The 72,089-nt window shown below is 34.4% G+C and overlaps 3 protein-coding genes and 2 non-coding genes across 7 annotated transcripts; 3 read left to right on the top strand and 2 right to left on the bottom strand.

Annotated features, from left to right (window-relative positions):
• Positions 1–6,087: 6,087 nt before the first annotated feature.
• LOC113737024 (large ribosomal subunit protein uL6x-like) lies at positions 6,088–9,030 on the top strand. 3 transcript variants are annotated; one of them, XM_072083594.1, is made up of 6 exons: positions 6,088–6,629; positions 7,522–7,635; positions 8,084–8,157; positions 8,249–8,311; positions 8,395–8,627; positions 8,966–9,030. In XM_072083594.1, exons 1-5 carry the CDS (start codon positions 6,255–6,257, stop codon positions 8,603–8,605), a joined length of 837 nt encoding a protein of 278 aa, XP_071939695.1. In that variant the 5' UTR covers positions 6,088–6,254; the 3' UTR covers positions 8,606–8,627; positions 8,966–9,030. The 3 variants fall into 3 exon arrangements, with proteins under 3 accessions (XP_071939695.1, XP_071939696.1, XP_071939697.1); XM_072083595.1 differs by lacking the exon at positions 7,522–7,635 and having other exon boundaries at positions 6,090–6,629; XM_072083596.1 differs by lacking the exon at positions 8,395–8,627 and having other exon boundaries at positions 6,145–6,629.
• A 13,051-nt stretch (positions 9,031–22,081) lies between these two features.
• Positions 22,082–22,188, bottom strand: LOC113738312 (small nucleolar RNA R71). Its single transcript, XR_003460098.2, has one exon. It is a non-coding gene; the product is annotated as a small nucleolar RNA R71 (small nucleolar RNA).
• A 16,718-nt stretch (positions 22,189–38,906) lies between these two features.
• LOC113736361 (polygalacturonase-like) lies at positions 38,907–41,036 on the top strand. The gene is made up of 4 exons (XM_027263297.2): positions 38,907–39,423; positions 39,869–40,158; positions 40,259–40,487; positions 40,597–41,036. Exons 1-4 carry the CDS (start codon positions 38,983–38,985, stop codon positions 40,813–40,815), a joined length of 1,179 nt encoding a protein of 392 aa, XP_027119098.2. The 5' UTR covers positions 38,907–38,982; the 3' UTR covers positions 40,816–41,036.
• A 10,487-nt stretch (positions 41,037–51,523) lies between these two features.
• LOC113736469 (polygalacturonase-like) lies at positions 51,524–53,595 on the top strand. The gene is made up of 4 exons (XM_027263474.2): positions 51,524–52,030; positions 52,400–52,689; positions 52,794–53,022; positions 53,140–53,595. Exons 1-4 carry the CDS (start codon positions 51,602–51,604, stop codon positions 53,356–53,358), a joined length of 1,167 nt encoding a protein of 388 aa, XP_027119275.1. The 5' UTR covers positions 51,524–51,601; the 3' UTR covers positions 53,359–53,595.
• Positions 53,596–57,956: 4,361 nt separating this feature from the next.
• LOC113738308 (small nucleolar RNA R71) lies at positions 57,957–58,063 on the bottom strand. The gene has a single exon (XR_003460094.2). It is a non-coding gene; the product is annotated as a small nucleolar RNA R71 (small nucleolar RNA).
• Between the last annotated feature and the right edge of the window lie 14,026 nt (positions 58,064–72,089).

Raw genomic sequence — 72,089 nt, 5'->3', positions numbered from 1 at the left:
AAGGCTTTATTTGTCTTTCTTCCTTTTAAAACATTGTTTTTGAGTAGTTTAGAAACAAAGGTAATGAAAAGCTAAACTACTTACTCGTCAAAAGTTTTTTTATGAATTGGTAAATTTTTTTTTTTTTGGATTAATCTTTCCTGTACTGGCAGTGTATACATTGTCAGCATTGGATGAATAACAACTATGCAAAATTTGAAGTTGAAATTCAACTTTTACACACATGTCATAAATCCAGTGGTGATAGTGTATACGCTGTCAGTGTATATAAGATTTACTCTTTTTTTTTATGGCTGTAATGTTTATCAATTGAATCCAAACGCATTCCAAATTCACGCAAAAATATTTTTATTATAACTTGAACTTACTAGTAATTAGTTGGATTATTTTCATTTATACACGGTATTTAGTCACTAGTAATTATTTCAAATCCAAAAAACCTTGTTTGACCAGCCAGAAGCTAGATAAAAAAATTTTGTTTTTGAGCAAGAAATTAGAAGGAGCTTTTCTTAAAACCCAAGTCATTTTCCATATATGATTTGTCACTTTGCAGGTTCATGCATGAAAGCCTACTGCTGATTGTTGTTCTTATCCCTTTTGCAATATGTAACCATTGGTCAGTTATATATCCAGCGGGTGAATCGAACCGCAGAATGTTTTAAGCATTGTTATTAAACCCGGCCCGGAGAGGAACCCGGTGAAAGAGGTGGGTCAACGGGTTACTGGTTTAACCAGTAGGTGAGTGGTCCAACCGGTGGATCACTACATATATTTAAATATTATGTTTTATAATTTTTGATATGGTTAAAACTATAATAAACTATGTTATAGTAAATACTCAATTAGTCCAATGTATTATAGAATCATTAATTCTTATAAGAATTAAGAAAACCTAAATTTAATTAGTAATCCACCATACTTCAAGTATAAAATTTTATCTAAGTGTAATTATCTAGTTTATATTTGAATTTTAAGCACAAAAGGTTATTAAGAATAATATTTGTTTTTAAAATGAATTGTGTAATATGTTATTTTTTAAATCCATTTCATAATTTATAGAATTTAGATAATAATAAAATTTTATTAAAAGATTCCAAACAAATATTGTTTTGAAGAAATAAAATAAGAATAAAAATCTAATACTATATAATATAGAAGGAGTGAATAAGCACTAGGTGAGCTGCTAGGCTAGTGGTGAGTGCGTGTAGCTTTTATGCTTGAAGTCTGAGGTTTGAATCAGCATTGGAGCATTTTCTAATCATTTTTATACCAAAACCGGGTTCCTTACAAACCGTCCGATCCAACCGAGTTGACCGGTTGAACCGCCGGTCCGTTGAAAAGTCAACGGATTTGGTGCACAAACGATCCAATCACAAACTCAACCCGGTTTCATGGTCGGTTCACCGGGTTGACCGGTTGAACCGCCGGGCCGGGCTGGGTTCACGGCGGGGGTGTGTTTGGATTGTAAGTTATTTGGGATTATTTGGGATATTTTTACTGTAGCACTTTTTGTGATGTGATGTATGTGAGATAAAAAGATATTGAGAAGATAAAAAGGTGTATTGGAAATTGTAAAGATGATGTAAGCAAATAAATTTGGGAAAATATGAAGCAATCCAAACAATTTAATAATCCAAAATATGTGCTCTTAACTGAAATCACTAAAAACTGTACCTGAAAGCAACTGGGTAGTTATAGGTCATACCTGTTAATAAAATAAACAGTAAGTTTGACGACTATGTTATATCTGAATAGTGCATGCATTTGGAATTTCCAAAAGAGGATCTCTAAAACCTTTTTGCATACTGTTAATTCAGCTTATATCAAATTATTAAAATCATTTCTGTTTTATGAAAGCTAATCCCAGATATGATTATTCACCGTTTACACTTTGGCAGTTGCACAAGATCATATGCTACAAACACTAAAGTTCTTTGAAATGATTTTTTTTTTTTTAGGCAAAATTATATTGATGAACAAAATTAATTGATGATTATTTGGAAATGCATTAATCTCATTTAGACAACTGGCATTTGAATATAGGGGCTGCTAGACCTCGCCGTACGAGGTGTCTAAGGGTCAAATTATATCACATGCTATCAAAAACTGCAAGAAACATTGTTTCCTTAAAACAACCAACGTGCATTCATGAATATTACCCGCACGTCTCTTTCCGCTCATTCAAAACTGCTCCTGTGCCTATCATGAGCATATATACATGGACCAATCTGCAATGACCTCTTCTTTTACGATAGGATAATACGTCTCTTTTAAGATTTTAAAATATGGATCCATACAGCCTCCTGTAGTTTTATGTAAAGCGAAAGTGGAAAGAAAGCATCTCTAGCTATGGTAATTGATCGAGACGCGCTCCAAAAGTGCGTCTGATAAAATTATAATATTAACTTAATTCCCTTTTGATTTTGCATAAAAATTCACTCAATTTCCTATGATTTTGTTTGTATCCACATAATTCTCTTGTAATTTTATATAAAGTGGTTAGACCCTTATTCAACTTAGTATTTTTTTTTTATCAAATTATTCAACTTAGTATTTAAATAAGGCTAATATTGCTATTTTGTGAAATGATGGAACATAATCTCCAGAACATCATTAATTAAATTACTAATATTGCCCTTACTTAAATACTAAGTTAAATAATGGTCTAACCACTTTACATAAAATCATAAGTAAATTATGTGGATACAAACAAAATCATATAATAACATCAAACGCAGTTTTGGAGCTTGTCTCGATCAATTACCATAGCTACAGATGCTTTCTGTCTACTTTCACTTTACATAAAACTACAAGAGGTTATATGGATATTTTAAAATCTTAAAAGAGACATATTATCTTATTTGTAAGCATTAACATTTCTCTTTCGTTCAAGTATATTTGTAATAGTGTCCAATTGAACTTTTAATATTATATAATCAAGTTTAACTTTTAACCTCCTTAAGTCATCTTTAAAAGATATACCGTCGGACATCCTTTGGTTACCTCTATAGTTGTAGTTTTGAAAATTGTAATCCATTGTTGAACTTCCTTCTCTCAAGCTTTTATCATCTTTTGGTTACTATCCTCCTTCTAATCCAAAAATACTTTCAAACAATTTAAAAGCAAGATTAGTGAAGAAAAATGGTGTAAAAGATATAAATCAAAAACAAGACATTGAACACAAAACAAAAGACTCAATAAAACATCAAACACAACAAATAAGACACTTGACACAACAAAGACAAGAAAAGCAAGTAAAAATATCTACACTAATAAAGTTGTTCTTAATATCAAGATTGAATCAAATTTTCCCAGGCAACAGTACCAAAAACTTGAAGAAGTTGTACCATGCACTAAATTTAATAAAACTTAAATACTCTATTTTCAATAAGTATACAGATCGTTTATTGAATACAGGGATATTAGGTGTCGATTCCACAGAGAAGATTGTCAATTAACAATGATTTTTGAACTCCTCTATTATTTAGATTACCACAAATGCAAGAGATTAAATCTAAATTACAAACATGAAATAAAAATATTAAAAATAACAATATAAAAAACTTCTAGGGTTATGGAATTCCTTACTACTCTTGCAAGTGAAGTTATCGGTTAATTGAATATTATTATCTTGGCTAGTTATGGCGTAATTTCCTAATGTATGTGAAACCTAATCTCGTAGTAAATCAAATATACTTGTAACTAACCCATACCTCTCTTGTGATTATGAAATTAACTCCAAACTCATTTGTTCTATGAAATTAAATGGAACAAGCCACTAAAGTCTCAAAAGCGCTCTTCTACTTTCGTGAGTGAACTCATTAGGTTTAGCACTTTCTTGAACTAGTGTCAAATTTTAATTCTCATTGTAAACTTAACACCTTAAAATTATCACAATTAATGCCCAATTAATTACGATTAGAAAAGAAAAAGTTCTAAATAACTTGCTCAAAAATAATATTATCAAATAACCAAGTAAATATCACAAACAAATATAGAAAATTCATCCATGACTCTAGACACAAACTTTAGCAACATGATAAAATGAAAGAAAAGACCATACTTGTACTATAGCTAAATATGAACTTAAATACAAAAGAAAAAGTGATAGGAGAGAAGTCACCATTGTTGCATAGGTGACATGCGCGGGGTATACATATAACATTAAGCTCATCCCAATGAAGTTTTACATTTATAAACTTCTAAATACCCCACACGCGATTTATCCCAAGTATACGAATCGTGAGCGAGTATAGGGTATTAAGGGTCGATCCCACAAGGAATATTGCAATTACCGGCACTACTAAAGCTTCTCTATTATTTAGACTATCAATGTATTATAAGAAATGAAACCTACTGAACTTATGCAAAATAACAAATGAAAGCTCCTTAGGTTATGGTATCCCTAACTACTCATGCACTTACCATTTTTTGATCATTGAGTACTACTATCTAGACTAGTTGTGGTGTAATTTCCTTAAACATGTGAAACCCACTTTCGTAGTGATCAACTATACTCATAACTAATCCATACCTATTCTCATGGTTATGAAATTAGTTACAAGTTCATTTCTTTAATGAAATTACATGAAATTAATCACTAAAACCACATAGGTGCACCTCTACTCTCGTGAGTGTACTCCCTATGTTTAGCACTTCTTGAACTAGTGTTAAATCTCAATTTTCATTACAGAAACAACACCTTAGATAATCACAATTAATGGTACCAGATTAATCATGATTTAAAGGGCCAAAGTGCTAAATAACTTGCTCAAATAATAACAATCAAATAACCAAATAATAAACACTAACAATCATAGAAAGTTCAACCAAACCTAAGGCATAAACTTTAAAGACACATATTGAACACAAAATCCAAAACTTGCATATTAACTATACTTAAGAATCTGATACAAAAGATAAAGAGTTGGAGAAGAGATAACCCATGTCATTTGAGCTTCAACTCCTCCTTCTTTATCTACATCTTCATCCTAATCTAGCCAATATACAAGAATGGATGAACTACATTTACTCTATACTAAACTAACCTAACACTCAGAAAATGCAAGAGCTACATTTCCGCACTCCAAGATTTCTCCCGTATCTCTCTCTATTCTCTTCAATCTTGCAAGTTTTGGCTATATAAAGATGAAAGAAATCAAGAAAATAAGGCCTACACCACCCTTTTACAGCTGCAAAGTATTTCTTACATGTCTGGCATTGCATGTGACTTGTTGGAGGTGAAAATAAGTTTTTTGCATAAAGAGCAGCCTTCTCTGACCACAATCAGGCCAGAAATCCGGCCAAGTTCCAGCCGGATTGCTACAGTGACATTTTGGTGCACTTTTGTTCAATTTCCAGCTCTGCTCCTATTTTGTATCAACTTCAACTGAACTTTTCTTGATGATAAAAGCTGATTTAGCTCTTGACCAAAACATAAAAATTGTAGCTCTTTCAGTTAGCTTTCCAATGCATCAAGAATCACCTCATTTGGATCTGTGTAGGTTGAGAAATGACCGAAATACCCTTGACTGCTCACTGCCCTGTTTCAGCTTCGACCAATAGAAATTAGCTACTGTAATTTGGCTTTTTGACCTGGAAAACCTTCAAACTGGATTCAGATATCTTCACCAAAGTTGTAGATCTATCTCTTATCTTCAAATTGGTTTAAAAATCATCTCAATCCGATCATTATAACTCAAGTTATAGCCGAAATACAAAAATGTGTCAAAACTGTCAAAATGCACAAAATCCAAGTAAAAATGATAAAAACCTCATTTAATCACTTAAAAGCATTTTTCACCAATTATAGCCAAAATGATTCATTTTCTTCCAATAATCTAACCAAAGTGACTAAAATAATATAAAATTTTATACAATTATTACATAAATTAGTCACTTACACTACAACAAAAATGGCCTTTCCTGACATGTTTATAAGGACATTTGCTGGTTTGTGCCATTATAGCACTCTTATCATGACACTTATTATCAACTCAATAATATATACCCTAATTTTTTTTATTTTATCAGATATAAAAATAATAATGTGCCTTTAGACTACTTAACATGACACTTGAGAAAATGTGAGGTGTACCAAAAAAAAAGAAAGACACAAAACGGCATCGTTTGATTTTGGCGGGCCAAAACACCCTTTTCAACTTCATGGATTTGTAAGGGTTTTTTGGCTGCCAATCTTTTGCACTTCTCCGAAAAAGAAGAAGAGGCGGAATTACTGTGAGCGATGGTCCAAGATGAAGACAATTCTAGCATTGGAGACTATGGATATTCCTGGCGGTGTTAAGATTAAGATGAAAGCCAAGCAGATCGAGGTGGAGGGACCACGCAGGAAGCTTACTCGCAACTTCAAGCATCTCAACCTCGACTTCCAACTCATCACCGATGAGGTCACCGGAAAGAGGAAGCTCAAGGTCGACACTTGGTTCGGCTCCTGCAAGACCACTGCCGCAATTCGAACTGCCCTCAGCCACGTCGAGAACCTCATCACCGACGTTACCAAGGGCTACTGCTACAAGATGAGATTCGTCTATGCACATTTCCCAATCAACGCCTCCATCACCAACTCCAACCGTTCTATTGAGATCCGCAACTTCCTTGGTGAGAAGAAGGTATCTACTATTCTACTAGCATGATGAATATTTGGGTCTTTTCTTATCTCTTTAGATTTGTTATTTCTGATTTCTTTTATATTTTCACACATGTGAATTTTGTTGATTTGATTAGAATTTCTTGATACTGTAAGAGGACTTAGACTTGTGCGGAGGAGCTCTTCCTCTTTCCCTCTGGTTTGAGTGTGTATTTGAGTAGAGTTTATGGGCCAGACTACCAGTGCTTTGTGTCTGTTCATTTCTAGGCTTATTGTTAGATGCTTTTGACCCTTCAATTTGAGAATTAAGCCAACTAAGGCCAGAATGATCCCCAACTTGGGCATTTCGTGGTTGGGTTGTGTGAGGTTGCTAGATAATTCATCTGGGTTTGCTCGGTAATTGTTTATCTGGTTTGCTTACCTGTTGATTACATTGTCAATTTTAGTATCCTGTTTGGTTGTTATGTGATTGTACTGCGTTTGGAATCATTTTGTTTGTCTCACTAGTCATTGGAGATCCGTGGTAATAGTTTTAGTGCTAGTAATACTATATGCGTCTTTAATTCATAGAAATGGGTAGTAGATGCTATTGGCATTATGGTTTGACTTTAAATGAAGTAATTACTTTCCTTTACCAAACATACTATATTTTGGTTTTTTTTTTCTTTTTTTTTCTGCCTTGTTCTTTCTTCGAGGATTTCTGCTGCAACATCTGTAGACCAGTGTTATTGAGGCTAATTAATATTGACTGGGTCATGGTTGAACCTTTCTACTAGACCAATATTGTTAGACTATGAGAGGTATTGTGGAATTGCTTCCATTGGGTTGCCCCCATTATGCATGTTGAGATTGCTTGAAATTTCTGATAGGGAACATTTTGTAATGTGTGATGTTTTCTGCATCGGGTGAGTAAGGTGGATATGCTTGAAGAAGTCACTGTTATCCGGTCTGAGAAGGTTAAGGATGAATTGGTGTTGGATAGCAATGACATTGAGCTTGTTTCCCGATCTGCTGCCCTGATAAACCAAGTAAGAGTCACTCTGTGCCATATTTATGACATTTGAATCTACAAGTTTTGTTCCTTGTCACTTGTCTTTAAAATGTAGTTCATCTGGCTGGATAGCTAATATACAACGTTTTCTTATTGTGGACAAAAATGCCATGTGAAGAACAAAGATATCCGGAAGTTCCTTGATGGTATCTATGTCAGTGAGAAGGGGCAAATAGCTGAGGAGGAGTGAGAGTTAGTGGCCTACATTTCTTGTTCGTTTGATTGATTTCCTTTTATCATATCAAGCTGCTTGTGGGGATTTCTTAGAGATGACTTCTATTTTGAACTTAAAATAGAAGTCATGTTTTTTGGAGTATATATGCTTGCTTTTAGTGGTCAACTTTAATGTTTGATATCTGTGAGCGCATTTGATGTGTTTCTGTTGCTTTGACATATGCTTGTTTATTGCTGATCTCTTTCTTCAGTCTGTAATTAAGAAGAAGTATGGCCAAGATGCAACAAATGTTGGTGATGAGGGTGACATTGCTCTAATATCCAGGTTAGTTCATGGCATTTTGCTAATATGCTTCCTGTTCATTGTTCAATTCGGTTGTCATATATTTTACAACTTTGTGACTTTGACATTTCAGGAGAACAAGGAAGGTCTTGAATTGCTTAAAACAGCTATTGCTAAAGCTGGTTACACTGGTAAAGTAAGTATTGGAATGGATGTTTATACTGGTTACACTGTTCTTGAATGCTATGGGTATATGTTTTGCTGGTGAAAATGGAGCAGATGTCAAAGGCGGATGTTTGTATGGAAGCAGGCTGCATCCAAGCTTAGGGGTGTACAAGTTTTTACTTACACAGAGCTTGAGATTGCAACAAACAAATTTAGTGCAGCAAATGTGATAGGAAATGGAGGGTATGGGGTAGTGTATAGAGGGATTTTGAGTGATGGCACTGTGGCTGCAATTAAGATGTTGCACAGAGAAGGGAAACAATGAGGAACGTGCCTTTCGGTTAGAGGTTAGTGGACTTCATTTATTGCTAGTTTTCATATTATCCAATTTTTTAAGCTACATAAGCTTGTCAATTAAACTCATCTGTACACTCAATTGAAGGCTTTTTTTTGTTTTTTGGTATTTTCCCCTCTTTGGCTAAATACGTTGGGGAATAAAGGGAAGTGGTGAGTGAGAATGGAAGTGAGATATTTGCCTAAAAAATGAATGGTACTTCTGGCATTGGTCCACCATTGCTTTCTTGAACATCCTAATTGAACTTATTTGATGGGTGCTTGTCTGTGGTATGGTTTATTTCAACAAGTCTGTATTGAAATCAGTTTGAAGAGTTTGAAATTGCTGCAGGTTGTGATTGGGATGGATGTGGCTGCTTCTGAGTTTTATGGTAAAGACAAGACTTATGATCTAAACTTCAAAGAAGAGGTATTGCTTTTTCACATTTTCTCCCCAGATTGTTATGTCAAACGTTCGAATTCATTGCTAAGCCAAAGGATAAAATTACATCTAGATTCATAAATTCTAGTCTTCTAAAGGGGGGTAATTTCAATCATGACATCTATCTTTTTGGTCATTCTTCTTCTTTATTTAGTATGTTTGCTGCTTTAGTAGTATGTTTGGTGATAGCAAGTAGAAATTTCAGTGCAATGATGGCAACTGGATCAGTGTGTTATTCCAAAACCTTTTGATATACAAGAAAATATAACCTGCGTTATCACCTTTGCTTTTGCCAGTTAAGTTTTGCAAACTTGCTTGGTACCAAAATTTGGCTATTCAGCAATCAACTTTATTTCGAATGAAATGAATCCTGTTTGGTATCGTTACTTTACATTAGAACATAATTGCTAGGTGCTGATATCTTTAATTTATTTTTTTATTTCTGGTCTTTCTTTGCAGAATAATGATGGCTCACAAAAGATATCAGGTTATGACTGAAGGCTCTCATTTCATTGGAAAGTTTGGAAGCTACTGCAAGTTCTTTCTACTTGCTAGGGATGAGAATATTTTAGTTTGTGCACAAGAGAATCTTTTAAGTTAGTGCACATGAGAATCTTTCAAGTTTGTATTTGTTAGGGATTTGTTATGTTAGTACTTGTTACTTACTTTTAGTTCAACAAATTATATTTGAGTATTGACTTTTGCTTTTAGATTACTATATGCATTCTGTTCTTTGGGATAATTTTACAAGTCCTTTGGGTTTCTGATTGACGGAATGTATAGCAGGGAGCACTACCTGCAGGTTGCTTCTATATCAAAAAAAAAAAGATAAAAAAACTCCTGGCAGTTAAAAGTGTCAGCATAGAATACGATATTCTAATGTTGTACTATACTTATCCTGACACTTTCAATTATCAAGAAAAGGGATTTTTGTTGGCAGATGGGATGTTATAACAGCATAGTTTTCCTGACATGTTGAATAGTATGAGTCTATCCCCACATTGGAAGGGACAACACTCGCCCTAGGTGTGAGGATAGATAAAGTGTCAGGTTAGATTATCTATACTGACACTTTTAAATGCCGTTAAAGGCCATTTTTGTTGTAGTGTTATCAAACTCCCCCACACTTAAATCATTGCTTGTCCTCAAGCAATCCACACATAATCAACTACAATGATTCAAGAGGTGAAACAATATATGCACTTTTGTCAAATTTAATTCCTCAAGACTTGGAAAATAATCATTATACAATTGTTCAAATTACACTAAATACTCATAATATCAAGTAAAGGAAAGATAATTATACCCTAATTTAACAAGTTAAACTTAATCTCTCACCCTAACCTAATTTCACAAATAAGCAAATCACATGACAATTTATAACATTTCTCCTCCTATAATCATCCTTTTTTTATTATTATTATTTTACAACTAAGAGGTATTATTCACACTAATTTTACTTAAATAGTGAAAATGCCTTTTGACGCGAAAATCGACACTTTTAGGTGAACATCTCCGGTTACTCAACATTTCACTTATTCAAGTTGCTATGCAAACTCTTAATTCAAATACCTTTTTACGCGAATGTCGACATTTGTAAATACCAATCCCAGGTTACTCGGTACGAGAATCATTGGAGTAGAACAATTTTTATTTACTTTCTTTTCTTCTTTTTTTTCTCTTTTTTTTTATTACTCTCTTCTTTTTATCAGAAAATAAATAGATTTTTCCTCATAGAAAATTAAATCAAAGGAGGAGTATAGCTTTTATTGACTATATCAATCATTTACTTGCAAAATTAAATAAAGAGAAGAAATCTCATTAAACATGTAAAATTATAAGCATAATTTTCTTCACTTTACCAAATATACTTTCTAAAATGCAAAAAATCCTAATTGCATAATAATCATTTCCAAGTTAAATGAGGACTAAACCTTCCAAAATACACATAAAGTTTCAACAATTGGAAAACATTTAAAGTTGGAACAAATTAGCCCTTTTGAATGAAAATGCAAAAATTTGAAGAACTTTTGGGCCATAGTGAAATATTGAAAAAGATTTTAGAAAAAATTTTACAGAGTTTCTCCTTATAAATGGATGAAAACTCCCTGCCAACAAACCCAATTTCAAGCAAATTATCCACATGGCAAATAATTGAAACACAATTCCAACATTTCTAAGCATTTAAATTCACAAAATATCATCACATGGCAAGTAAATGTAAGTCCAGTATTTTCCTCCCCCACACTTAAACTTCACATTGTCCTTAATGTGAGAAAAGGAAAATAAATAAAGAGTAAAAGAAAATACTGCTCAATTGAACTTGCGCAATCCGAATCCATGGCCAAGTGATGAATTTCCAACTTTGTTTGAGAAAGAATGGAGAGTTCAATTAATGCACCCTGAAAAAGACAAAATCAAAATAAAATAATTTCTTAAGAATAAAAGGTTGCAACCAACAAGAAGAAAACATGCAATTCAAGGAAAAAGGAAAAATGATCAAACATGTGAAACCATACAATGTTCAAGGGATAAAAACATGAAATGAGCTAATCTTTGTTAATCAAATATATTCATTAGTATCCAAAGCAAAGGGAAGCTAATTTTTAGGGATGGCAATGGGGGCGGGTGCCCGCGGGCAACCGCCCCGTGGGGGGCTCTCAGGGCGGGGGTTGGGGCGAGGGGTGGGGCGGGGGCGGGGGGGAATTTTTTCCCCCCGTTTAGAAACGGGGCGGGGGGCGGGGGTATACTCCCCCGCCCCGCCACCCGCAAAAAAAAATTATATATATATATAATTATATATAATATGTAATTTAATTAGTTATAAACTTATGCTAATGATATTATTAGTTAGATGTATTATATAATATATATTAGTGTATGTAATATAATTGATATTATCAATTATACGAATAATTAGATATGTCTACTAATAGAATTTATTAATTAGTTATACTAAATTTACTAATACATTTATACTAAATTTTTAATTACACTTAATAGAATAACACTTTTTTCTCAAAAAAAAAACACAAACACAATAATGAATTAGTGATTGTATTTGTACCAAAAGTGAAAACTTAACTATTTTAGTTGTATTTATTTCATCATATTGGATTGTATTCAAATAACTTTTGTTTGATTGTTTTTATGAGTTTCAATTGTAAAATTAAAATGAATAATAACTTGACGATGTGTTGATATTTTAGTACTTGATTATTTATTAAAATTTAACTATAATAAAATTTTATTAACCCCACGGAGAAAATTTTATTAACCCCGCGGGTGCCCCCGCGGGGGAAGCGGGGCGGGGCGGGGGGAGTGGGAGGCGGGGGACGGGGCGGGGGCGGGGGGAGTTTGTAGGCAGCGGGGCGGGGGATGGGGGAGGGGTCCCCCGCCCCAACCCCGCCCCGTTGCCATCCCTACTAATTTCACACAATAAATCCACCATCACGAACAAAGTAAGTTCTATTTATACATTTTGTCATCAATGATCAAATCCCCTCAAGTACAAAAGTAATCTCAAAATGGAGGCAAACACACCAAACCAAACCAAAATATAAATGACCTTCGTGAGAATTCATGAATTTACTAAAAACCATTGAACTACAAGAATTATAAATGCATTTATGAATTACGTCAATTAAGGCCATCTTCAATTCACCTCTTCTTTTAGAATTACCTAAGAATTCAAGAAATCATTCAACCAATCACCTTTTCATTCATTAGGTAATCTAAATTACTCACATGAATATCAAAACTCCCACTAAGCTAATTAAAATGCTACATTGGCCACTTAATATGCAACTTTGTCACCAAGCCAAATTAAGCATAAAACTAGCAAGAATTCACCAAAAAAATATAATAAATGCAAATCACAAAATTTATTTATCACTAACAATCACCAATAGTATCAATAAGCTCAAATAAATACACCTAACTTCACATATAAAAATTGTCTAAAAATAGAAAATATTCAATCATGGCAAAATTCAAAGAACAAAGTTAGGTGAAGAATTGTTACCTCAAATTGGTTTGGTGATGTTAAGTGATGAATATGATGTGAAAACCCCCAAGAACTTACTCCAATTTGACCTCAATTGAGTGATTTCAAGAAGGTAGAACCCTCACTAACGGTAAGCTTGAAACCACTTTAAAGTTGTTTTTGAAAGAATATGAACTATGAAATTCACTCTAGAGGATGGGAGAAAGTGATTTGGTGAAGGTTATTTGAAGATTAAATGGTGAAAAATGTTGTTATAGTGAGTGGTGTATGTTTGAGGTGTTAGTGTGTGAGTTGGGTTGAAGAAGAAGGGAGAAAAATTGTGAGGAATCCGTGAAACGGATTCATCTTACGCTGGTTACTGTTCATAATCCGGCCAGAAATTGGAGGGATTTGCGGAGGGATTCTGGGCAGAATTTTTTTTTTTGGCTGTTACATATCCGGCCGGATTCTTGGCCGGATTGCTACAGTATTTTTTTTCCTATCCAGCAAGTTTTTGGTCGTATTTCCGGCCGGATTCTGGCCAGTGAGCCAGAAAATTTTTTTCGTTCTCCCCTGACTATTCGGCCTTCAATCCAGCCAATATTTTGCCGGATTTATGGCCGAATTTGCTGCAGAAAAAGCTGTTTTCTGTAGATTTTCCTCCAAATTTGCTTGGCCAACCTTCCGTATTCTACTAGTATCCACTTGCTTTCATATTCTTTGAATAAAATCCAATTTAACATGATCATGCATGAATATAACTTTAACATGAAATACTTTAAATGCATGAAATGCAGCAATTGAACATGAAAACTTCCTTTTTGCCTCAATATAGACACTTTTGTCATTGAAATCATTTGCATGAAACCTTGCCATTGCCACCTACAAAACACACAAAAACACTGATTAAACAACTAAAACTTACTAAAAATAAGAAATCGTTGGGTTGCCTCCCAACTAGCACTTCTTTATAGTCATTAGCTTGACTATATCACCTCATTATCAAGGAGGTTTAGTTAACGAATAATCCACCTTTTTTTGCCTTGGTGGATCATTAAATGGTGACTTTATAGCAAAAGTCACATGATCTAATAATGTGAGAAATGAAAGTGACTTACCTATCTCAAGTGATTCATAGATATTAAATTGAATATGCACCACTTGAGAATTTATCAAAGGAAATGCCATGAGAGTATCTTGGGTAGGAATACCTTTAAAACCTGTACTTTTTATACACTCCTCAAGAGCGGTGAAAAATGAGTCATTAAAACTCATCTCTTGAGATTCAAAGTTAGCTCCAAAGATATTATTATGTGAAATGGACATTTCCTCATTGAAACACAAGTTAGAATCATCATTTTGATCAACATGCAACCCATTTTCACATACAATATTCCCACCATTCATGCTAGGATCTTTTTGCAAATTATTAGAGAAAATAACTTCACACAATACATTCAATTGCTCATGTATTCTACCAAAGTAAGAAGCTAATTCATCTATTCTTTCCTCAATCCTATCAAAATGGTTGGAAGTTGCATTTGCTAGCTTTTCTATTGCTGAATCAAATTGATTAGAAAAATTTTCTACAGCTAGCTCCCAAGATGCATTAGAAGCATTAGCTAATGGTTCACTTTCTAACTTCCAAGGTAGAAGTGCATTAGCTAACTTCTCTATTGCCAACTCCCAAGATGGTTTTGATTCATATTGGACACTTTCACGTTGGTAATCATAAAAATATGGATAATCACTATAAGTACATTGATTATCCCAACCATAAGTAGGAGAATTGCTCCAATTAGCACTATATCGATCAAAACAAGGATTGTAATGCTCTAATTCATTATAATAATCCACATTTTGTGCTTGCATACATGTGTTAGTAGCATGATAACCTCCACACAAGTCACAATCATGATAAGAATTAAAAGCATTAACATTCCTCCCTTACTCAATTTCATGCATAATTGTGTCCATTTGAACTTGTAGCATCATAACATCAAATTTAGCCTTTAAGCACCTTAAACCATTTTCAAAAGACATACATTCAGTAAATTCTTGGTTACCTCTGTTGAAGAAGCTTTGCACTTGGTAACCATCCATTACCAATCTTCCACTTCTCAAGCATTGTCCTCCAAATTGATCTATCCTCCTCATCACCTAAAATTGCTTTTAAACAACTTAAGAGCAAGATTAGTAAGAAGAATAGGTGATAAAACACATACACATATAAAACACCAAAATTATAGAAAATAAAATTCACACTATAACTAATAAAATGTCTAAACTAATAAAGTTGTTCTTCACACCGATATTGCCAAATCTTCCCCGGCAACGGCGCCAAAAACTTGACGTGCGCAGGGTATACATATAACATTAAACTCATCCTAATCAAGTTTTGCATTTATAAACTCCTAAATACCCACACGCAATTTATCGCAAGTATACGAATCGTGAGCGAGTATAAGGTATTAAGGGTCGATCCCACAAGGAAGATTGCAATCACCGACACTACTAAAGGTTCTCTATTATTTAGACTATCAATGTATTATAAGAAATGAAACCTACTGAACTTATGCAAAATAACAAATGAAAGCTCCTTAGGTTATGGTATCCCTAACTACTCATGCAATTGCCATTTTTGGATCATTGAGTACTACTATCTAAGCTAGTTATTGTGTAATTTCCTTAAACATGTGAAACCTACTTTCGTAGTGAATCAACTATACTCATAACTAATCCATACCTATTCTCATAGTTATGAAATTAGTTACAAGTTCATTTTTTCAATGAACTTACATGAAATTAATCACTAAAACCACATAGGTGCACTTCTACTCTCGTGAGTGTACTCTCTATGTTTAGCACTTCTTGAACTAATGTTAAATCTCAATTTTCATTACAGAAATAATACCTTAAATAATCACAATTAATGGTACCAGATTAATCATGATTTAAAGGGCCAAAGTGCTAAATAACTTGCTCAAATAATAGCAATCAAATAACCAAATAATAAACAATAACAATCATAGAAAGTTCAACCAAACCCAAGGCATAAACTTTAAAGACACATATTGAACACAAAATCCAAAACTTGCATATTAACTATACTTAAGAATCTGATACAAAAGATAAAGAGTTGGAGAAGAAATAACCCATGTCACTTGAGCTTCAACTCCTCCTTCTTCATCTACATCTTCATCATAATCTAGCCAATATACAAGAATGGATGAACTACACTTACTCTATACTAAACTAACCTAACACTCAGAAAATGCAAGAGCTACATTTCTGTACTCTAAGTTTTCTCCCGTATCTCTCTCTATTCTCTTCAATCTTGCAAGTTTTGGTTATATAAAGATGAAAGAAGTCAAGAAAATGAGGCCTACACCACCCTTTTACAGCTGTAAAATTGTTCTCACATGTCTGGCATTGCATGTGACTTGTTGGAGGTGAAAATAAGTTTTTCGCATAAAGAGCAACTTTCTCTAACCACAATCAGGCCAGAAATCCGGCCAAAAATCCAGCCGGATTGCTACTGTGACATTTTGGTGCACTTTTGTTCAATTTCCAGCTCTGCTCTGATTTTGTGTCAAATTCAACTAAACGTTTCTTGATGATAAAAGCTGATTTAGCTCTTGACCAAAACATAAAAATTGTAGCCCTTTGAGTTATCTTTCCAATGCATCAAGAATCACCTCATTTGGATCTGTGTAGGTTGAGAAATGACCAAAATACCCTTGACTACTCATTGCCCTGTTTCAGCTTCGACCAATAGAAATTAGCTACTGTAATTTGGCTTTTTGACCTGGAAAACCTTCAAATTGGATTCAGATGTTTTCACCAAAGTTGTAGATCTATCTCTTATCTTCAAATTGGTTTGAGAATCATTTCAATCCGATCATTGTAGCTCAAGTTATAGCCAAAATACGAAAATGTGTCAAAACTGTCAAAATGCACGAAATCCAAGTAGAAAGTGATAAAAACCTCATTTAATCACTTAAAAGCATTTTTCACCAATTATAGCCAAAATGATTCATTTTCTTCCAATAATATAATCAAAGTGACTAAAAATAATATAAAATGTCATACAATTATTACGTAAATTAGTCACTTATCAATGGGTTCCAATATCTCCATTTTGCACCTTAATTTTTCATCCAAAATTTTTTTTTGGCAACCCCGAGAGCTAGGGTTGGGATGCCAGCCCCAATTTTATTACTTTAAAGCAGTTCCTGAGGGGGGCATAAACCTGACCTCATCCATACAAGCTCAATATAAGAAACTTACTTAACGTGACGTCTTAGAATAGATGGGTAAGCCAATTTATCCAAACGATATTCACCTTTAGCTACCCCTGGCAGGCTACTTAGATGTTCATAGAAACAGATCGATTCAGATAGGGTACACCCGACATTGGCCAGAATATTTGCCACCTTATTGGCTTGTCGGTAACAATGCTTGAATTGTATACTCCCCTTAGAAAGTGTGGAGCACTGCTCGACCTCACTACTAATTGACCACGGGCATTGGGAATTATTCGTCAGAATCTGTATTAACAACCTCGAATCCGATTCCACAACCAGCTGCCTTACCATCTTCCTCTAGACACACAGTTGCAACCCAAGCAATAACGCTTTAGCTTCAGCTTGCAATCTAGTTCCATAGCCAAAGCAACCTGCGAAGGCAAAGATAAAGGACCCCGAAACATCCCTAAGGATCCCCCCTCCACCACTCAGACCCGGATTTCCTTTAGAACACCCATCTATATTCAGCTTAAACGTTCCTAAGACTGGAGATTGCCAATGAACCAAACAAATCCTAAACACTTCTGCTCGCCACTCCACCAATCCCAAGAACTGAGGCCAAGTCGTGACCTGCTGAAATTCACCAAATTGCAACCATTAGGCATCCTTCAAGTTTTGAAAAGCTGCTCCACAGATAGATCGGGTATCCTTGGTAATTCCTTCAAACACTGCTGAATTCCTTGCCTTCCACAAATTCCAACACACAAAAGTGGGCAAGAGTTGAAAGACAAACTTTAACCTCTCAGACTTAGTGGGTTTGTACCACCAATTCGCCAAATACACTCTTAAGTGGTCATGACCAAATGTAATACCACAGAGAGATCCGAAAAACTTCCAAACCGCCCTTGCTACCTCACCATCCATGAACACATGCTGTCGGGTTTCAACACTAGACTCCACACAGCAAAAACATTTGGATGGTAAGTGAAGAAAAAGCTTAGTTAAAATATCATCCAACAGTAACCGTCCTCGCAACAACCGCATCATAAAGAAGGAAAGTTTTTGAGGGAGGTGCGGATGCCAAACCTGCCTATACATGAAAGAGGATGGCTTGGCCTCCCTCAACTCATGGAAGGCCAAGGATACTGAGAAATGTTCAGACGATGAAGCCGTCCAAACCCTTCTATCCACCGACGAAGAATAAGGGACTGGCACCTTCATCACAGCCTGGACTATATCAGATGGTACGACTTGAGCCAACAACCGCCTATTCCAAGCACCATCAGCTACAAAATTTTGAAAGGACAAATGTTCTTGCACCTCCACTCTAAGGTAAAAAGCACCTGAGCCCGTTCAGTTATCATACCAGAAATGACAATTGCCATTATAAGGTCTCCACGTTATGAATAGCTCCGCAAATCCCCTAATATCCAACATGCGACACCATGTTGCAGAACTAGTAGAGACCATGGACACTTGACAAGGATGAGAAACGTGACAGTATTTGACCCGCAAGAATAGAGCCCATAACGAGATACCATTCCTAAAGTTCTACCACAGTTTGCATGAAAAGGCCCGATAAGTGCCATAAATCGACCGAAATCCAACACCACCCTCCTCTGGAGGATAGCATAAATCTCTCCACCTAATCCAGTGAAACTTATTTGAGTCTTTACTCATTCCCCACAAGAAATTAGCACAGACTCATTCAATCATGTGGAAGGAGCTTTTTGGAAGTATCGCTGACTCCAACAGGTGAAGGGGAATGCTCGACAGCACGTGCTTGATCAAAATGATCTTACCACCAGATGATAAAAGGCGGTTCTTCCACGAGAGCACCTTATCAACAATGTGCTGGCATAAATCCGTAAAATACGCTCCCTTGCACCGACCAGTAAATAACGGAGAACCCAAATAACGGACCGGAAATTCTCTTTTAGAAAACTTAGTAATCCGTTCAATGACGCTTTTTCGAGCCAGTGACACGCTGGGATGAATCAAAAAACCACTCTTACTAGTATTCACCAATTGGCCAGATGCACATTGATACAATTCCAGCACTCGCATAATTTTTCTGAGCGAAGAAGCTGACCCATTGGCAAACACTATAACGTCATCTGCAAAAGCCAAGTGATACACACGTACCCCACAAATGTCTTGACCTATATAGCATTTGATAAGAGTTTATTTTACGTATTTTTAAGTGCATTTTATTAGTTAATTTTGAGTTGATTATTTAGTTTTATAAATAAAATAAAGAGGTTTTTGGTAAAATTATATATTTTTGGTAAAAGTGGATAATATTGTATTTCTATTGATTTTAATGGTAAAAACTTCATTTTTATGCAGGAATGATGATTCAATCACCAAAGGATGTCAAATGAGGTAAAAAATAGAGATTTGGTGATGAATTCAAGTGGCAACAAGAAGAATGAAGTGAAAAACGTTCAAGTGAGGAAATGCAATACAAGTCAGTTTTGACACTCTTCAGTATTTTGACTATATCTGGAGCTACACTTATCGGATTGAGGTGATCTTTATACCATTTTAAATCTAAGAAAGAGACCTACAATTCGTATGAAGACATCGAAATCCATTTCTGCCATCTTCATGGGCAAAACGTTGGAATACAGAAGCTGCATTCTGTGGTCGGAAGTTAAAACAGAGGTTTGAACAGGTGACAGTATTTCGATCATATCTCAGGCTACAAAGCTCCGATTTGGATGATTCTTGAAGCATTGGAAAGCTAACTCAAAGGGCTACAACTTTTGTGTTTTGCACAAAAGCTAGTTTGGCATTTATCAATAAGAAAATCGCAGTTGAAATAAGGCCAGAGTGAAAACGCGAGTAGATAAAACGCGAGTTTATGCCGCGTTTTGTGTAGGCGCGTTTTATAGCCGAAATTCTGCAATTTGACTCAGCCAATTCTCTTGTGTTCACACCACTTTCCAGCTATAAGATGCAAGGGAATTCGGTGCACATGCTTCAGAAGACAAAAGGGCAAGAAAAGTGGCTTATTTTCAAGTCAAAAATATTGGTTTTTGACTATGCTAACAAAGTGGAGATTTGGGAATCAAAGAATAGAATTTGACTTGGAAAAATGGAGCCTTTGAGTAGTTTTTATGCAGAGACATTGAGGGAGGTCTGGACATCTATTCGTAGCTTAGCTTCTTACAGAAAAACATATTCTCTCTACCTATGAATTGCAAGAAAAATTGGGATCTCATTGTGTAATCATCTAAGTTGAAGAACAAAGAAGATTTTTGAAGGCTTCACCATATCTTGGCTAAGGCTTTCTTTACTCCTCTTGTATTTGTAATTCATGATGATTTACATTAATGAAGTTATGAGTGTTTTATCATTCATGAGTAGCTAATTTTCTTTATCTAGGGAGTAGATGAAGCTTATGGCCAAATGATATGAATTGATTGTTATTCATTCTTGTTATATGTTGTATTAACTTGTCTACTTATGTATGCTTGATTACTTCTTGTTGTTTGATCACCAATAACAGGTTTATAGTTATTTTTATTCATTAAGAAATGGTAAAAATAATGGAATGACACAAGTAGAACTTGAGTTGTATATTCATGAGAATAGAAATACATTCAAGTGGATGAAATCTGTATTTCATGTGTGAATAAGAACAGATTTAGTATTTACCAAGAAATTAGGACAAACTAATCTGTTTTAACCCATTATTATCATGAGAATGTGATTTTGGTATTTCTGGAAATGAATCCTTGGTTAAACAAGAGCAGTAACAAGTGTTGAATTAATTCATTTTAGATCTTTTGTGTCATAAGTGGAATCTACATCCCTAGATCTTAATATTTAGTGAATTCTACTCCCCTTGAGATATTGCAATTTTCTAGTTAAGAACTCTTGTAGTTGAATTTAATTCTAAATTTTCTGCTTAATTTTATTGTGAGTCTAAATAATAGAGTAAATTAGTATCTAATAATTGTTTTAAATTGCTCCTCGTGGGATCGACCCGATACACATCTCGTACTACAATTGCGACCTGTATACTTGCAGTCCAACGGGTGTAAATTCGGAATTAAACTTGCACTTAAAGCAAAAATCCGTCAAGTTTTTGGCGCCGTTGCCGGGGAGCGGCAATATTAGAGCCTAATCAACTCTATTAATTTAGACAGATTTATTTTTATTAGTTGAGCTGATTATATTTAATCTTATATTGTAATCAGTTTTTGACAATTGAAATTGCATAATATCTCTTATTTCTGTTTATAGTGTATGCACCGGGCGTCTCAGGAAGTTATACCTTTCGATCCAGAAATTGAGAGGACACTACGTAGACAAAGGAGGCACACACAACAGCAAGAGGAACAAGAGATTTGGCAACCAATAGATGAAATTTTGATAGAACTACCATTTGAAGAAGAAATGGCTGAAAATGAAGCAAATAGGCGAGTTCTACGAGATTTTGCTCTACCGGAAACACAAGGATCTCAAACAAGCATAGTAAGGCCTACGGTAAATGCTAAAAACTTTGAGATTAAACCATCACTTATCCAAATGGTTCAACAATCTCAATTTGGAGGTAATGCAGTAGAAGATCCTAATACACACTTAGCTACATTCTTGGAAATTTGTGATACAATTAAAATGAATGGAGTTAGTGATGATGCTATAAGGCTAAGATTGTTCCCATTTTCATTGAGAGATAAGGCCAAACTTTGGCTACGCTCTCATGCTCCTAATACTTTCACCGGATGGGATGATTTATCAAGAGCATTCTTAAATAAGTATTTTCCACCAGGAAAGACTGCTAAGCTTAGAATGGATATCACTAGTTTTAGTCAATTGGAGGGAGAATCATTATATGAGGCATGTGAAAGGTTTAGAGATTTGCTCCGGAAATGTCCACACCATGGACTACCCGAATGGCTGATTATACAAACCTTTTATAATGGTTTATCTTTCTCCACTAAAACTATTATTGATGCAGCCGCAGGTGGAGCTTTAATGGGTAAATCACCCCAAGAAGCTCAGAATTTGATAGAAGAAATGGCCGTAAATAACTACCAATGGGCCAATGAAAGAGGTAATACGAGACGTCACGCAGGTATGATCGAAATGGACACTCTCAATATGTTGAGTGCCCAAATGAATAACGTGATGAAGTTATTGAGTAGACAAGGTGGAGTTGGTCCAAGTTCATCTAATGCACACGTAGCTTGTTGCTCTTTCTGTGGAGGTGAACATGATATTAAAGAGTGTGTTGATTCTGAGCAGGTACAATTTGTCAATAATTACAACCGAAATGCTCCAAATAATCCCTACTCGAATACTTACAATCCGGGGTGGAGAAATCATCCAAACTTTGGATGGAAAGATCAAGGCAATCAACAAAGGCCAACCAATCCGCCGGGATTTCAACCAAGGCAACCACAGGCTGAAACTAAACCAAGTTGGGAGATCGCGGTGGAAAAACTTGCTAAGGTGACTTCGGACAGATTTGAACGAGTAGAAGGGAGACTGGATCAACTCACTACAATGTACAGGAATGTAGAGGTCCAAATTGGTCAAATTGCTAGTTCTTTGAATAATCGAAATCAAGGAGAATTACCTAGCAAAACAGAGGTCAATCCTAAGGAGCAGGTGCAAGCCATTATTCTTCGTAGTGGTAGACAATTAGAAGACCCTCCAGTGGTGGAAGTTGAGAAAGATGAGAACGAAAAACAAGAAGAAAAGCAGAGGAACCAAGAGGCGATTGTGGAGGAAAATAGTCGGGAGAATCCAAGAGAAAAGCAACCATCATCTTCCACTACCATTCCAATACCTCCTGCGGTTCCATTTCCACAAAGATTAAAGCAAAATAAGTTTGATAAAGATTTTGAAAAATTTGTTAAACTTTTCAAACAATTGCACATTAACATTCCTTTTGCCGATGCTATTTTGCAGATTCCGTCTTATGCGAAATTTCTCAAGGAAATCATGACTAGAAAAAGAAAGTTGGAAGACTGCGAAACAATAGCATTAACGGAGGAATGTAGTGCAATTATTAAAAATAAGCTACCACCGAAATTGAAGGATCCGGGGAGTTTTTCTATACCTTGCACCATAGGTAACGTTGATTTTTCTAAGGCATTGTGTGATCTTGGTGCTAGTGTATCATTAATACCTTTAACGGTGGCTAGACAATTGGGTTTGCATGAGTTTAAACGCACTAATATCACTTTGCAACTAGCGGATCGGTCTATTAGATATCCATTGGGAGTGTTGGAGAATGTATTGATAAAAGTTCAAAAATTTATCATTCCAGTGGATTTTGTGGTATTAGATATGGAAGAAGATATATCTATGCCAATTATTCTAGGTAGACCATTTCTAGCTACTGCAGGTACTATTATTGATGTAAAAAATGGCAAGCTTAAGTTTCAAGTAGGTGAAGAAGAGGTAGAATTTAATTTGAATGAAATGAAAAAATACCCTTCTTTTACCGATCATGCTTATTCTATTGGCACAATTGATAAACTAACCCAAGAGATGAGTCAAGTCAACTTTGACTTAGATCCTCTTGAGTATTGTTTAATGAGTTTAGGTAAGCAAGAAGATGTTTGTGAAGAAATTGAAGAATTTACCAAGTACTTGGATTTTCAAGCACCTTATAAAAGGGGTAATTTGTATGAAAGTCTTGGCCAAGGAAAAGGGTTTTCACAACCTTCAGAAATTGAACCTCCAAAGTTAGAGCTCAAGCCACTTCCGACTCATCTAAGGTATGAATTTCTTGGAGAAAATAAAACTTTACCTGTAATTGTTAGTGCTGACCTTGATGATGAACAGTGTGCAAAGTTGTTAAGAGTTCTAAGAAGGCGTAAGAAGGCAATTGGATGGACAATTTCAGACATTAAAGGTATAAGTCCTTCTATATGCATGCATCGAATTTTATTGGAGAACGGTTGCAAACCAGTGGTGGAAACACAAAGAAGACTCAATCCAAACATGAAAGAGGTGGTAAGAAATGAAATTCTTAAGTGGCTTGATGCAGGTATAGTCTTTCCTATCTCCGATAGTGTTCGGATTAGTCCAATTCATGTGGTACCAAAGAAAGGTGGAATAACTACAATCATAGGTAAAAATGATGAATTGATTCCATCTAGACTTGTGGTAGGGTGGAGAGTGTGTATCGATTATCGTAAGTTAAATACGGTAACAAGAAAAGATCATTTTCCCCTACTATTTCTTGATCAATTATTGGAGCGAATAGTCGGATATGAATTTTACTGTTTTCTTGATGGTTTTTCAGGATATAATCAAATAGCTATAGCTCCAGAGGATCAAGAGAAGACCACATTTACATGTCCTTATGGCACTTTTGCCTTTAGAAGAATGCCATTTGGGTTATGCAATGCTCCCGCAACGTTTCAACGATGCATGATGGCTATTTTTTCTGATTATATTGAGAAAATTATGGAGATATTTATGGATGATTTTTCTGTGTATGGTTCATCTTTTGATCAGTGTCTTCATAATTTGGAATTGATTTTGCAGAGATGCGAGGAAACAAATCTTGTACTGAATTGGGAGAAATGTCATTTTATGGTAAAAGAAGGAATTGTTTTAGGACACAAGATTTCCTCCAAAGGAATTGAGGTGGATCAAGCCAAAATAGAAGTTATCGAAAAATTGCCATCCCCAAGCAATGTCAAGGGGATAAGGAGTTTTTTAGGACATGCTGGCTTTTATAGACGTTTTATTAAAGATTTTTCTAAAATAGTAAAGCCATTATGTGATTTATTATGTAAAGATACTCCTTTTCAATTTGATGACAATTGTTTGGTTGCATTTGAAAGGTTGAAGAAGGAATTGATTTCGGCTCCAATTATAACTTCGCCTGATTGGTCACTACCATTTGAATTGATGTGTGATGCAAGTGATTATGCGGTTGGAGCAGTTTTGGGACAAAAGAAAGAAGGACGGTTGCACGTCATTTACTATGCCAGCAAGTTGCTAAATGAGGCACAACTCAATTATGCAACTACAGAAAAAGAGCTATTGACAGTGATATTTGCTTTGGATAAATTTAGATCTTATCTAGTAGGATCTAAAGTTATTATATATACGGACCATGCGGCTCTTAAATATTTGTTACATAAAAAAGATGCAAAACCAAGACTAATTCGGTGGATTCTTTTATTGCAGGAATTTGATGTGGAGATAAAAGACAAAAAGGGAACAGAGAATCTAGTAGCGGATCATCTATCACGCCTAGAATATATTCCAGTCAAGGATCAAGTTCCTATTCAAGAGAATTTTCCGGATGAATTTGTCCTAGCAATTATCAATTCTCCATGGTATGCTGATATTGCTAATTTTTTGGTAAGTGGAGAGATTCCAAGGGGATTTAATTACCATCAAAAGAAGAAATTCTTACATGATGTCAAAAGTTACTTTTGGGAGGAACCATTGCTGTATAAACATTGTGCCGATGGTATGGTACGTAGATGTATTCCCGAAAACGAGGTACATAATATTTTATATCATTGTCATAACCTTGAAACAGGTGGACATTTTAGCACCTCAAAAACTGTGGCAAATGTATGGCAATCAGGGTTTTATTGGCCAACTATGTATCGAGATGTTCGGGAATATGTTAAAAGTTGTGATGCATGCCAAAGAACTGGAAATATATCTCGAAAGAATGAAATACCCCTAACTACCTTCTTAGAAGTTGAATTATTTGATATATGGGGTATAGACTTTATGGGACCATTTCCAAACTCTTTTAATAATAAGTACATCTTAGTAGCAGTGGATTATGTTTCTAAATGGGTAGAAGCAATCGTTTCACCTACTAATGACTCTAAGGTTGTACTCCGATTCCTTAAAAAGAACATTTTTTTGTAGATTTGGTATACCTAAGGCCATAATAAGTGATGAAGGAAAACATTTTTGTAACAAACAACTGGATTCCTTATTGTTTAAATATGGCTGTAGGCACAAGACATCACTCCCGTACCATCCTCAAGCCAATGGACAAGCGGAGCTAGCTAATCGTGAGATAAAGCTCATTTTGGAGAAAACTGTGAATAAATCACGCAAGGATTGGGCTACAAAGCTAGATGACACACTATGGGCTTACCGAACGGCATTTAAGACTCCCTTAGGGATGTCGCCGTATCATTTAGTCTATGGAAAAGCTTGTCACTTACCTGTAGAGATTGAACATAAAGCTTATTGGGCTATTAAAGCAATTAATATAGATTTTAATCTTGCAGGTGGAAGGAGATTACTTGAACTGAGTGAATTGGAGGAACACCGGTTACATGCATATGAAAATGCCAAAATTTACAAAGAAAAGATCAAATATTGGCATGACAAGCACATTATTCCTAAACAATTTCAGGTAGGGCAAAAAGTTCTTTTATTCAATTCACGCCTGAGGTTATTTCCAGGAAAATTGAAGTCAAGGTGGTCTGGACCATTTGAAGTTACTCAAGTATTTCCCTATGGAGCGGTTGAAGTAGCAAATTCAAGAAATGAAAGGTTTAAGGTCAATGGACAACGATTGAAACCCTACTTGGCAGGTGAAATCGTACCCAAAGGACTCATATGTCTTTTGGGCGACTCTTCTTCAATTTAAGAAACTGAATATGTGAGTCGAGCCAACGACTATAAACAAAAGCGCTAATTGGGAGGCAACCCAATATTTAGGTTATATTTGTTAACTTGGTGTGATTTTGTGGCTTGAATCAATGTTTTAGCTAAAGTGTTGTTTTTGTAATGTAAGGTTGGCAATTGAAGGCAAGGATGACCAATTGAGTACAAAAAAGGCGAACTTTGATCAAACAACTCAACCCCTCGATTTGCGTTAAAGGTGTTTTTGATTCATTATAAAGGGGTAAAATGCATGTTTTTAATGTTTTACATTTGTTCCAGTCATTAAAATTGGCAAACAAATGATCTATGATGCATTTTGAGTCATTGGGGTACCTTTTGTAATTTTTTCAAAAGTTGAAATTCTGCTAAAAATCGAAGCAGAAAACGCGTTTTCCAAGAAAACGCGACTAAAAGTCGCGTTTCTCAGAATCGCGTTTTCAATTCTGCGCCTGCAGAAAAGAAAACGCGCCTTCAAAACGCGACCTAAAGTCGCGTTTTAATGGAAGTCGCGTTTTCAAGCCTGGATGAAGACTCAAAAACGCGACTTCTGAAACGCGACTCTAAGTCGCGTTTTCCAACACAGTCGCGTTTTCAGTCCTGCAAGATTTGTGCAGGAAACGCGACTTCAAAAACGCGAGTTGAAGGCGCGTTTTTAGTCGCGTTTTCTGTGTCTGAATATAGCCTTCAGAAACGCGATTTCAGCTTCATTTTTTTTCCTCTCTTCTCAATTTTTCCAGCCGCGTTTTTCCTTCTTCTCTTCTACCCAACTCACAAATCTTCATTTATACTCCATAATCTTGCTAGAAATCATCACCCCAATACCTTTGGAGCTTCATATACCCTTTTTAACCGATTAAAATCCAAGAAAAACACCTAAAATCAGGTTTTTGAGGGATTGAATGTTAGGGTTCTTAAACTCTAATTTCTTCAATTGGAGGTCAATTGGAGGTTGTTTCATAGGGTTTTTTGCATTTTTAGCATCACCAAACATCCTTCTACGTGATTGAGGTAAGTTTCTTCATCAAATCTTTTGATTTTAGAAGTTCATATTTTTTATCCTGAGCTATCTGACATCTTTTAATTTCGAAAATTTGATGAGGTTCATGGCTATTTTTGATTTTATTCATGATTATTATGATTGTTTAAGCATGTTTAAATGTTTAAATGTAGCAATTTATTGGTTTTCAAGTACTTTAAAATTCACAATTGCTATATTTAGATGAAATTGGAAAAAGGAACTAGGATGTTTTCGAGCCATTGGTGATGTTAAATTATGGTTAAAAATGGTTAGTTGATGATGTTTAAGCATGTGCATTGTGTATAGTGAGTAATTTGGTTGATTTAGTGAGTTAATTAGTTTAATTTTTGCCTAAACATGATTATAGCTAAAAGCATATTATTATTGTTAATTCTAAATAGTTATAATCATAATTGTTCCTATTTTCACTAATTAAATTATAATTGATACATATCTTGTGTAATTTGGTGATTTTGGGCAACTTTAGGCAGAAAATATGTCTTGTACGATCATTGAATGATTAGAACTTGAGCAATTGTATTTGAGGTTATTTGGATTAATGCTGAACTTTTGTTGCCAAATAATGAGTTGTAGTACATGTGGATAATTGAAATATTTTTTAGGTACTATGCCAAGGGGAAGAAGAGCGGTACTTTCATCCTCTAGTAGTGAGGAGAGGGAGGTAAATGAAGAGATGGAGGTGACTGAAGAGGAGAATTCACCTTCTCCTCCACCAATTAACCGTCGACCTGGTGAGGGCACCTCCCGTGGGGCGGAAAAATCGGTATTTGACAGTGCTAGGTTCAACACTCGCAGGAATCAGGAGTGGCATGAGGCGCGTGCTAATTTGGAGTTTTTGTTTGAGATGCACGTCAGTCCACCAGTTGAGATGATGTACAACATCTCATAGGCTTTTGCTCAACTAGGATGGGCTCCGATTCTCACCCTTCCAAACCATTACTACCCAGACTTGGTGCGCGAGTTTTACGCCAACATTGAAAGTAAGGCGCGCCATAGTGGAGAAATAGTTGAGTCCTGGGTGCGTGGAAGACGAATCACCTTGTCACGGCAAGATTTGGCTGCTATTTTGGGGTGTATGGATGACGGACGTCCAGTAGACTTGAAAAAAGAGTTTGTTCCCCCGAATAGGAGATGGGATCCCTCGTTGGCCATGCCTAGGTTTGGTCTCGAGTACCAACCTTTTCGCTCTACCAGAAAGGAGACCATATTGGCGAATGTATTCGAATCTCGTCATCGTCTTATCATTTACATGATGGCTCACAATGTCATCCCAAAGAAGACGGGGCACACGGAGGTCCGCAAGAGCGATATCTACTTCTTGGATTACATGTTCCATAACCGGACATCTCCATATGCTCGGATTTCATTGCCTAACATCATCATCAGCCACATTAGGTCTACGGCGAGGCGTAAGACAACTTCCTTCAAACTATCATTTCCTCGTCTACTGACTTTAATCTTTCCCCGTTTTGAGGTTCAGTTGGAAGGAATGAGGCGGGAGTATGTTCCACCACGTGCTGAGATGACTATCACTACTCTTCGCCGCCTTGGTATTGGCACAGGGAACATTCCTCGCCCTGTTCAGGAGCGAAGACAGAAGGCGAGACATGGTCGGGATGAAGCTGGACCTTCTACTGCAGCACCACCTCCTCCTCCACCACAAACTAATTGGCAGCGACTTTTTGACCATATGGAGGACTTTGCATTCCAGTTCGCTGACGTTAGGAATCGTCTAAGCCGAATTGAAGATCATTTGGGCATTCATCCACCGCCCAATCGTGATGCAGAGGATGACGATGATGCCGAGGGGGATGACTGACTTGGCACACTGCAGAAGCTATCTTTAGTTGATGAACTTGCTTGCCTAATTATCTTAACTTGTGGAACTTAAGATGTTTAACTTCATTTTATTTTTCTGTTTTCTATGTGGTAGGTACTTGTATTTTGACAGTGGTTCGTGATTTGTGGCTGATAAGGATCTCAGCCATTGACTTGGGGAGTACTTCTTTCTTTTCTTTTCTTCTTTTGTTTCATTTCTTCCCTACACATTGAGGACAATGTGTAATTTAAGTGTGGGGGGAGAAATATGTATGATACTTGTGGTTTTAGTTGTGTTTGATATAATTCTTGTGCTTAAATGGTGTTTTTTGTGGTTGCTGGCAGGGAGTTTTAGTCCACTTTTAAGGGGAGACTTTGTCAAAATTTTTCCAAAACCTTATACATATATATGTTATTAACTATAACAAATAAATAAAATTTTGTCACTTATCCTTTTAAAATAAATATATGCGGTTTTGATACTTCTTTTCTCATGAAATTTGGAAATGATTTTTATGTGATTATAATTTTTACATCTATAGGAAAGTATATCTAGTAAAGTGGAGAAAATTATGCCTACATTTTGTATATTTGATGAAAATTCTTCTTTTTATCTAATTTTATAAGATAAGAAATTAATATGGTTAATAAGTGTCATACTCTTCTCATGATTACTCTTAGAGGGAATTTTATTATATATATATATTGAAAAAAAAAGGGTTATTCTACTCCAATGATTCTCATATCGAGTAACCGGGGGTTGGCATCTACAAATGTCGACATTCGCGTAAAAAGGTACTTGAATTAAGAGTATGCAAAGCAACTTGAGTATGTGAAATGTTGAGTAACCGGGGATCTGCATCTAAAAATGTTGATCTTCGCGTCAAAAGGCATTTTTCACAACTTAAGTAATATTTAACCCTTAAAATATATATATATATAAAAAATAATAATAATAATAAATAAATAAATAAAAAGTAAATTAAATCCCTCTTTAAGAAAAATAAGAAGTTGATCATGAGATTAGTTAGCATCTTTATTGACTATAGGAGTTGCTTGCTTGCGAAATTGGATAAAAATAAGAAGTTGAGTTGAATTGGTAAAATTATGGTATACTTGGCTCTTCTTTGCTTGATATTATGAGTACTTGAACTTAATGGAAAAATCACATAAGGGTTATTTACCTTGATTCAAGGAAATGAAGTTGAAATACTACATATGTTTATTTTCAATTTTTGGATCATTGATGGTTAGAATTTTATATTACTTGAGGACAAGCAATGATTCAAGTGTGGGGGTATTTGATAAGAGTTTATTTTACGTATTTTTAAGTGCATTTTATTAGTTAATTTTGAGTTGATTATTTAGTTTTATAAATAAAATAAAGAGGTTTTTGGTAAAATTATATATTTTTGGTAAAAGTGGATAATATTGCATTTCTATTGATTTTAATGGTAAAAACTTCATTTTTATGCAGGAATGATGATTCAATCACCAAAGGATGTCAAATGAGGTAAAAAATAGAGATTTGGTGATGAATTCAAGTGGCAACAAGAAGAATGAAGTGAAAAACGTTCAAGTGAGGAAATGCAATACAAGTCAGTTTTGACACTCTTCAGTATTTTGACTATATCTGAAGCTACACTTATCGGATTGAGGTGATCTTTATACCATTGTAAAGCTAAGAAAGAGACCTACAATTCGTATGAAGACATCGAAATCCATTTCTGCCATCTTCATGGGCAAAACGTTGGAATACAGAAGCTGCATTCTGTGGTCGGAAGTTAAAACAGAGGTTTGAACAGGTGACAGTATTTCGATCATATCTCAGGCTACAAAGCTCCGATTTGGATGATTCTTGAAGCATTGGAAAGCTAACTCAAAGGGCTACAACTTTTGGGTTTTGCACAAAAGCTAGTTTGGCCTTTATCAATGAGAAAATCGCAGTTGAAATAAGGCCATAGTGAAAACGCGAGTAGATAAAACGCGAGTTTATGCCGCGTTTTGTGTAGGCGCGTTTTATAGCCGAAATTCTGCAATTTGACTCAGCCAATTCTCTTGTGTTCACACCACTTTCCAGCTATAAGATGCAAGGGAATTCGGTGCACATGCTTCAGAAGACAAAAGGGCAAGAAAAGTGGCTTATTTTCAAGTCAAAAATATTGGTTTTTGACTATGCTAACAAAGTGGAGATTTGGGAATCAAAGGATAGAATTTGACTTGGAAAAATGGAGCCTTTGAGTAGTTTTTATGCAGAGACATTGAGGGAGGTCTGGACATCTATTCGTAGCTTAGCTTCTTACAGAAAAACATATTCTCTCTACCTATGAATTGCAAGAAAAATTGGGATCTCATTGTGTAATCATCTAAGTTGAAGAACAAAGAAGATTTTTGAAGGCTTCACCATATCTTGGCTAAGGCTTTCTTTACTCCTCTTGTATTTGTAATTCATGATGATTTACATTAATGAAGTTATGAGTGTTTTATCATTCATGAGTAGCTAATTTTCTTTATCTAGGGAGTAGATGAAGCTTATGGCCAAATGATATGAATTGATTGTTATTCATTCTTGTTATATGTTGTATTAACTTGTCTACTTGTGTATGCTTGATTACTTGTTGTTGTTTGATCACCAATAACAGGTTTATAGTTATTTTTATTCATTAAGAAATGGTAAAAATAATGGAATGACACAAGTAGAACTTGAGTTGTATATTCATGAGAATAGAAATACATTCAAGTGGATGAAATCTGCATTTCATGTGTGAATAAGAACAGATTTAGTATTTACCAAGAAATTAGGACAAACTAATCTGTTTTAACCCATTATTATCATGAGAATGTGATTTTGGTATTTCTGGAAATGAATCCTTGGTTAAACAAGAGCAGTAACAAGTGTTGAATTAATTCATTTTAGATCTTTTGTGTCATAAGTGGAATCTACATCCCTAGATCTTAATATTTAGTGAATTCTACTCCCCTTGAGATATTGCAATTTTCTAGTTAAGAACTCTTGTAGTTGAATTTAATTCTAAATTTTCTGCTTAATTTTATTGTGAGTCTAAATAATAGAGTAAATTAGTATCTAATAATTGTTTTAAATTGCTCCTCGTGGGATCGACCCGATACACATCTCGTACTACAATTGCGACCTGTATACTTGCAGTCCAACGGGTGTAAATTCGGAATTAAACTTGCACTTAAAGCAAAAACCCGTCAGCATTCCAATATACAAATGTCTTAAAGTATTTCCTAGCTTCTTGATCTTCTAATAAGAAACTATAAAAAGAAACGAGAGAGTGAAAAAAACACTAAAAAGGGAAAATACATGATTGACGAAACAGACGTTTTTTACAACTTAGAATGAAAAAGGGTAAAAGGGAGGATGGAACTTTTGAATGAACATGGAATAAATCAAGAGGTTTAAGAACTACATACGCTTGATTTATGAGACGGGTTGACTGGAGGCAACATCACGGATTAGGAAAGAAACAAAAACAGTAGATTGTAGCATTTCACGGATTGTAAAATCCAATTTAAAATTTCAAGCGTCCAATCAGTATAGACTACAGAGGTGTGGATGGCAAAAATTTCTAACTCAGGGGACTAAATAGGCAATTAGATTTGTTTTGGTGTAGTGGCGTATTCTTTAAAAAATTTGGCTTTTGACTTCACTTGCTCTTTGCACAATTGGCAGATTTAAATTTTAAAATATGCTAAGATTGTTGAAGAATCTTTGGGGGAGGGGTGTTTGTCATTTAATCTAAGTTGTTCAAAATTAAGATATCGATAATAACATTGACTTCTCAATTTGCATAGATGAATTATTAATGCAGTTCAAATACCATATCCATTTCGATGCTATTTTATCTTTCATGCTTGTTATGTTTGCCTTTTTTATTGTTTATTAAGTAGGCCAAGGCTAATAGACTCATTGGTTCATTGACCAACCTAATAAGTTACAACGTCATAACTACAAGACATATATTTCTGTCCATTGGACTTGTTGATCACAGAATCACAATGACTGTGGCATGACTCAATCATGTTAGCCATCATATTTGACGTGAGATATCTCTTTCGTCAGGCAAAGTTGCTGAAACTTTTCGAATTCTTCTGTGGAATTGATATGGAGTTCGTCTTGTTTTGTAAGCAAATGTTTCCTTTTTGCAATCTTGCGAATTTGAAATGTAGGCACTGTTGACTATTTTTGTTAATGAAAATAATGAATGAATATATGGGGTAATTTGGTTGAAAGAATGAATTGTAGGATGCTATGTTGTTATCTCTTATTATGGTCTTGGAGGAGTCTTAATTGGAGTAGAATTCTTATTTGACAAAAATGTGGTGGTGTTTTTCAAACGCGCACATGATATATTTTATGAAATAAATTAAATGTGAAATGCTAGAAAAATGGAATTAGGAGTGGGAAGGTGTGTGGAGGCTTCTTGTTGAAAACCTCTTCTCAAATTTATATAGATGTAGATATAGATTTCTCCATACTTTTGTATGATACCACATGATCCCCTAAGATTTCAAACTATTCACATCACCCCTCCGTGGTTTTATATAAAGTGAAAATCTCCATAACATCATTATTTAAATTACCAATATTACCCTTACTTAAATACTAAGTTGAATAAGGGTCTAACCACTTTACATAAAATCACAAGAGAATTATGTGGATACAAACAAAATCATAGGGAATTGAGTGAATATCTATGCAAAATCAAACGGGAATTAAGTGAATATTATAATTTCATCGGACGCACATTTGGAGTGCGTCACGATCAATTGCCATAGCTAGAGATGCTTTCTTTCCACTTTCACTTTACATAAAACTACAAGAGACTGTATGGATCCATATTTTAAAATCTTAAAAGAGACATATATTTCTATATGTATTGCAAGGGAGGTTTTAATGAAGGCCTCCTGGATGACTTCCAAATCTCCCATACTTTTTTTTCTAGATTTTTCATTTATTTTAATACATAAATTCAATTAAAAAGTTTGAAATAGTGTGATTTACAACTAATTCTATGACAATTCAAATTTAAAATTTAAAACTTTCTTTCCCACTTAAAATGATTTATAGTTTGTTTTCAAACTTTAACCCCTTTTTCCTTCCATAAGTAAAGAAAATAATTTTGGATAATTTGATTAGTTTCATGTTAAAATCATTCACCCCATTACAACTTTATCACTTTGGCCCATTTTATTCCATGATTAATAAGATTGATTTTTCAAATCTAAGAAATAATGTGATTAGTCCCATTTTTTAGTCATTTATACAGTAACATTTTTAACACTGTCCTTCCGGGTATATACATAGATTTGTCAAATATTTAGATAACATGTCCAATTAGAGCCATTCTTTAACCATTATACCTTTTGCAACTAAATTAATTTTTTTTAGCTTTAAACGTATCCTATTAGATGATGATTCCAACAAATGAAACAAACATTCTGACATACAGAGTCACCTAGATAGTTTTTTACATGCGTAAATGACGGGTATTTTACATACGTGCAAGCTAAAAAATACCGAATTACACCCGTTCACTGCAAGTATACAGATCAACTAGTAGTTTAGGGTATATATCGGGTCGATCCCACAAGGAAGAGTGAACAATTACCGGTATTACTAAAGCTTCTCTATTATTTAGACTATCAATAAATTATAACAAATTTAACCTACTGAAATTATACAAAATAACAAATAAAAGCTCCTTAGGTTGTGGTATCCCTAACTACTCATGCAAGTGCTATATTTGGATCATTGAGTACTACATCTAGGCTAATTATGGTGTAATTTCCTTATGCATTTGAATCCTACTTTCGTAGTGAATCAATTATACTCATAACTAATCCATACCTATTTTCATGGTTATGAAATTAGCTACAAGTTCATTTCTTCAATGAAATTACATGAAATGAATCACTAAAAACCACATAAGTGCACCTCTACTTTCGTGAGTGTACTCCCTATGTTTAGCACTTCTTGAACTAGTGTTAAATCTCAATTTTCATTGCAGAAACAACACCTTAGATAATCACAATTAATGGTACCAGATTAATCATGATTTCAAGAGCTAAAGTGCTAAATAACTTGCTCAAATCATAGCAGTCAAATAACCAAATAATAAACACTAACAATTATAGAAAGTTCAACCAAACCCAAGGTATAAACTTTAGAAACACATAATGAACACAAAATCCAGAACTTGTATATTAACTAAACTTGGAATCAAATACAAAAGATAAAGAGTTTGGAAGGAATACAACCCTTGTCACATGAGCTTTCTTCCTTGCCTTCTTCATCCTCCATCTTCATCCTAATCTAGATAATAAACAAGAATGGAAAAGCTACACTACTCTATACTAAGCTAAACTAACACTAGGGAGATGAAAGAGCTACATTTCTGCAACTTCCAGCTTCTCCCGTATGTCTCTCTCTATTTTCTGCTATGAACTCCAATCTCCTTTTTGCAATGAATTTGGCTCTTTTATGATGAAAGGTGGTCAAGAAATGAGGATTACATCTCCCTTTTACAGCTGGGAATGTTTCTCACATGTCTAGCATCCAATGTGAGTTGGTGGAGGTGAAATTGAGTTTTACGCGTACAGAGCAGCCTTTTCTGACCAGTGATCCGAGCTGCTACAGTACCTCGGATCCGTATGGATCCGAGCTCGGTTCCACTAACCCAGAAACAACCGAGGGTTCGGATGAATTGTGGATCCGAGTGTGGATCACTTGCTCTGTTTTTGGCCCAACTTCAACCAATCTTTTCTTGATGTTAGAGGCTGAACCAGCTCATGTCTAAAACACGAAAGTTGTAGCCTTTTGAGTTATCTTTCTAATGCATCAAGAATCACCTCATTTGGATCTGTGTAGGCTGAGATATGACTGAAATACCCTTGCCTGCTCATTGCCATGTTCCAGCTTCGACCAGTAGAAATTTGCTATTGTAATTCGGCATTTTGACCTGGAAAACCTTCAAACTGGATTTAGATGTCTTCACCAAAGTTGTAGATCTATCTCTTATCTTCAAATGAGTTCAAGAATCATCCCAATCCGATCATTGTAACTCAAGTTATAGCCGAAATACGAAAATGTGTCAAAACTGTCAAAATACACAAAATCCAAGTAAAAAGTGATAAAAACCTCATTTAATCACTTAAAAACATTTATTCACCAATTATAGCCAAAATGATTCATATTCTTCCAATAATATAACCAAAGTGACTAAAAATAATATAAAATGTCATACAATTATTACGTAAATTAGTCACTTATCAGTAAAATTTCATCTGGATAATTTCAAATATAATGCGTACATCAGAAAGTGCACATAAAACAAAATTTTGATATGAATTATAAATTAATAAAGTGGGCATTTAGATGGTTGTTTTTTTTGGAGTGTTTATCAAAAATTTTAAAACAAATATTTGTTTAAACGATTATCTTGGGTGATCATCACAAAAAATAGCAGTATTTCACCAAAGTTATGCCCAATTATTTTTCCTTCATGACTATAATTCTAACTCTTTATTTGAAAAAAAAACATTTGAAAAGTGAGATAATGAATCCTAAATGATAAAATGAATAGAAGTATTGGAGTATAGGGTCGAAAAAGGTAAAATAAGGTAATGAATCCTAAATAGTAAAAGGAGTATAAAGATAGGAGTATAGGATTGGGGAGGGTAAAGTCAAGAAAACTATAGTTGTGGATTGGGATGAAACTATCAAAATGGATGATTTAAGTGGGTTAAATGGATATAATTTTACGTGATTTTGGTTATCTTACCCATTTACAATCCATTGCAAAATTTTATTTATTTTTTCTCCCATATTCCTTAAGCAACAAAATAATATATCATTGTAAACAACAAAAATAAGAACACATTGCATTAATGAATAAATTTTTACCTAAAAAATTACACAGAAGAACCCATAGTGGTGATCATAAGGAGTTTTAATTTTGTCACTTTACAAGAATCTCAAAATAATTTAGGTATGAATGCAAGAAATCAATTTATACTTAATGAGTTAATTAAAACTTTGAAAGGAGGGAGGGAGGAAGTAGGATAAAATTTAACAAAAATTAAAGAACAAGAAAAGAATGTTAAGTATGCCTTTGCAAAAAGTAGAATATAATTATTGAATTTGTTACTAATGAATTTGAATCTAAGTCTAATTTAATTAGGTCCAAATAGATAGTCCCAATCTATCCATTTAATAGCCACTAATTAATGAGTTTAATTGGGTTACCCATTTAAAATTAATAAAATTGCATACCCATACTCATTTGTTGAAGAGCAACTTGAAAAATTGGTCATTATTTACAACTATATATGGAGAGTAACAGGATATAAGGTAAATAGGATGCGAAATTGGGTAAGAGATTACATAATTTGATAAAAGCAAGAGTACTAAACTAGTACTCTTTTGATTTTTTTACCTTTATTCATGTAACTAATATAAATAATTCAATTACTACTATTATTATATTAAACGTTAATCCGTGCATTAATTGCACGGGTTGCCATACTAGTATTATCCTATCGTAAAAGAAGAGGTCATTGCAGATTGGTCCATGTATATATGCTCATGATAGGCACAGGAGCAGTTTTGATTGAGCGGAAAGAGACGTGCGGGTAATATTCATGAATGCACGTTGGTTGTTTTAAGGGCACCAAAATGTTTCTTGCAGTTTTTGATAGCATGTGATATAATTTGAAATTACGAGTTGGAATGCTACAGAAGAGCAATTAATGGAAATTTACAGGAATTTTGCTTCCAAAATTACGAAATTTTAGCTACCCAATTAATGGAAAGCGAACCGTGTGATCACAGAATATTTCTTCCATTTTTGTAATCAGAACTAGTCCTTCCATCTTTCCATGTATGTATAATAAGAACTTCAGCCGATAATTCTCTTCCGTCTTCTTCTTCTTCTTCTTGTCCTTCACGTTTGCTCCTACAGTTTTTGTTAGTTAAAGTTGAACTGCCATTTCTGGCATTGCCTAACACAAGAAATTGAAGTAAAAAAAAAATATATCTATTGGCAGAATGGAGTGATTTGCTCGATCCCTAAATGCACGCCAAGCCTATAAATACCACCCATTGCTTTCCAAGATTCTCATCCCTCGGATTATTACAGCAAAATCTTAGCCTTTACAGATTCTAGTAGCCACCTCTGATAAGAAAATGAACAGCAAAATGAGATTTCTTGCTGTCCCATTTCTCTTCATTTTCTTCCTCTTGCCATCAGCTGAGAGTGTAACGTACAACGTGCAGAGTTACGGGGCGAAATCTGACGGAAGAAGTGATTCCACGAAATCTTTTCTGAGTGCATGGGCTGCAGCTTGTGCCTCAGTTGAGCCTGCAACAATTTATGTTCCAGGAGGAAGATATTTGGTTGGTGGAGCATCATTTTCGGGCCAAAATTGCAAGAATAATGCTATAACCATTCGCATTGATGGAACCCTTGTTGCTCCATCTGATTACAATGTCCTTGGACATACTGGTAACTGGCTCACGTTTGAAAGAACTAATGGACTTTCGATTTACGGTGGAACTCTTGATGGCCAAGGGACTGGTCTATGGGCTTGCAAAAACTCCGGCAAGAATTGCCCTACAGGAGCAACGGTATGTTGTACAGCCTCCACTGCTTTGTGTTTTTTTTTCTTCTTACAAGAATCGACAACTTTCAAAATACTTTAAAGGGTACAATACTAAAAGCAGCCTCAAGATTCAACTACAGGTGCAAGAGTTTGAGCGCCTGACCTACAACCAAGACTGAGCAAGTGAGCATATTACTTTAATTCTGTTGTAGTATTTGTCAAGCAAAATAATCCCACAGAAAACTAGTTTAGTATTGTTTTTTATATTAGATCCACGAAAGAGAAAAGTGGCATTTGGAGTTTTACATGATTCCTTAATCAAATGTGTCTTCATTTTCATCCCTTTTTACCAAATACCAAATAGAAAAACCACAATGCGCTATGAGCATGTATAACGTGCGTTCTGTTGAATTAGAACGTATGACTAATCATTTCCCTTAATTTGTTTCTTGCTTTTTATGCTGCCACAGTCACTGGGATTCTACAATTCAAACAAAGTCTTGGTCAGTGGATTAAGTTCGTTAAACAGTCAAAATTTCCATATCATCCTCGACGGCTGCCAAAACACTAGGCTAGAAGGAGTAAAGATTTCAGCTCCAGAAAACAGCCCAAACACTGATGGAATTCATGTCCAATCATCTTCTGGTGTTGCAATTACTAACTCTCACATTGGCACTGGTGATGATTGCATCTCATTAGGCCCTGGAAGTTCCAACATATGGATTGAGAATATCAACTGTGGTCCTGGCCACGGAATAAGGTATCAAAATCGGAAACTTATTAAGAGTCCATTAAAGTTCTTTGCAGTTGCTGTAATTTTGATTTATTCACTCAATACATCGATTTTGTGCTTGTTTCAGTATTGGCAGTTTGGGAAGTAATTTGCAAGAACCAGGAGTTAAAAATGTGACAGTTAAAACTGTTACACTTTCGGGCACACAAAATGGTCTGAGGATAAAAACATGGGCAATGCCTAGCAATGGATTTGTTACTGGAGTTCTGTTTCAGCATGCAGTAATGGTTAATGTCCAAAACCCCATCATTATCGACCAAAATTACTGCCCAAATAGGGCCAAATGTCCTGGTCAGGTATGATCAAAAGGGTTATTATTATTATTTATGTTTTGCAAAAACATTTATCTATAAAAAAAGATCAGAAAATGGGAGCTGATAAATATGTACATTAATTTTTTGGCAGGCCTCAGGTGTGAGGATTAGTGATGTGACATACCAAGATGTACATGGAACATCAGCAACTGAAGTTGCTGTAAATTTTGACTGCAGTAAAAAGTATCCATGCAGCCGTATAATTCTGGAGGATGTCAATCTTTCCTACAAAGATCGACCAGCTACGGCTTCATGTGTCAATGCGGGCGGATCTTCATCCGGTCTAGCTGTGCCCAAAGCCTGTTTGTAGGAGAAAATGCATGAAGTTCCATACAGTATTTAAAATACGTGCAAAATAGTTGCACAAATCTTGTAGAAAATAAGGGCTCACTTAAGAAAGTGAAGCAGTCTAGCTTTTTATAATGGTACTGTCAAAGTGTAAATCTTGCTTGTGCCTGTGGCTGGATTGGCCTTGCGATCAACACATTATTTGATATTAATACAACAAAATATGTTCTTTTATGGTTTTAACATCTTCTCTCCTTCATTTATTTGATTTGGTTTATGGAACTTTAAAATCTATTTGCAAGTAAAATGGCTTTAACATCTTCTAATTAAATGTTTATGGAACTTTATCCTTGATATCCTAAACTTTTTTGTTGTGTCAAAGTAATAATGGTCTTCTGGCTTGTCGATCTGTGAAACGCAATCTATTTATCCTTGCATATGCACATAATTGGTCGTGATACCTCCACAAATGTTATGTATCTTTGCATAAAAACTTTGTCCTTACTTTAGAAGATCTATAGCTATTTATTCAGGTATAAGAGTAATTGAAAAAAATAGAGTATTATTATTGGAAGTAGAGGGGCAAAAAAAAAAAAGAAGAAAAGGTTGAAAAGACTTATGTGAACTAAATAGGTTTTAAAGGGAATATATGATATAAAAGTGTGTTACTATGGAAATATTAAAGTTATCCCTATGTTTTTAAAGATTTTTTTTAAAAAAATGGTTCAAAAGTTTATTAGATTCATTTTCACCTTCTCTTTGTTTATTTTTGGCTCATGAAGGTCACTCTTTCCAATCCAACATCTTTAATTACGGGTAAATCAAAGCTATTAATTGCTTGAACCCTGCATCAAAGGCTGATTTTTTTTTGGTTAAGTTAAAATTTATTCCCGAGCAACAAAATGTAAGTTATCAGAAAATATGGATAGAGCACATCGTGATGAGCAGCTAAGGCAGAAATATAATAGATTGAGAGACAAGGAACACAATGCTGAACAACAAAATGTACCTTTTTCCTAGAAGAATGAACAGCGAACTCTTTCCGAGTAGTGGTAGGTAACCAAAAAAAGAGGACGTCTATCTCTCTACGAACAAATGAACAGCGAACTCTTTTCTTTTCCTCGATTATTGAAGAACGACTTTGTGTAATTTTCATCAGTGGGTTTGCGTGAATTGTTCTCAATGAGGAGCAACTAATTTACTTCTTCTTCTACTCAGGGGATAACTGATGAATTGGTTCAATTACAACTGTGAAATCGAATTGATTTTAATATTCGTATATTTTCTAATTTAATTTCTTATATTTGTTTTGCTGTTTGAATATCAAGGGTTTGATATCTAGTTCAACCTAGCTAAGAACATTTTCTACCAGTTAAGATAGTTAAATCCGTAATTGCTTAATTGTCTTAAATTAGTGGTAACTAGTATGATTGGGTTTGTGTGAGGAAGGCATAAGATCTAATCTATATAAACCCTAGTAACATGTTTATTGATTAGAATAGGGCATTTCTAGTTTTTAAGGGAATTGAAAAATTAAATCTTACGGTCGTACCTATGGTTATTTCTTGATTAGAGAAATAATTAATGATCGTATCTTAACTATCGACATAGTAAGAAAACGTTGATTGTCATCATTTGTTTGAGAATTATAACTTATTTATTAATGAATAAATAAAATAATTATTGCATCAATAAGCAGTTGTGTGAACCACTTCTGAAGTTTTCTCCTTGGCTAGAGCTTGCTTATTATTGATTTAATTCTAATTTTCTTTAGTTTGATTTCTTTCACTTAAGTTGATAATTTATTTTAAGAGCAAATTTTATATACACTGACAGTGCATATACTATTATGGTTGGATGCACGATACATATGTAAAATTTGGGTTTCAAATTCAAATTCGAATTATGTATCATGCATCCAATGGTGAAAGTATATACACTGTCAGTGTATAAAAGATTGATCCTTATTTTAAGTTTCCAAACCCCCCGTTTAATTCTTGCTTGGAAGGAACAGATTCCCTAATCCCTGTGGAGACAACCCTACTCACCACTGTACTCAATTATACATTTTCTTGAGTAGGATTTTATTATTGCACAAACCCAACACCTGTCATGCTTGAACCCCATATCAAAAGCCTTTTTTTTTGTTAGCATAAAATCTATTCCCAAGAAGCAAAATATACACTATAATTACTATAATAAGTTGATATATAAGGCAATATCAGTCAAATAAACAAAGAGACAATATTGACAAACAAAATCTAGCCAACAATGTTATGACCAAATGATAACAAGAGCAATATTGAAAAGACTAAACAAATTCCAACCCATAAGTGTTAAGTTTATGAGTAAAAGATTATGTCCCACATTAGTTCGAGAGATGGAAAAAGAGCGGTTAATATGTAAGTAAGGGTTCATGATCTAATAGTTTAAACTTTTAGATCAGAATTTGGTTCCTAACTTACATTTTGGACTCTTTGATAGGCTCTTTCGAGATTTTTCTACCTAACAAGTGGTATCAGAGGTTCAGGTTGTGAGTTTGGGTTACTCATGGGCAAGTGGATTCTTCTCGAAGTTGGACCAGTAAAATTTTTCTCCTTGATGGTAGACCAAAGTATCAAGAAGTTTGACTAGTGTTGGATCGGGTGCGCTATGGGTTGGGCAAAGGGGTCCGGTTGACGTTCGACCAAGAAGCCAAGAGTTAGCAAAGGATCCGAATTCCAGTTTGGATATTGAAAAAGAGTGGGTCCATGATTCTAAGAAAAGGTGATCTTAGGTAATAAGATAGGCTTGCATTGAATATTAAAGTGGGTTAGGAGAAGATATTGTAAACTTAGATTTAATGTGAGGGGTTACTCATGAAATGGGAGATTTGTTAGATTTATGAGTAAATAATTATATCCCACATTAGTTCGAGAGATAAAGAAAGAGCAGTTAATATGTAAGTGATGATTCGAGACCTAATAGTTTAAGATTTTGGATCAGAATTGGGTTCCTAACTTATATATTCAGATTTTTGATAATTCTCTCGAGATTTTTCTCCCTAACAATAAGAATTCATCAAAACGAGAGTATTCTCATATATTGATAAAAACAAAAATGTGGACGGAGTACGCATGGATGAACGGCTAAGGCAGAGATACAGATTGAGACAAGGAGAATTGACTTTTTGGCTGATTTGGATAATGTTTCAAAGGCTGATTTTAACCCCGCATCAAAGGCTGATTTGGACAATGTTTGAAGGAGAATTGACTTTTTGGCATCGATCATGTGTAAAGAGATCAACTTACGTAGGTTGCCAAAGTAATGCTTCACATGTTCATATCTATTAGAGTACTAATTTTTGGCTTGCAAGAAACTAACTGCATTCAGATTCAATCATCTCACGTGCAATTTTGCCGCCCCGATTTACATTTTAATTCTCGTAATTGGTGGAGCAATACTTTAGCTAACGGCGGTTGAGAGGCTGTATTTGCTACATAGAACTCCTGACTTTGGTTGAAAGGCCAATTTTTCACAAACCTTTTTCATCATATGCACGTCAATAAGTTCATGAACCTGCCTGGTAAAGCTGTCAGATTGACCAAATAAGGTCACAGTCGAATGTATTTTAAGAATCCATTTACAGGGCGATCTAATACACTATTTTTGAGGTAAGAATAGTACTGACTAAGGAAAGCTAAGACAAAAAAAAAATTCTATAGATTGAATCAAGGTAAACTTGAGTACAAGCCCTTGCAGCATAATCCTTAGACACATTTTTATTACATTTTCTATTTATGAGCTGAAGCTTAAGTTGGATAGCAAAGTAACACATGCTATCCAATACGGATATTCTTTAGCAAACAAGAGTATTAGAAATTAAGAATGAGTTCACATGGCTTCCCCTGGCTGGTAAACATTTCACCCAAATTAGCGAACCAATTTCCGCCATTTGGATGCATCAGAACCCTCAAATGATTTGCCAAACAATAAGGAAGCTTCACATACACTGTATGATGGTTTCATATTGAGAAAGCTTTCATATTCTTAGTCAACTTCTTTACTTTTTGGGGTACAAACTTTGTCAAACTCCTAAAGAACCATCTTGGGGGGCAATTTCTGTAAGTAGAAAGCTTTATGTAAAAGCTACCAATTAAGGGGAAAATTCAGCAAATGAAAAACAATTTCTAAGAAATTCAGCATCTGACTACTTAATTTCCTTCTGTAATTAGTAGTGTCAATTTTGAGTAACCAAATGAACTATTACATATTCACCACGTTATAGATGCATCTACACGTATCATTCTTCAAACTCCAAATTTATGTTTGGTTAGGGAACGGAACATTACCTTCTAAGTACCTAATGTTTGGCTAATAAATCACTTTAGTCCCTTAAGTTTTGCAAAAAAACACGTTGATTCCACTCAATTCTGAAGTTGATTGAATTGAGGACACTTGATGGGGTTCCTCACTAATTGAGAACTTTGCTTAGTTGTTTGGAGCTAGAACCCATAACCAATGCGTGCATTTTTTTTTTTTCACAAAGAAATGATGCAAATTGGACTTGCATAATGGAGGTGATGGCAGCCAGAAAAGGGACATGAGGATGTTACAGTTAGACTTATCAACCTTAAGCAACTAATGGACGTAAATGCGGCTTCCCCGATTTCGTCTCTTGTTTTCTCACCCCAGGATGCAATGCACCTGCTATTGTTTTCTTACTACAGACTGTAGAATACCTATTTTCATTTATTTAATTTAGGCACTTTGTGGTCAAAATCAATGTACCAGAACTTTATCCCAATTGAATAATAAAATAGACCAAATCAACATGTCCAGGCCTATCAACCAACAACTATTTGGGCAGTTAGCCACCACCAAAATCTTTAAGACTTGGTGGGATGAGAGGTCAATGGTTCAAATCTTACTTCCCGTCACTTGTCACTTTAAGTAGCTTCTTATAAATCCATACGTATGCGTAGTGCACTTATTTGATCCGATGGTGGTTCAATCCCCGTTCATTCCCCTCTAGGTCCAGTTGGACCCTTCATCTAGAATATATTAGAGTATGAGTAGGAGTAAATTTAGAATAGATGAGTAACAATTGACAAAAGGAAAAAAAAAAAAAAAAAAAGGTCCAAGGCTAACAAGATCCTATAATTCATTTCCCTATCCCACCAAAAGTGAAAACCACTTGTGCAGAATCTAGTCTTCCATTCTCTCCCTTCTCTCTAGAACTCTACGAGTCAAGATCTTCTTCATCTCTTCCAGAGGAGAGAAATCAAATCTGGTATTTCCCCATAGGAAAAAGTATTCTTTATAGTTTTTAGTTTCTCTTATTTGAATAAATTTTCTCCAAAGATTTCCTAATGAGAGATTCTTCCCTCTTAGGATCTCCTAGTGAGAGTTTTTTCTCTTCTAAATTGTTTTAGTGAGAGTTTTATTTTTTTCTGAATTTTTTCTTGTGAGAGTTTTTTAGCTTTTTATCTTTGTAAAATTTTAAATTTTGTGGATCTAAAATCTAGTTTCTCACATCTATAATTTCTCCACTATTATTATATCTAAATTTCGCTTTGGACTTGAACTAGTTTTAATCAGATCTGATTGTTAGCAGACATACACTGATTTATTGGATTATAGTGATTCATCCAGATGAAAGATATATAAGATCATCAATGTTATCTTTAATTGTATTATTTTCTTAGATCTGTTATATCTATTGATTTCAAATCTATATCTGTCTATGTCATGTTTGTTTGTTGTATTTTCTGTCATTGTTTAAATGAAATGATCTTTTCTATATAAAAAAAATTTGACTGTCCCACCTAATCCTTCAGTACCAAGATTCCAAATTGAAACAAAATTCTGATTGTGCACGAAGTAATTTTTAAACGAAATTGCACATGTCCAGCATCTAGCCACAAGCACTCATATTTTTCCAAAACTATTGTACAGTTTTTTTTCCCTCTTCCCGAATCTTTTTTTTCTTAACAAAGAAATTATACAAATTGGTTTTGCAGAATGGAGGTGATGGCAGCCAGAAGAGGTATATGGTTTCCTTTTGTGTTGGAGCCTTGTATGGATTCAAGAAAATGGTTTTCCTCTAAGCAATCATATAAAACTTCTAATATTTTGTAAAACAATTATTTTCATCACATTTGTACTTGATATACGCCTGTGCAACACATGCTTATAGGGCAAAGGTGGAAATGGATTATTTCATCACAATTATACATTACATTCACTTTGGCCTTTACCCCATTATCAATTTTGCCAATAACTTTGGATTTTACCTCATTATCAAGTTTCCCATCACTTTAGACTTAATACTTGGCTTAATCTGGCTTCTTACGCATAAGTGCCTGAACAATTTAATTATTTACTGCAGTTAAACGTAGGGCTATCAGTGGCGGGCTAGTCTGAGCCCGGCCCATTCTACAAGAGAAAAAGCATGCTGAGTCTAAACTTTAATTAGATTGGGCAAAATTTGAATCTAAATATTAGGGTCGAATTAAATGTGAACCGAATTTAAATCATGCTAGACTCGTGCTTGATTAAGGTCCAACTCATAAGTGAATATAACTATACACATAAAGTATAGGGTTAAAAGTAGAAAACCCCTACAAACTATCACACTAGTTATACTTTACACCCTAAAGTATTTTAATAGGCATTTTACACCCTTAGTCACCTAAAAAAAGCACAAAAATTAAGACTATTAGGGTCAAAATGGTGGAAAAATATGAAAATATTGAGCAACTATTGTTGCAATTTTTAAAATCTCATAATTTTCTTCAGTGCATCATAACGCCATAACTTTATATAATCAACAAAATTTCACTTGAAATCTTGACAGAATTAAAATTGGGGTGGAACCCAAAATTTTTCATATGAATTAAACACAATAATTGCAACAAAAATTCAGCATTGAGCCAAAATTAAAACCCACATATTAGTAAACAAAATATTAGACTCAGAAATTTCAATAAAACACTTAAATTATTTGCTCTTCCTTGATAACAATTTTTTCGTATGTAGGCTAACTTGATATATGTAGTAAAAAAGGGTTGGAGGAAGTATAATGGGGTATATTTGAATAGAAATTTTGGTACTTAGGTTATAGCACGGCAAGAGACTCAATCAAATTAATTTGCGTGCGCCTCAGGTGTTCGCACAAATATTGTTCGCCTGGCCACGCAACAGTCATTGGACAGCAAGTAATTACGTTGGTCAATGTTCCAATGGGTCTACTTAATAAACAATTGAAAAGCAAACATAATAATAAGCATGAAAGATAAAATAGCATAGAAATTATATGGTATTTGAACTGCATTAATAATTCATGGGAGGGGCTAAATCCACATCTATCCACACTAAATCTACACCCTCTTTTTAAATTTTGCTACTTTAAATTAAAAATTAATATTTTAAAGTGCTTGTGAAATGTTTGAAAATATTCTCTTCTAAATGGAAACATTTTTCCGTTCTCTTTTACTTTGTCAATATATGTTAATTGGAACTATATAGATGAAGGCATTGTTATCTAAGGAGTACATGAAGTGGGGATTTAATATGAAAGGGTGTGGATTTAGCCCCTCCCATAATTCATCTATGCAAATTGAGAAGTCAATGTTATTATCGATATCTTAATTTTGAACAACTTAGATTAAATGACAAACGCCCTCCCCCCAAGATTCTTCAACAATCATAGCATATTTCAACATTTCAATCTGCCAATTGTGCAAGGAGCAAGTGAAATCAGAACCCAATTTTTTTTAAAGAATATACCACTGCACCAAAACAAATTTAATTGCCTATTTAGCCTCCTGAGTTAGAAATTTTTGCCATCCAAAGTTCCAAACCCCCAAGATTCTTCAACAATCATAGCATATTTCAACATTTCAATCTGCCAATTGTGCAAAGAGCAAGTGAAATCAGAAGCCAATTTTTTTAAAGAATATACCACTGCACCAAAACAAATTTAATTGCCTATTTAGCCTCCTGAGTTAGAAATTTTTGCCATCCAAACCCGCTGTACTAGTCCACCAGTACAATAGCGCATTCTTTTGTAGGGACATGAATAATTTTTGAATGGAAAATCATTCAAAATGTCACTCACATTTTGTAAAATAATTTTTTTTTGCTTTTTACTTTTAAAAGTGTAATTTTACGTCCCTTAGAAATTTGCATTAGTCAAATTTGGTCCTTGACTAGTTTTTGTCGGAATCTACCACGTACCTTGCACCTAATCATTTTTTAGGGCCAAAATTGTCAAATCACATTTCACATAAATCGATTTATAGTCCCTCACATTTCACAAAATAAATTTTTACATCCCTCACATTTTACGAAATAAATTTTTTTGTCACTCAAATTTCATAAAATGAATTTTTCATCCTTTATTGATCATATGTACGAATAGTTTTTTCTTATATTTGAAAATCAATATGCATGTCTATTTGATTGTTACAAAATGAATTTTTTCATCCCTTATTGATCATATGTATGAATAGTTTTTTCTTGTTTTTGAAAATCAATATGTTTATTTTTATTTGATTTCGTCTGAATAGTACGAATAGTGTGTAATATATTTTTATCTGGTTTCACCTAAACAAACTAATTGTAGTTGTAAATGAAATCAAATAGAGATATATTACATGCTACTCATATTATTCATGTGAAATCAAATAGACATATACTTGGGTTCTAAAAAAAAATCTATTTGCACACATGATCAGTAGAAGATGAAAAAAATTCATTTTGTAAAATGTTGGAACGAAAATATTCATTCTATGAAATATAAGGGACCATAAATCAGATTCTGTGAAATATGATTTGATAATTTTGCCCCTAAAAAATGATCACGTGTAATGCACGTAGTGGATTCCGTCCAAAAAACTAGTAGAAAACCAAGATAGGGACCAAATTTAACCAATGTGAATTTGTAAGGACGTAAAATTATATTTTAAAAGTGAGAGACAAAAAAAGTCATTTTGTAAAATGTGAAGGATGTTTTAAACGATTATTCCTATTGCAATCACAATGAAAATACAAATAATAATATAGTATTGGGAAAATCATTAATATTTGAAATTACAATGAAAATGTCAATATTTAAAGAATAAACAGCACCGAAATTTCTAATTTGATGCATGAGACATTTGAATTGGTGTAGTTGGAATTTTATCCATCGTATTTGATGTGAGATTTCTCTTTCATCAAGGCAAAGTTGCTGAAACTTTTCGAATTGTTATGTAGGATCGTTGTGGTGTACTTTTTTTTTTTTTAAGCAAATGTTTCTTCCTTTGCAATCTTGTGAGTTTAAAATTTAGGCGTTGTAGAAATGCTTGTAGACAGGCTTGTTCTATGGTGAAATTAAATTGAGGGCTAAGATTGATACGACAAGGAAGTTGGAAATAAATTCCTATTTTTGTTAACGAAAATAATGAATGAACATATGGGGTAATTTGGTTGAAAGAATGAACAGTAGGATGCTATGTTGTTATCTCTTATTATGGTTTTGTAGGAGTTTTAATTCGAGTGAAATTCTTAATTGGAGGAGTCTTAATTGGAGTAGGAAGGTGTGTAGAGGGAGGAGTCTTAATTGGAATGAAATTTCTTATTTGACTGTAATGCTAGAAAAACTGGAATAAATTAAATGGAATTCTTATATGACAGAAACCTAGTGGTGTCTTTCAAACTTGCACATGCTGAATTTTATGGAATAAATTAAATATGAAATGCTAGAAAAATGGAATTGGGAATCAGAAGATGTATGAAGATTTGTCATTGAAAACCCCTACTCAAATTTATATAGATATAGATATAGATATATGTATATCTCAAGACAAAAGAATTAATTAAAGTTACATACCAATTCCAATTAAGCAGGGCAATACAATGTAAAGATGATCAATTAAAAGAGAACATATGTAACACCAATTCCAATTAACTTCACATTATTTATTACTTCCAACAAGGGTATGATCGACAGTACGTAATCCAAATAATTATTAGTGAGTAAATAGCGTATATAAATGAAAATATTCGAACTAATTACTAGTAAGTTCAAGTTATAATAAAAATATTTTTGCGTTTGGATTCAATTGATAAACATTACAGTCAAGATGAGCTCAAGTTTAACAAAACATTGCTCATAAAAGAAAAAGAAAACTATTAAGCAATTCATAAAAAACCTTTTGATGAGCAAGTAGTTTAGTTTTTCACTGATTAGCTCAATTCATTACGTTTATTTCTAAACTACTCAAAAACAATGTTTTAAAAGGAAGAGAGACAAATAAAGCCTTCTTCCTCAGGAGGATATAGCCTACATTGATCTATGCTACTCTATCCTCAAGAAATTACGAGTTGGAATGCTAGAGAAGAGCAATTAATGGAAATTTACAGGAATGTTTGCTTCCAAATTACGAAATTTTAGCTACCCAATTAATGGAAAGCGAACAGTGTGATCACAGAATATTTCTTCCATTTTTGTAATCAGAACGAGTCTTCCATCTTTCCATGTATGTATAACTGCTTCTCATGTCATAAGAACTTTAGCCGATAATTCTCTTCCGTCTTCTTCTTCTTGTCCTTCACGTTTGTTCATACAGTTTTTGTTAGTTAAAGTTGAACTGCCATTTCTGACATTGACTAACACAAGAAATTGAAGTTGAAAAAAGTGACTTGCTCGATCCCTAAATTCACGCCAAGCCTATAAATATCACCCATTGCTTTTCAAGTTCCTCATCCCTCAGATTATTACAGCAAAATCTTAGCCTTTACAGATTCTAGTAGCCACCCCTGATAAGAAAATAAACAGCAAAATGAGATTTCTTGCTGTCCCATTTCTCTTCTTTTTCTTCCTCTTGCCATCAGCTGAGAGTGTAACGTACAATGTGCAGAGTTACGGGGCGAAATCTGACGGAAGAAGTGATTCCACGAAATCTTTTCTGAGTGCATGGGCTGCAGCTTGTGCCTCAGTTGAGCCTGCAACAATTTATGTTCCACGAGGAAGATTTTTGGTTGGAGGAGCATCATTTTCGGGCCAAAATTGCAAGAATAATGCTATAACCATTCGCATTGATGGAACCATTGTTGCTCCATCTGATTATAATGTCCTTGGACATACTGGTAAGTGGCTCGCGTTTGAAAGAGCTAATGGACTTTCAATATACGGTGGAACCCTTGATGGCCAAGGGACTGGTCTCTGGGCATGCAAAAACTCCGGCAAGAATTGCCCTAAAGGAGCAAGGGTAGGTTGTATAGTCTCCACTGCTTTTTTTTTTTTTTTTTTTTTTTTCCCTTACAAGAATCGGCAACATTTAAACTACTTTAAAGGGGTACAATACTAAAATCACCTTCAAAATTTGATTGCAGGTGTAAGAGCTTGAACGCTTGACCTATAACCAAGACTAAACACATTTCTTTAATTCTGCTGTAGTATTTGTCAAGCAAAATAATCCCGCACAAAACTAGTTTCGTATTGTTTTTATATTGGAACCACGAAAGACCACAATGCGCTATGAGCATGTACCTTGAAATTTTATTCCCCGTTCAGTTGAATTAGAATGTATGACTAATCATTTCCCTTAATTTGTTTCTTCTTTTTTATGCTGCTATAGTCACTGGGATTCTACAATTCAAACAAAGTCTTGGTCAGTGGATTAAGTTCGTTAAACAGTCAATTTTTCCATATCAACCTTGACGGCTGCCAAAACACTAGGCTAGAGGGAGTAAAGATTTCAGCTCCAGAAAACAGCCCAAACACTGATGGAATTCATGTGCAATCATCTTCAGGTGTTACAATTACTAACTCTCACATTGGCACTGGTGATGATTGCATCTCATTAGGCCCTGGAAGTTCCAACATGTGGATTGAGAATATCAACTGTGGTCCTGGCCATGGAATAAGGTATCAAAATCGGAAACTTATTAAGAGTCCATTAAATTAAAGTTCTTTGCAGTTGCTGTAATTTTGTTTATTTAGTCAATACATTGATTTTGTGCTTGTTTCAGTATTGGCAGTTTGGGAAGTAATTTGCAAGAACCAGGAGTTAAAAATGTGACAGTTAAATCAGTTACACTTTCGGGCACACAAAATGGTCTGAGGATAAAAACATGGGCAATGCCTAGCAATGGATTTGTTACTGGAGTTCTGTTTCAGCATGCAGTAATGGTTAATGTCAAAAACCCCATCATTATCGACCAAAATTACTGCCCAAATAGGGCCAAATGTCCTGGTCAGGTATGATCAAAAGGGTTATTATTATTATTATTATTATTTATGTTTTGCAAAAACATTTATTTATAAAAAAGATCAGAAAATGGGAGCTGATAAATGTGTACATTAATTTTTTGGCAGGCCTCAGGTGTGAGGATTAGTGATGTGACATACCAAGATGTACATGGAACATCAGCAACTGAAGTTGCTGTAAATTTTGGCTGCAGTAAAAAGTATCCATGCAGCCGTATAATTCTAGAAGATGTCAATCTTTCCTACAAAGATCGACCAGCTACGGCTTCATGTGTCAATGCGGGCGGATCTTCATCCGGTCTAGTTGAGCCGAAAGCCTGTTTGTAGGAGAAAATGCATGAAGTTCCATACAGTATTTAAAATATGTGCAAAATAGTTGCACAATTCTTACAGAAAATAAGAGCTCACTTGAGAAAGTGAAGCAGTCTAGCTTTTTATAATGTACTGTAAAAGTGTAAGTTTTGCTTGTGCCTGTGGCTGGATTGGCCTTCTTGACCAGAGCCTGGCCTTGCGATCAACACATTTGATATTAATACAACAAAATATGTTCTTTTATGGTTTTAACATCTTCTCTCCTTCATTTAAAATCTATTTGCAAGTAAAATGGCTTTAACATCTTCTAATTAAATGTTTATGGAACTTTATCCTTGATATCGTCTAGAAATTGAAATCATATTCATATTTGAGAAATTTGCATCTTTTAAAATCTCACGGAGGTCCTTGATTTTTTTTTATTTAGTCCCTGAACTATTTATGAAGTCTAATCAGTGGCAAAGCCAGAAAAAATTCTTAGTGGGGGCAAAAGCAACACTAAAATTTTTTACCTACTCTTTTTCAAGTTTTTTTAAAAAAAAATATTCACCAAGAAGTACAAAAGATGCATGTATTCCATGAAAAACATAAAAAGACAAACTCAAAATTATTAATGTAATAATTATTTTATTTCAAAAAGCAAACTAAACCATTTACAATTACTCATAACGAGTTTTCATATTTCGATAACAGTTTACAACCTTTTCATTTTGTACTTTACAAAATATATAATTTTTAATGTAAGCAACTAAATAATCGTTCATTCAAATGTCTCCCATTCTATTTCGTAACCCATTCTTACTATATTCATAACTGAAAAATCCCTTTATATGATAGCTGTAACAACAAGCAAATATATGTCGAATGGCCCTCTATTCATCATTACATTAACTCCAATATAAGAAACTAATCAAGGCAAATAAAAAATAAATTATAAATCGATAAAAGCACCATTTCACAAGTTAAAATATTTATCAAATAATCCATTTATTAGTTATTACATTAACTAATCAGTTTCAAATTTTTTAAAATAGTAGTAGCCTCATGCTCTAGAAATATATTTGCAAACAAATTCAAAATAATAATAATAAGTAATTGTTTAGAACCTGATTTTGATGATCACCAAAAGTTGGTGAAAAGTTTAGAAAAGAGTTGCAATGATCAGTGGCGGACCCAAAAGATCAACTGATTCTAGTGCGATCTCTGAATCGGATGAAGTGATCAAGTGGAAGAGTAGCTAGCTTGGTTGTAGAAGGAAGAGTACCTCTCGGTTGTGGGGGGAAAATGGGGGACCAGAGGAGGGAAGGGAAATTAGGGACTGGGGACCAGAGGAGGGAAGGGAAATTAGGGACTGGGGACCAAAGGAAGTGAATGATATGATTGGTACTTGGTAATTGAAATAAAAAGATTTTTTTTAGTTTACTTCAAATAGAACTTTGTGGCCAACATATCCTTTTAGAATTTTACTTCATGAACTAACTTAGAGGACCACGCAATTCTTTTACATCTTTCATAAGAAAACTGCAAGGTACACATTTGAAGTTATATCAAAATTTTATGGGTACTACAAGAATTTAAGGGAGGGCAAAAAATCACTAACTTATCAAACTATCTATTGAGCTGTGAAAAAGATTCAACTTCTTATTTGGGGCTCATTTGGCAGCATTGTGGGCATTTTGGATTCCGGAATTGCAATCTATATATATATATATATATATATAAATCTAGTATCCAATCTTGAGTGCAAACTTCGCTAAGTCCGTTCATCATACAGTGGTGGCTAGACATGCATGTCAATGGGTAGGGTTTGGGTTGGATCTCTTTGATCCAAATCCACATTCCTTAAATTTAATTAGACCCAGACCCTTATGGGTCTGACAAAATAAATCCAAATCCAGACTCTCTTGGATTTGGGTACCCAATGGATACGCTTGTATTTTCTAAATACAATAAAGTAAAAATATATTAAAAATATACATATTTCAAAATATATTGATAAGAGTTTATTTTACGTATTTTTAAGTGCATTTTATTAGTTAATTTTGAGTTGATTATTTAGTTTTATAATTAAAATAAAGAGGTTTTTGGTAAAATTATATATTTTTGGTAAAAGTGGATAATATTGCATTTCTAGTGATTTTAATGGTAAAAACTTCATTTTTATGCAGGAATGATGATTCAATCACCAAAGGATGTCAAATGAGGTAAAAAAATAGAGATTTGGTGATAAATTCAAGTGGCAACAAGAAGAATGAAGTGAAAAACGTTCAAGTGAGGAAATGCAATACAAGTCAGTTTTGACACTCTTCAGTATTTTGACCATATCTGGAGTTACACTTATCGGATTGAGGTGATCTTTATACCATTTTAAAGCTAAGAAAGAGACCTACAATTCGTATGAAGACATCGAAATCCATTTCTGCCATCTTCATGGGCAAAACGTTGGAATACAGAAGCTGCATTCTGTGGTCGGAAGTTAAAACAGAGGTTTGAACAGGTGATAGTCTTTCGATCATATCTCAGGCTACAAAGCTCCGATTTGGATGATTCTTGAAGAATTGGAAAGCTAACTCAAAGGGCTACAACTTTTGTGTTTTGCACAAAAGCTAGTTCGGCCTTTATGATGGATAAAATCACAGATAAAGTAAAGCCAAAGTGAATACGCGAGTACACAAAACGTGACTTGTAACCGCGTTTTGTGTAGGCGCATTTTATAGCCGAAATTCTGCAATTTGACTCAGCCAATTCTCTTGTGTTCATACCACTTTCCAGCTATAAGATGCAAGGGAATTCGGTGCACATGCTTCAGAAGACAAAAGGGCAAGAAAAGTGGCTTATTTTCAAGTCAAAAATATTGGTTTTTGACTATGCTAACAAAGTGGAGATTTGGGAATCAAAGGATAGAATTTGACTTGAAAAAATAAGCCTTTGAGTGTTTTTTATGCAGAGATATGGGTAGAGGTCTGACATCCATTCGTAGCTTAGCTTCTTACAGAAAAACATAGTCTCTCTAGCTAGGTACTTGCAAGGGGCAATTGAGGTTTCATCTTGTAATCATCTTAGCTCAAGACAAAGGAGATTTTTGGAAGGCTTTACCATATCTTGGCTAAGACTTTCTTTACTCTGTTTGTATTTGTAATTCCTGATGATTTACATTAATGAAGTTATGAGTGTTTCATCATTCATGAGTAGCTAATTTCCTTTATCTAGGGAGTAGATGAAGCTTATGGCCAAATGATATGAAGTGATTGTGATTTATGCTTGTTATGTCTTGTATTAACTTATCTACTTGTGTATGTTGGATTACTTGTTGTTGCTTGATCACCAATGGCAGGTTTATAGTTATTTTTACTCATTGAGAAATGGTAAAAATAATGGAATAACACAAGTAGAACTTGAGTTGTATATTCATGAGAATAGAAATACATTCAAGTGGATGAAATCTGCATTTCATGTGTAAATAAGAACAGATTTAGTATTTACCAAGAGATTAGGAAAAACTAATCTGTTTTAACCCATTATCATCATGAGAATGTGATTTTGGTATTTCTGGAAATGAATCCTTGGTTAAACAAGAGCAGTAACAAGTGTTGAATTAATTCATTTTAGATCTTTTGAATCATAAGTGGAATCTACATCCCTAGATCTTAATATTTAGTGAATTCTATTCCCCCTGAGAAATTGCATTTATCTAGTTAAGAATTTTTGTAGTTGAATTAAAATCTGAAGTTTCTGCTCAAATTAATTGTAAGTCTAAATAATAGAGTAAATTAGTATCTAATAATTGTTTTAATTGCTCCTCGTGGGATCGATCCGATACACATCTTGTACTACAATTGCGACCTGTATACTTGCAGTCCAACGGGTGTAAATTCGGAATTAAACTTGCATTGATACAAAAATTCAGTCAAGTTTTTGGCGCCGTTGCCGGGGAGCAGCAATATTAGAGCCTAATCAACTTTATTAATTTAGACAGATTTATTTTTATTAGTTGAGCTGATTACATTTAATCTAATATTGTAATCAGTTTTTGACAATTGAAGTTGCATAATATCTCTTATTTCTGTTTGTAGTGTATGCACCGGGCGTCACGGGAAGTTACACCATTCGATCCAGAAATTGAGAGGACACTACGTAGACAAAGGAGGCATCCACTACAGCAAGAAGAACAAGAGATTTGGCAACCGATAGAGGACATTTTGATAGAACTACCATTTGAAGAAGAAATGGCGGAAAATGACCCAAATAGGCGAGTTCTACGAGATTATACTCTACCGGGAACACAAGGATCTCAAACAAGCATAGTAAGGCCTACGGTAAATGCTAACAATTTTGAGATTAAACCATCACTTATCCAAATGGTTCAACAATCTCAATTTGGAGGTAATGCAGTAGAAGATCCTAATACACACTTAGCTACATTCTTGGAAATTTGTGATACAATTAAAATGAATGGAGTTAGTGATGATGCTATAAGACTAAGGTTGTTCCCATTTTCATTGAGAGATAAGGCCAAACTTTGGCTACACTCTCATGCTCCTAATACTTTCACTGGATGGGATGAACTATCAAGAGCATTTTTGAATAAGTATTTTTCACCCGGTAAGACTGCTAAGCTAAGAATGGATATCACTGGTTTTAGTCAAATGGAAGGAGAATCATTATATGAAGCATGGGAAAGGTTTAGAGATTTGTTACGGAAATGTCCACACCATGGACTACCCGAATGGCTGATTATACAAACCTTTTATAATGGTTTATCTTTCTCTACTAAAACTATGATTGATGCAGCCGCAGGTGGAGCTTTAATGGGTAAATCACCCCAAGAGGCTCATAATTTGATAGAAGAAATGGCAGCAAATAACTACCAATGGGCCAATGAGAGAGGTAATACAAAACGTCATGCAGGTATGATAGAAATGGACACTCTCAATATGCTGAGTGCTCAAATGAATAATGTGATGAAGTTGCTAAGTAGACAAAGTGGAGTTGGTCCAAGTTCATCTAATGCACTTGTAGCGTGTTGTTCTATATGTGGAGGTGAACATGATACTAATGAGTGTGTTGATTCTGAGCAGGTACAATTTGTTAATAATTACGACCGAAATGCTCCAAATAATCCCTACTCGAATACTTACAATTCGGGGTGGAGAAATCATCCAAACTTTGGATGGAAAGATCAAGGCAATCAACAAAGGCCAACCAATCCGCCGGGATTTCAACCAAGGCAACCCCAGGCTGAAACTAAACCAAGTTGGGAGATCGCGGTGGAAAAACTTGCTAAGGTGACTTCGGATAGATTCGAGCGAGTTGAGGGGCGGTTGGACCAATTAGCTGGGATGTACAGAAACTTGGAGGTTCAAATTGGTCAAATTGCCAATGTGATCAACAATAGAAACCCTGGTGAATTACCAAGTAAAACCGAAGTGAATCCGAGAGAGCATGTCAATGCAATCATTCTTAGAAGCGGTAAAACGGTTGAAGGATTTGATTTTGAAAATTCAGGTGGTGAAAAAGACAAGAAACAAGCAATTGAAGGGGAGCAAGAAAGTCAAAATGATCATGTTATCATTGATATTGATGCACTTCATCCCAAATTAAATTCTAATGTGATACCTTTTCCTCACAGGTTGAAGAAAGATGGACAGGATCGGGAGTTTGAAAAGTTCTTCAAAATGTTTAAACAATTGCACATTAACATTCCTTTCATTGATGCTATAACACAGATTCCCTCTTATGCACGTTTCTTGAAAGACATCATGTCAAAGAAGAGGAAAATTGTAGATAATGAGATGATAGCATTAACGGAAGAGTGTAGTGCATTGATTAAAAATAAACTCCCTCCTAAATTGAAAGATCCGGGAAGTTTTTCTATTCCTTGCACTATTGGTCAATTGCATTTTTCTAATGCTTTATGTGATTTAGGTGCAAGTGTATCACTTATGCCGTTATCGGTTGCCCGGAGATTGGGACTTCAAGAGCTAAAAGCTACCAATATTACATTGCAATTGGCGGATCGGTCAATCACACGTCCCATGGGTATTTTGGAAAATGTGCTCATAAAGGTAAGACAATCTATAATACCTGTGGATTTTGTTGTCTTAGATATTGAAGAAGATGTGAGAATGCCAATTATTCTAGGACGACCGTTTTTAGCCACTGCACGAACTATAATTGATGTAGAAAAAGGTAAGCTTATATTACGGGTTAATGGTGAGGAATTGGAATTCAATTTGGATAATAAAGAAGGGAGTATAGAGCCTACTGCTCTTGTTTCTAATATGCCATATGATGAAAAGGTTAACCAAGAAAGGACCGAAGAAGTTAAATTTATAAATGTCCTTGGTACTAACTTTCATGGTGTAGGAACAAAGGAGGAGAAGATAAGGATGAAAGTTGGCTTAATAAATTCGCCATTCCATGAAGAAAATGGTGAAAAGTTGAGCCAATTCAGAAAAGACAAGCAAAATCCACTCCAAGGTGAAGTTGAGCCTCTCTATGACAAGTCTAATATTCCTCCTTGGCATTTGAGGAAATTGGACTATGAAGATCAATGCATGGTTCACCACATGGTGGATTGGCTCGGGAGTTTCGACCCATGGGGAGAAAATCGCTCCCTAATGCTCTAAAGTGATTCAACTTTTTCAGTCGAGCCAACGACTATAAACAAAAGCGCTAATTGGGAGGCAACCCAATGTTTATGTTATTTGTGTTAATTTTTTGTGATTTTTAGACTTAAATAAGTGTTTTAGTTAATTTGTTGTTTTTGTGTTATAGGGGTGGCAAATGGAAGCAAGAATGACCATTTGAGGTGAAAAGGGCAAACTTTGATCAAGCAACTCAACCCCTCGATTTACGTTAAAGGTGTTTTTGATTCATTATAAAGGGGTAAAATGCATGTTTTTAATGTTTTACATTTGTTCCAGTCATTAAAATTGGCAAACAAATGATCTATGATGCATTTTGAGTCATTGGGGTACTTTTTGTAATTTTTCAAAAGTTGAAATTCTGCTAAAAATCGAAGCAGAAAACGCGTTTTCCAAGAACACGCGACCACAAGTCGCGTTTCTCAGAATCGCGTTTTCAATTCTGCGCCTGCAGAACAGAAAACGCGCCTCAAAAACGCGACTTCAAGTCGCGTTTTTGAGTAAGTCGCGTTTTCTCGCCTGAGCAAAACTGGAAAACGCGACACAGATAAACGCGACTTTAAGTCGCGTTTTCATACGTAACCGCGTTTTCAGTCCTGCAAGATTTGTGCAGGTAACGCGACTTTAAAAACGCGAGTTGAAGGCGCGTTTTGTGTCGCGTTTTCTGTGTCTGAATATAGCCTTCAGAAACGCGATTTCAGCTTCATTTTTTCCTGTCTTCTTAATTTTTCAGGCGCGTTTTTCTTCTTCTCTTCTGAGCAACTCACAAATCTTCCATTTTGTTCCATAATCTTGCTAGAAATCATCACCCCAACACCTTTTGAGCTTCATACAACCTTTTTAACCGATTAAAATCCTAGAAAAACACCTAAAATCAGGTTTTTGAGGGATTGAAGGTTAGGGTTCTTAATCTCTAATTTCTTCAATTTGAGGTCAATTGGAGGTTGTTGCATAGGGCTTTTTGCATTTTTAGCATCACCAAAGATCCTTCTACGTGATTGAGGTAAGTTTCTTCATCAAATCTTTTGATTTTAGAAGTTCATATTTTTTTTATCCTGAGCTATCTGACATCTTTTAATTTCGAAAATTTGATGATTTTCATGACTATTTTTGATTTTATTCGTGATTATTAGGATTGTTTAAGCGTGTTTATATGTTTAAATGTAGCAATTTATTGGTTTTCAAGTACTTTAAAATTCACAATTGCTATATTTAGACGAAATTGAAAAAAAGAAACTAGGATGTTTTTGAGCCATTGGTGATGTTAAATTATGGTTAAAAATGGTTAGTTGATGATGTTTAAGCATGTGCATTGTGTATAGTGAATAATTTGGTTGATTTGGTGAGTCAATTGGTTTAATTTTTGCCTAAACATGATTATAGCTAAAAGCATATTATTATTGTAAATTCTCAGTAGTTATAATTGTAATTGTTGCTAATTTCACTGATTGGGTTATAATTATTGCATATCTTGTTTCAATTGGTGATTTTGAGTAATTTTTTGGCATAAATTATGGCTCTTCTTGTTTGGTCTTATACATTAGTTATTGGACGTGTTGTCACTTGAAGGGATAAATTGGAGGTTATTTGGATCATTTTAGAACATTCATTGCTAAAGTGTGAATTGTGTACAAATACAGGTGGTTAATTGAAATATTTTTTTTTAGGTACTATGCCAAGGGGAAGACGTACGATACCCTCGTCCTCCAGCAGTGAAGAGAGGGAGGTTAATGAAGAAATGGAAGTATCTGAGGAAGAGAGTTCACCTTCTCCGCCACCGGTTAGTCGACAGCCTGGTGAGGGCAGCTCTCGTGGAGCGGGAAGATCTGTGTTTGACAGTGCAAGGTTCACTAATCGAAGGAATCAGGAGTGGCATGAGGCACGTGCTAATTTGGAGTTTTTGTTTGAGATGCACGTCAGTCCACCAGTTGAGATGATGTACAACATCTCAGAGGCTTTTGCTCAGCTAAGATGGGCTCCGATTCTCACCCTTCCAAACCATTACTACCCAGACCTGGTGCGCGAGTTTTACGCCAACATTGAAAGTAAGGCGCGCCATAGTGGAGAACTAATTGAGTCCTGGGTGCGTGGAAGACGAATCACCTTGTCACGGCAAGATTTGGCTGCTATTTTGGGGTGTATGGATGACGGCCGTCCAGTAGATTTGAAGAAGGAGTTTGTTCCCCCGAATAGGAGGTGGGATCCATCATTGGCCATGGCCAGATTTGGTCTCGAGTACCAGCCTTTTCGCTCTACAAGGAAGGAGACCATTTTGGCGAATGTATTCGAACCTCGTCATCGTCTTATCATTTACATGATGGCTCACAATGTCATCCCAAAGAAGACGGGGCACACGGAGGTTCGCAAGAGCGATATTTACTTCCTTGATTACATGTTCCACAACCGAACTTCCCTGTATGCTCGAATTTCATTGCCGAACATCATCATCAGCCACATTAGGTCTACGGCGAGGCGTAAGACAACTTCTTTCAAACTTTCATTTCCTCGTCTACTGACTTTAATCTTCCCCCGTTTTGAGGTTCCCTTGGAAGGCATGCGGCGGGAGTATGTTCCTCCACGAGCTGAAATGACTCTTACTACTCTCCGTCGGCTTGGTATTGGCACGGGAGACATTCCACGCCCTGTTCAGGAGCGGAGACAAAAGGCTAGACATGGTCGCAATGGAGCTGGACCATCTACTGCAGCACCACCTCCTCCTCCGCCACAGACCAACTGGCAGCGGCTCTTTGGTCGTCTAGATGACATCGATCATCGCTTAGCCAGAATGGATACTCGCCTGGACCGAATTGAAGATCATTTAGGCACACGCCCACCTCCCATCGATGATGATGAAGATGACGATGAAGAGGATGATTGAGGCTGCCCTTTGGCTGGCTTTTCTTTTGTTTGCTTGTTTGCTTGTTATTTTTTGTTTGAAAAATGTTAACTTACATTCCTTATTTTGAATATTGGAACTTGTGGCAATAACTAGTAGATCGTTGACTGTGGATGGTTGAGCGGTCGATGACTCATGATTCAAGGCTTCACTGGACCGCAGTCATCTCACTTGGGGAGTCACTTGTTCCTTTCTTTTGTTTCTTTTCTTTTCTTTCCCTACACATTGAGGACAATGTGTATTCTAAGTGTGGGGGAAGAAATGTGTGGTACTTGTGAGTTTAGTTGTGTTTGATATAATTCTTGTGCTTAAATGGTGTTTCTTATGGTTGCTGGCAGGGAGTTTTAGTCCACTTTTAAGGGGAGACTCTGTCAAAATTTTTCCAAAACCTTATACATATATATGTTATTAACTATAATAAATAAATAAAATTTTGTCACTTATCCTTTTGAAATAAATATATGCGGTTTTGATACTTCTTTTCTCATGAAAATTGGGAATGATTTTTATGTGATTATAATTTTTACATCTATAGGAAAGTATATCTAGTAAAGTGGAGAAAATTATGCCTATATTTTGTATATTTGATGAAAATTCTTCTTTTTATCTAATTTTATAAGATAAGAAATTAATATGGTTAATAAGTGTCATACTCTTCTCATGATTACTCTTAGAGGGAATTTTATTATATATATATATATATATATATAAAAAAAAAAATGGTTATTCTACTCCAATGATTCTCGTACCGAGTAACCGGGGGTTGGCATCTACAAATGTCGACATTCGCGTAAAAAGGTACTTGAATTAAGAGTATGCAAAGCAACTTGAGTATATAAAATGTTGAGTAACCGGGGATCTGCATCTAAAAATGTTGATCTTCGCGTCAAAAGGCATTTTTCACAACTTAAGTAATATTTAATCCTTAAAATATATTACCATCAAAAAAATAAATAAATAAATAAATTAAATCCCTCTTTAAGAAAAATAAGAAGTTGATCATGAGATTAGTTAGCATCTTTATTAACTATAGGAGTTGCTTGCTTGCGAAATTGGATAAAAATAAGAAGTTGAGTTGAATTGGTAAAATTATGGTATACTTGGCTCTTCTTTGCTTGATATTATGAGTACTTGAACTTAATGGAAAGATCACATAAGGGTTATTTACCTTGATTCAAGGAAATGGAGTTGAAATACTACATATGTTTATTTTCAATTTTTGGATCATTGATGGTTGGAATTTTATATTGCTTGAGGACAAGCAATGATTCAAGTGTGGGGGTATTTGATAAGAGTTTATTTTACGTATTTTTAAGTGCATTTTATTAGTTAATTTTGAGTTGATTATTTAGTTTTATAATTAAAATAAAGAGGTTTTTGGTAAAATTATATATTTTTGGTAAAAGTGGATAATATTGCATTTCTATTGATTTTAATGGTAAAAACTTCATTTTTATGCAGGAATGATGATTCAATCACCAAAGGATGTCAAATGAGGTAAAAAATAGAGATTTGGTGATAAATTCAAGTGGCAACAAGAAGAATGAAGTGAAAAACGTTCAAGTGAGGAAATGCAATACAAGTCAGTTTTGACACTCTTCAGTATTTTGACCATATCTGGAGTTACACTTATCTGATTGAGGTGATCTTTATACCATTTTAAAGCTAAGAAAGAGACCTACAATTCGTATGAAGACATCGAAATCCATTTCTGCCATCTTCATGGGCAAAACGTTGGAATACAGAAGCTGCATTCTGTGGTCGGAAGTTAAAACAGAGGTTTGAACAGGTGATAGTCTTTCGATCATATCTCAGGCTACAAAGCTCCGATTTGGATGATTCTTGAAGCATTGGAAAGCTAACTCAAAGGGCTACAACTTTTGTGTTTTGCACAAAAGCTAGTTCGGCCTTTATGATGGATAAAATCGCAGATAAAGTAAAGCCAAAGTGAATACGCGAGTACACAAAACGTGACTTGTAACCGCGTTTTGTGTAGGCGCATTTTATAGCCGAAATTCTGCAATTTGACTCAGCCAATTCTCTTGTGTTCATACCACTTTCCAGCTATAAGATGCAAGGGAATTCGGTGCACATGCTTCAGAAGACAAAAGGGCAAGAAAAGTGGCTTATTTTCAAGTCAAAAATATTGGTTTTTGACTATGCTAACAAAGTGGAGATTTGGGAATCAAAGGATAGAATTTGACTTGGAAAAATATGCCTTTGAGTGTTTTTTATGCAGAGATATGGGTAGAGGTCTGGCATCCATTCGTAGCTTAGCTTCTTACAGAAAAACATAGTCTCTCTAGCTAGGTACTTGCAAGGGGCAATTGAGGTTTCATCTTGTAATCATCTTAGTTCAAGACAAAGGAGATTTTTGGAAGGCTTTACCATATCTTGGCTAAGACTTTCTTTACTCTGTTTGTATTTGTAATTCCTGATGATTTACATTAATGAAGTTATGAGTGTTTCATCATTCATGAGTAGCTAATTTCCTTTATCTAGGGAGTAGATGAAGCTTATGGCCAAATGATATGAAGTGATTGTGATTTATGCTTGTTATGTCTTGTATTAACTTATCTACTTGTGTATGTTGGATTACTTGTGGTTGCTTGATCACCAATGGCAGGTTTATAGTTGTTTTTACTCATTGAGAAATGGTAAAAATAATGGAATGACACAAGTAGAACTTGAGTTGTATATTCATGAGAATAGAAATACCTTCAAGTGGATGAAATCTGCATTTCATGTGTAAATAAGAACAGATTTAGTATTTACCAAGAGATTAGGAAAAACTAATCTGTTTTAACCCATTATCATCATGAGAATGTGATTTTGGTATTTCTGGAAATGAATCCTTGGTTAAACAAGAGCAGTAACAAGTGTTGAATTAATTCATTTTAGATCTTTTGAATTATAAGTGGAATCTACATCCCTAGATCTTAATATTTAGTGAATTCTATTCCCCCTGAGAAATTGCATTTATCTAGTTAAGAATTTTTGTAGTTGAATTAAAATCTGAAGTTTCTGCTCAAATTAATTGTAAGTCTAAATAATAGAGTAAATTAGTATCTAATAATTGTTTTAATTGCTCCTCGTGGGATCGACCCGATACACATCTTGTACTACAATTGCGACCTGTATACTTGCAGTCCAACGGGTGTAAATTCGGAATTAAACTTGCATTGATACAAAAATCCCGTCATATATAAACACCATCCAATTTTTATTTTCAAATAATAAAATTAATATTCAAGAAGGTGGATGCAATATTATGAACTCAAAAAATAACTATTATCGATTGTTTTGATTTATTTTTAAAATTTCAACTGTATCGACATCCAATCTTTCATTTATTTGCCTTTACTTTTTCTCGATTTTTTGAAAATGTTTGTACTAATTACAATAACAACTAGAATTAACTTGAAAAAAGAAAACAATCATGAAGTCTTACTGCATTTGCTCCAATGATCATAGAATATTAGAATATTTTATAAATTTACTAATATATATATATGTGTGTGTGTGTGTGTGTGTATAATTTAATTTTATATACATGGATCTAAATAGGGTCTGGTATGGTTTTAGATTTGGATATGAATCATAGAAAACTAGATCCTACCCAGGCCCGTAACTCTTTTACAAGGTCTAGATCTGAGTAGGGTCTAGATTTGAGAAACTAAATCTAAACCCTATCCAAATACATTGGGTATGGGTTGGATCTGAATAAGATATGATCCATTGACATGTTTAGTGGTGGTTGGCAACTGTAATCATAGTGTCAATAGTTGTAGTCATGGTGCCACTTTGAAAGCTTCTAATAAAAATTTGCAAGGAGATGGCATAAGAAATAGATTAAAAAATAACAATAAATAGAAAAGAAAATAAAAAGTGGTATATCTGTATATGCTGCTTTCTGGTAACTAGGTGGTTTAAACTTATGGGCATTTGGTGTTTTCACAGGCTCTATTTACCTTATGGGAAAATCATTTAAAACGCCCCTCACATTTTGTAAAATAACTTCTGTCGTCCCTCACTTTTAAAAGTGTAATTTTACGTTCTTTACAAATTCACATTGATCAAATTTGATTCCTATCTAGGTTTTTGACTAGTTTTTGGCCGGAATTCATCACATGCCTTGCATGTGATTATTTTTTAGGGACAAAATTATCAAATCAAAATTTACATAATCCATCATATTTCACATATTTCACAAAATAGTTTTTGTGAATTGTTTCATCCCTCATATTTCACAAAATAAAAATTTTCATCCCTCGCATTTAATAAAATGAATTTTTTCATCTCTCATTGACCATGTATACGAATAGTTTTTTTTTAATTCATGTATATATCTATTTAATTTCACTTGAACAATACGAACAGTATGTAATATATCTCTATTTGATTTCACCTAAATAAACTAATTGTAGTTGTACATATTCTATTCAAGAGATATATACATGGGTTTAAATCTAATAATTTTGTTTTAAACCCATGTATATATTTATATTTGATTTAACCATGTAAATCTATTCAATATTTGTAACCTTTTCTATTTTGGTAATAATTCATTTGTTAAGTTGTGTAATAAAACCATCTGATTAATCGGTGTTAATTCGATTTTTATAGTCATGGTAACAAATTTCAATTTAAACCTTAAAATTTTACTTGCTACCTTTTAAGACTAACAGTTGAATTTCTTACCTTATGATTATCTTAAAATTTGAAAGTGTCAATACTTACTTCATATGTCATATTTTTCCTTTGTTTATTTTTTCTATCCAAATTTAATTCGATATAAATACTGGATAATGTTTAGAATTAAATATCTCATTTGTTTTCAATTTTCGAGTAAAAGCAATGAACATGAGTAAAAAACTAACAATTTTTTTTAAACCCCTGTATATATCTATTTTAATTTCACTTGAACAGTACGTTTAGGTGAAATCAAATAGATATATATATTAGTTTTACAAAAAAAGTTATTCGTACACATGATCAATGAGGGATGAAAAAATTTATTTTGTAAAATATGAGGGATGAAAAAATTCATTTTGTGAAATGTGAGGAACAAAAAAATTCATTTTGTGAAATGTGAGGGACTATGGATCAGATTATGTAACTTTGATTTGATAATTTTGCCCTTAAAAATGATTACAAGCAAGGCGTGTGATGGATTCCAACCAAAAACTAGTTAGAAACCTAGAGAGGGACCAAATTTAACTAATGTGAATTTGTAAGGGACATAAAAGTACATTTTTAAAAATGAGGAATAAAAAAATCATTTTATAAAATATGAGGGACGTTTTGAACGATTTTCCCTTAACTTATTTAACGAAAGTTATGTATGAGGAGTATTTGTTATTTGGTTAAACCTCGAGGTTTGATTGGTAGTTTGATCAAACCTCAAGGGAGGTTAATGTAATTAACTCTTGTTTAATTGACCCCTAATAACTATACTATCCTAATTATTCTCTTTCTTATTTATAGATCACATATCATTAAATGCACCATGAATTTTTTTTGCCCCAAATAATTCAGTTCTTGAAAAAATATTCCCAAGGTAACATAAATTGAAATATATAGCCTTTCTAATATATTTCATTGCAAATGGACTTCTAATGGATATTATTGAATGCAAATATCTACTCCTACATTTACATGCCCATCTTTATTCTTTACTCTCTTTTTTTTTTAATTGACATTACAAGAAAAATTTTATTGTACGAGGTGCACCATATCTACTTAAAAATAATAGTTATTCCAACTTCATTGTTCTGATTTAGTTTGAACACGACTTTTCCTTTCTTTCCTCCATTCTTACTAGGATATATTCTAGTACAATTAATTTTTTCAATCGACATTTTCTCTTTTTTTTTTCAATCCCTTCATATTGAGATATATACTTATAGCTAATTTGTTTGACATTATTTTTTAGAAGATCTATAGTTATTTATTCAGGTATAAGAGTAATTTAAAAAATAGAGTATTATTAAGGAAATATTGGAAGTAAAGGGGCAAAAAAAGAAAAGGAAAGGTTGAAAAGACATATGTGAACTAAATAGGTTTTAAAGGGAATATATGATGTAAAAGTGTGTTACTATGGAAATATTTTTTGAAAACAAAGTTATTTTGGACACAAACTCAATGTGCCATTCACGCTAGTATTTGTAACGAAGTTCCATGTCATGAAGCCCTTTTTTGTATACATCCTCTATTGGTTATGGACCAACTAATTAATATCAAATGATTTAAAAAAGAATTAATATCAAATGGTTGGATGAACAAGCGATGCAGCACATACTTATCAAGAAAACATCACTATAAGTTTAATTAATTTGGATCCTTTCTCTGCCTACAAATAACAGACTACAAAAATTACTGGGAAATGTGGAGAATAGCAAGTATGCTATGAGGCAAGGCAACATATTAATACATGCATGCATACAGCCATGCAAGGTTTTTCATTTGCATCACATATCATTAACAATTCCAGTCACAATACACAAATCTCTCTTGTTCTGTTCCATGCAACAAAATTGCAGATGCTTATCTCCAAACGGAATAACTGAACATACATACTTTCCTATTTCTCTATGATACTATCAAAGATTAAAAATAAATGGTTCAAAAGTTTATTAGATTCATTTTCTCTTTCTCTTTGTTTATTTTTGGCGCATAAAGGTCACTATTCCCAATCGAACAGCTTTAACTACGGGTAAATCAAGGCCATTAATTGCTTGAACCCCGCATTGAAGGCTATTTTTTTTTTTTGGTTAAGTTAAAATTTATTCCCAACCAGCATAATGTACGCGACAAATAATTATAATAAAGAGAAATTGACAAACAAAATCTAGCCAACAATGTTATGACCAAACAATCTTGAAAAGATAAAACAAATTCCAACCCATAAGGTTACAATGAAACAAGAGTATTCTCATATGTTGATCAAAACATATGGATAGAGCACACCTAGAAGAACAGCTAAGGCAGACATATAGATTGAGACAAGGAGAATTGACTTTTTGGCTGATTTGGATAATGTTTCAAAGGCTGACTTTAACCCCGCATCACAATGTTTGAAGGAGAATTGACTTTTTGGCATCGATCATGTGTAAAGAGATCAACTTACGTAGGTTGCTAAAGTAATGCTTCACATGTTCATATCTATTAGAGTACTAATTTTTGGCTTGCAAGAAACTAACTGCATTCAGATTCAATCATCTCACGTGCAATTTTGCGGCCCCGATTTACGTTTTAGTTCTCCTAATTGGTGGAGCAATACTTTAGCTAACGGCGGTTGAGAGGCTATATTTGCTACATAGAACTCCTGACTTTGGTTGAAAGGCCAATTTTTCACAAACCTTTTTCATCATATGCACGTCAATAAGTTCATGAACCTGCCTGGTAAAGCTGTCAGATTGACCAAATAAGGTCACAGTCGAATGTATTTTAAGAATCCATTTACAGGGCGATCTAATACACTATTTTTGAGGTAAGAATAGTACTGACTAAGGAAAGCTAAGAGAAAAAGTTCTTTTTTTTTCTATAGATTGAATCATTATACACATTTTTATTGCATTTTCTATTTATGAGCTGAAGGTTAATTTGGATAGCAAAGTAACACATGCGACGACAGTTTTCGGCTAGATTCAATTTGATTACCCCACAATTTGCTATTACAAGAAGAATCCATGGCTATTGCTGATTAAAGAACAGATAAATCAACAAACTAACAAGAATCCGAAGATTAAACTTTTAGGATCTCTTATCCAATACGGATGTTCTTTAGCAAACAAGAAATATTAGAAATTGAGAATGAGTTCACATGGCTTACCCTGGTTGGCAAACATTTCACCCAAATTAGCGAACCAATTTCCGCCATTTGGGAGCATAAGAACCCTCAAATGATTTGCTAAATTTATGGTAAACAATAAGGAAGCTCTACATGCACTGCATGATGGTTTCAGATAGGTTTCAGATAGGTTTGGTTACGGAACGGAACATTACCTTCTAAGTACCTAATGTTTGGCCCATAAATCACTTTAGTTACTTAAGTTTCGCCAAAAATACGTTGATTCCACTCAATTCTGAACATGGTTTAATTGAGAACACTTGATGGGGTTCCTCACTAATTGAGAACTTTGCTTAGTTGTCTGGAGCTAAAGCCCATAACCAATGCGTGCATTTTGTTTTTTTTTTTTTTCACAAAGAAATGGAGGTGATGGCAGCCAATGTTTTGAAAACTGGACCGGACTGGCCGGTTGAACTGCGAACCAGCCATGCCTCTGGTCCGGTTCAATTAAAAATCCAAAGAATTAATTGAACCGATCAAGAATCGGTTGAACTGGTAAAAATCAATAAAAATCGAGAGGTTCAACTGGTTTTTATTAAGTATCTTTTCTAAAAATAAATATTTTAGTTTTATTCAAAATTTTTAATACTAAAATGAATAAAAAATTATTAAACCCTTGAACTGAGGTCGAATCGGTTGAACCGATCGAACCATGAACTGAAAGGTTTTTCAGTTCACTCTCCGGTCCGGATTTAAAAACATTGATGGCTGCCAGAAAAGGGATATGGGGATGTTACAGTTAGACTTATCAACCTTAAGCAACTAATGTACGTAAATGCGGCTTCCCCGATTTTCACACTTGCTATTGTTTTCTTACTACAAACTGTAGAATACCTATTTTCATTTATTTAATTTAGGCATTTTTGGGTCAAAATTAATGTTTCAGAACTTTATCCCAATTGAATAATAAAATAGAGCATATCAACAGGTCCAGGCCTATCAACCAAAAGCAATTTGGGCTGTTAGCCACCACCAAAGTCTTTAAGACTTGGTGGAGTGGAAGGTCAAGGGTTTAAATCTTGCCTCCCATCACTTGCCACTTTAAGTGGCTTCCTCTAAATTCATATGGATGTGTAATGCACTCATCTGATCTAATGGGGGTTCAGTCCCTATCGATTCCCCTGTAAGTCCAATTGGACTCTCCGCCTAGAATATATTAGAGTAGGAGTAGAAGTAGGTTTAGAATAAATAAGTAACAACTGACAAAAAAAAAGGGTCCAAGGCTATCAAGAACCTATAATTCATTTCCCTGTCCCACCAGAAGTGAAAACCACTTGTGCAGAATCTAGTCTTCCATCCTCTTCCTTCTCTCTAGAACTCTACTAGTCAAGATCTTCTTCATCTCTTCCAT

This window comes from Coffea arabica, chromosome 3e (genome assembly GCF_036785885.1).
Source record: "Coffea arabica cultivar ET-39 chromosome 3e, Coffea Arabica ET-39 HiFi, whole genome shotgun sequence".
Taxonomy (NCBI): Eukaryota; Viridiplantae; Streptophyta; class Magnoliopsida; order Gentianales; family Rubiaceae; genus Coffea; species Coffea arabica.
Note: the sequence above shows the minus strand (reverse complement) of the source record. Positions and strands in the feature narration are given on the sequence as shown.

Bases quoted from the DNA above. Each gene is read 5' to 3' on its own strand.
- LOC113737024 (XM_072083594.1), top strand. From the start codon at position 6,255: ATGAAGACAATTCTAGCATTGGAGACTATGGATATTCCTGGCGGTGTT. The intron at 6,630-7,521 runs GTATCTACTATT...CGGGTGAGTAAG, and splicing joins ACTTCCTTGGTGAGAAGAAG to GTGGATATGCTTGAAGAAGT. The intron at 7,636-8,083 runs GTAAGAGTCACT...CTCTTTCTTCAG, and splicing joins CTGCTGCCCTGATAAACCAA to TCTGTAATTAAGAAGAAGTA.
- LOC113736361 (XM_027263297.2), top strand. From the start codon at position 38,983: ATGAACAGCAAAATGAGATTTCTTGCTGTCCCATTTCTCTTCATTTTC. The intron at 40,159-40,258 runs GTATCAAAATCG...TGCTTGTTTCAG, and splicing joins GGTCCTGGCCACGGAATAAG to TATTGGCAGTTTGGGAAGTA. The intron at 40,488-40,596 runs GTATGATCAAAA...ATTTTTTGGCAG, and splicing joins GGGCCAAATGTCCTGGTCAG to GCCTCAGGTGTGAGGATTAG.
- LOC113736469 (XM_027263474.2), top strand. From the start codon at position 51,602: ATGAGATTTCTTGCTGTCCCATTTCTCTTCTTTTTCTTCCTCTTGCCA. The intron at 52,031-52,399 runs GTAGGTTGTATA...ATGCTGCTATAG, and splicing joins ATTGCCCTAAAGGAGCAAGG to TCACTGGGATTCTACAATTC. The intron at 52,690-52,793 runs GTATCAAAATCG...TGCTTGTTTCAG, and splicing joins GGTCCTGGCCATGGAATAAG to TATTGGCAGTTTGGGAAGTA.